Source organism: Struthio camelus, chromosome 3 (genome assembly GCF_040807025.1).
Source record: "Struthio camelus isolate bStrCam1 chromosome 3, bStrCam1.hap1, whole genome shotgun sequence".
Lineage (NCBI taxonomy): Eukaryota > Metazoa > Chordata > Aves > Struthioniformes > Struthionidae > Struthio > Struthio camelus.
Genome location: NC_090944.1, coordinates 135,424,157 through 135,496,245, shown reverse-complemented (window position 1 = coordinate 135,496,245; position 72,089 = coordinate 135,424,157). Strand labels below are relative to the sequence as shown.

General features: G+C 43.7%; 1 protein-coding gene and 1 long non-coding RNA gene across 14 annotated transcripts in view; both read left to right on the top strand.

Moving 5' to 3' along the window:
- Nucleotides 1–25,661: 25,661 nt before the first annotated feature.
- Nucleotides 25,662–39,399, top strand: LOC138066893 (uncharacterized). The gene is made up of 3 exons (XR_011140544.1): nt 25,662–25,780; nt 37,195–37,294; nt 39,305–39,399. It is a non-coding gene; the product is annotated as an uncharacterized lncRNA (long non-coding RNA).
- Nucleotides 39,400–63,059: 23,660 nt separating this feature from the next.
- Nucleotides 63,060–72,089, top strand: part of MACROD2 (mono-ADP ribosylhydrolase 2) — a 1,003,459-nt gene continuing 994,429 nt past the window's right edge. For 7 of the 13 annotated variants that reach the window (XM_068940422.1, XM_068940425.1, XM_068940418.1 and 4 more), the window contains exons 1-3: nt 63,106–63,282; nt 66,165–66,221; nt 67,691–67,807. In XM_068940422.1, the coding sequence (XP_068796523.1) occupies nt 63,237–63,282; nt 66,165–66,221; nt 67,691–67,807 (220 nt within the window). In that variant the 5' untranslated portion in view covers nt 63,106–63,236. Of the gene's footprint in view, nt 63,283–66,164; nt 66,222–67,690; nt 67,808–72,089 lie in introns of all 13 variants that reach the window. The other 6 variants (XM_068940427.1, XM_068940429.1, XM_068940420.1 and 3 more) reach the window with 2 other exon arrangements.

The following is a 72,089-nucleotide window of genomic DNA, read 5'->3' as shown; positions in this document are numbered from 1 at the left end:
CCCCTCGCCCACCCCGAAAGCCACTCCGAGGCCCCTCGCCCTCCCCGAAAGACACTCGGAGGCCCCTCGCCCTCCCCGAAAGCCACTCGGAGGCCCCTCGCCCTCCCCGAAAGCCACTCGGAGGCCCCTCGCCCTCCCCGAAAGCCACTCGGAGGCCCCTCGCCCTGCCCGAAAGCCACTCGGAGGCCCCTCGCCCTCCCCGAAAGCCACTCGGAGGCCCCTTGCCCACCCCGAAAGCCACTCGGAGGCCCGTCGTCCACCCCGAAAGCCACTCGGAGGCCCCTCGCCCTCCCCGAAAGCAACTCGGAGGCCCCTCGCCCTCCACAAAAGCCACTCGGAGGCCCCTCGCCCTCCCCGAAAGCCACTCGGAGGCCCCTCGCCCTCCCCGAAAGACACTCGGAGGCCCCTCGCCCTCCCCGAAAGACACTCGGAGGCCCCTCGCCCTCCCAGAAAGCCACTCCGAGGCCCCTCGCCCTCCCCGAAAGACACTCGGAGGCCCCTCGCCCTCCCCGAAAGACACTCGGAGGCCCCTCGCCCTGCCCAAAAGACACTCGGAGGCCCCTCACACTCCCCGAAAGACACTTGGAGGCCCCTCGCCCTGCCCGAAAGACACTCGGAGGCCCCTCGCCCTCCCCGAAAGCAACACGGAGGCCTTTCGCCCTGCCCGAAAGACACTCGGAGGCCCCTCGCCCTCCCCGAAAGACACTCGGAGGCCCGTCGTCCACCCCGAAAGCCACACGGAGGCCCCTCGCCCACCCTGAAAGCCACTCGGAGGCCCCTCGCCCTCCCAGAAAGACACTCCGAGGCCCCTCGCCCTCCCCGAAAGCCACTCGGAGGCCCCTCGCCCTCACCGAAAGACACTCGGAGGCCCCTCGCCCTCACCGAAAGCCACTCGGAGGCGCCTCGCCCTCCCTGAAAGACACTCGGAGGCCCCTCACCCTCCCCAAAAGCCACTCGGAGGTCCCTCGCCCTCCCTGAAAGCCACACGGAGGCCCCTCGCCCTCCCCAAAAGCCACTCGGAGGCCCCTCGCCCACACCGAAAGACACTCGGAGGCCCCTCGCCCTCCCCGAATGACACTCGGAGGCCCCTCGCCCTCCCCAAAAGACACTCGGAGGCCCCTCGCCCACCCCGAAAGCCACTCGGAGGCCCCTCGCCCTCCCCGAAAGACACTCGGAGGCCCCTCGCCCTCCCCGAAAGCCACTCGGAGGCCCCTCGCCCTCCACAAAAGCCACTCGGAGGCCCCTCGCCCTCCACAAAAGACACTCCGAGGCCCCTCGCCCTCCACAAAAGCCACTCGGAGGCCCCTCGCCCTCCCCGAAAGCCACTCGGAGGTCCCTCGCCCTCCCCGAAAGACACTCGGAGGCCCCTCGCCCTCCCCGAAAGACACTCGGAGGCCCCTCGCCCACCCCGAAAGGCAGTCGGAGGCCCCTCGCCCTCCCCGAAAGCCACTCGGAGGCCCCTCGCACACCCCGAAAGACACTCGGAGGCCCCTCGCCCTCCCCAAAAGCCACTCCGAGGCCCGTCGTCCACCCCGAAAGCCACACGGAGGCCCCTCGCCCTCCCCAAAAGCCACTCGGAGGCCCCTCGCCCTCCCCGAAAGACACTCGGAGGCCCCTCGCCCTCCCCGGAAGACACTCGGAGGCCCCTCGCCCTCCCCGAAAGACACTCGGAGGCCCCTCGCCCTCCCCGAAACACACTCGGAGGCCCCTCGCCCTCCCCGAAACACACTCGGAGGCGCCTCAGCCTTCCCAAAAGACACTCGGAGGCCCCTCGCCCTCCCCGAAAGCCACACGGAGGCCCCTCGCCCACCCCGAAAGCAACTCGGAGGCCCCTCGCCCTCCACAAAAGCCACTCGGAGGCCCCTCGCCATCCCCAAAAGCCACTCGGAGGCCTCTCGCCCTCCCCGAAAGACACTCGGAGGCCCCTCGCCCTCACCGAAAGACACTCGGAGGCCCCTCGCCCTCCCCGAAACACACTCGGAGGCCCCTCGCCCTCCCCGAAACACACTCGGAGGCGCCTCACCCTTCCCAAAAGACACTCGGAGGCCCCTCGCCCTGCCCGAAAGCCACACGGAGGCCCCTCGCCCACCCCGAAAGACACTCGGAGGCCCCTCGCCCACCCCGAAAGACACTCGGAGGCCCCTCGCCCACCCCGAAAGACACTCGGAGGCCCCTCGCCCTCCCCGAAAGACACTCCGAGGCACCTCGCCCACCCCGAAAGACACTCGGAGACCCCTCGCTCTCCACAAAAGCCACTCGGAGGCCCCTCGCCCTCCCAGAAAGACACTTGGAGGCGCCTCGCCCTCCCCGAAAGACACTCGGAGGCCCCTCGCCCTCCCCGAAAGCCACTCGGAGGCCCCTCGCCCTCCCCGAAAGCCACACGGAGGCCCCTCGCCCTCCCCGAAAGACACTCCGAGGCCCCTCGCCCTCCCCGAAAGACACTCGGAGGCCACTCGCCCTCCCCGAAAGCCACTCCGAGGCACCTCGCCCTCCACAAAAGCCACTCGGAGGCCCATCGCCCTCCCCGAAAGACACTCGGAGGCCCCTCGCCCTCCCCAAAAGCCACTGGGAGGCCCCTCGCCCTCCCCGAAAGCCACTCGGAGGCCCCTCGCCCACACCGAAAGACACTCGGAGGCCCCTCGCCCTCCCCGAAACACACTCGGAGGCCCCTCGCCCTCCCTGAAAGACACTCCGAGGCCCCTCGCCCTCACCGAAACACACTCGGAGGCCCCTCCCCCACCCCAAAAGCCACTCGGAGGCCCCTCGCCCTCCCCAAAAGACACTCGGAGGCCCCTCGCCCTCCCCGAAAGCCACTCGGAGGCCCCTCGCCCTCCCCGAAAGCCACTCCGAGGCCCCTCGCCCTCCACAAAAGACACTCGGAGGCCCCTCCCCAACCCCAAAAGCCACTCGGAGGCCCCTCGCCCACCCCGAAAGCCACTCGGAGGTCCCTCGCCCTCCCCGAAAGACACTCCGAGGCCCCTCGCCCACCCCAAAAGCCACTCGGAGGCCACTCGCCCTCCTCAAAAACCACTCGGAGGCCCCTCGCCCTCCCCGAAACACACTCGGAGGCGCCTCACCCTTCCCAAAAGACACTCGGAGGCCCCTCGCCCACCCCGAAAGCCACACGGAGGCCCCTCGCCCACCCCGAAAGACACTCGGAGGCCCCTCGCCCACCCCGAAAGACACTCGGAGGCCCCTCGCCCACCCCGAAAGCCACTCGGAGGCCCCTCGCCCTCCCCGAAAGCCACTCCGAGGCACCTCGCCCACCCCGAAAGACACTCGGAGACCCCTCGCTCTCCACAAAAGCCACTCGGAGGCCCCTCGCCCTCCCCGAAAGACACTTGGAGGCCCCTCGCCCTCCCCGAAAGACACTCGGAGGCCCCTCGCCCTCCCCGAAAGACACTCGGAGGCCCCTGGCCCTCCCCGAAAGACACTGGGAGGCCCCTCGCCCACCCCGAAAGACACTCGGAGGCCCCTCGCCCACACCGAAAGACACTCGGAGGCCCCTCGCCCACCCCGAAAGACACTCGGAGGCCCCTCGCCCTCCCCGAAAAACACTCGGAGGCCCCTCGCCCACCCCGAAAGCCACTCGGAGGCCCCTCGCACACCCCGAAAGCCACTCGGAGGCCCCTCGCCCTCCCCGAAAGACACTCCGAGGCCCCTCGCCCTCCCCGAAAGACACTCGGAGGCCCCTCGCCCTCCCCGAAAGCCACTCCGAGGCACCTCGCCCTCCACAAAAGCCACTCGGAGGCCCATCGCCCTCCCCGAAAGACACTCGGAGGCCCCTCGCCCTCCCCAAAAGCCACTGGGAGGCCCCTCGCCCTCCCCGAAAGCCACTCGGAGGCCCCTCGCCCACACCGAAAGACACTCGGAGGTCCCTCGCCCTCCCCGAAAGACACTCGGAGGCCCCTCGCACTCCCTGAAAGCCACTCGGAGGCCCCTCGCCCTCACCGAAACACACTCGGAGGCCCCTCGCCCTCCCCAAAAGCCACTCGGAGGCCCCTCGCCCTCCCCAAAAGACACTCAGAGGCCCCTCCCCAACCCCAAAAGCCACTCGGAGGCCCCTCGCCCACCCCGAAAGCCACTCGGAGGTCCCTCGCCCTCCCCGAAAGACACTCCGAGGCCCCTCGCCCACCCCAAAAGCCACTCGGAGGCCACTCGCCCTCCTCAAAAACCACTCGGAGGCCCCTCGCCCTCACTGAAAGCCACTCGGAGGCCCCTCGCCCTCCCCGAAAGCCACACGGAGGCCCCTCGCCCTCCCCGAAAGACACTCGGAGGCCCCTCGCCCTCCCCGAAAGACACTCGGAGGCCCCTCGCCCTCCCCAAAAGCCACTCCGAGGCCCCTCGCCCTCCCCGGAAGACACTCGGAGGCCCCTCGCCCTCCCCGAAAGCCACTCGGAGGCCCCTCGCCCACCCCGAAAGCCACTCGGAGGCCCCTCACACTCCCCGAAAGACACTTGGAGGCCCCTCGCCCTCCCCGAAACGCACTCGGAGGCCCCTCGCCCTCACCGAAAGACACTCGGAGGCCTTTCGCCCTGCCCGAAAGCCACTCGGAGGCCCCTCGCCCTCCCTGAAAGCCACTCGGAGGCCCGTCGTCCACCCCGAAAGCCACACGGAGGCCCCTCGCCCTCCCCGAAAGACACTCCGAGGCCCCTCGCCCTCCCCGAAACACACTCGGAGGCCCCTCGCCCTCACCGAAAGACACTCGGAGGCCCCTCGCCCTCACCGAAAGACACTCGGAGGCCCCTCGCCCACCCCGAAAGCCACTCGGAGGCCCCTCGCCCTCCCTGAAAGACACTCGGAGGCCCCTCACCCTCCCCAAAAGCCACTCGGAGGTCCCTCGCCCTCCCTGAAAGCCACACGGAGGCCCCTCGCCCTGCCCGAAAGACACTCGGAGGCCCCTCGCCCACACCGAAAGACACTCGGAGGCCCCTCGCCCTCCCCGAAAGACACTCGGAGGCCCCTCGCCCTCCCCAAAAGCCACTCGGAGGTCCCTCGCCCTCCCCGGAAGACACTCGGAGGCCCCTCGCCCTCCCCGAAAGCCACTCGGAGGCCCCTCGCCCACCCCGAAAGCCACTCGGAGGCCCCTCGCCCTGACTGAAAGACACTCGGAGGCCCCTCGCTCTGCCCGAAAGCCACTCGGAGGCCCCTCGCCCTCCCCGAAAGACACTCGGAGGCCTGTCGCCCTCCCCGAAAGACACTCGGAGGCCCCTCGGCCACCCTGAAAGCCACTCGGAGGCCCCTCGCTCTCCACAAAAGCCACTCGGAGGCCCATTGCCCTCACCGAAAGACACTCGGAGGCCCCTCGCACACCACGAAAGACACTCGGAGGCCCCTCGCCCTCCCCGAAAGACACTCGGAGGCCCCTCGCCCTCCCAGAAAGACACTCGGAGGCCCCTCGCCCTGCCCGAAAGCCACTCCGAGGCACCTCGCCCTCCCCAAAAGACACTCGGAGACCCCTCGCCCTCCCCGAAAGACACTCGGAGGCCCCTCGCCCTCCCCGAAAGACACTCGGAGGCCCGTCGTCCACCCCGAAAGCCACTCGGAGGCCCCTCGCCCTCCCCGAAACACACTCGCAGGCCCCTCGCCCTCCCCGAAAGACACTCCGAGGCCCCTCGCCCTCACCGAAAGCCACTCGGAGGCCCCTCGCCCTCCCCGAAAGCCACTGGCAGGCCCCTCGCCCTCCCCGAAAGACACTCCGAGGCACCTCGCCCTCACCGAAAGCCACTCGGAGGCCCCTCGCCCTCCCCGAAAGCCACTCGGAGGCCCCTCGCCCACACCGAAAGCCACTCGCAGGCCCCTCGCCCACACCGAAAGACACTCGGAGGCCCCTCGCCCACCCCGAAAGACACTCGGAGGCCCCTCGCCCTCCCCGAAACACACTCGGAGGCCCCTCGCCCACCCCAAAAGCCACTCGGAGGCCCCTCGCCCTCCCCAAAAGCCACTCCGAGGCCCCTCGCCCTCACGGAAACACACTCGGAGGCCCCTCGCCCTCCCCGAAAGACACTCGCAGGCCCCTCGCCCTCCCCGAAAGACACTCGGAGGCCCCTCGCCCACCCCAAAAGACACTCGGAGGCCCCTCGCCCACCCCGAAAGCCACTCGGAGGCCCCTCGCCCTCCCTGAAAGCCACTCCGAGGCCCCTCGCCCTCCCCAAAAGACACTCAGAGGCCCCTCCCCAACCCCAAAAGCCACTCGGAGGCCCCTCGCCCTCCCCGAAAGACACTCGGAGGCCCCTCGCCCTCCCCGAAACACACTCGGAGGCCCCTTGCCCACCCCAAAAGCCACTCGGAGGCCCCTCGCCCTCCCCGAAAGACACTCGGAGGCCCCTCGCCCTCCCCAAAAGCCACTCGGAGGCCCCTCGCCCTCCCCGAATGACACTCGGAGGCCCCTCGCCTTCCCCTAAAGTCACTCGGAGGCCCCTCGCCCTCCCCGAAAGCCACTCGGAGGCCCCTCGCCCTCCCCGAAAGCCACTCGGAGGCCCCTCGCCCTCCCCGAAAGCCACTCGGAGGCCCCTCGCCCTCCCCGAAAGCCACTCGGAGGCCCCTCGCCCACCCCGAAAGCCACTCGGAGGCCCCTCGCCCTCCCCGAAAGCCACTCGGAGGCCCCTCGCCCACCCCGAAAGCCACTCCGAGGCCCCTCGCCCTCCTCGAAAGCATGTCGGAAGCCCCTCGCCCACCCCGAAAGACACTCGGAGGCCCCTCGCCCACCCCGAAAGCCACTCGGAGGCCCCTCGCCCTCCCCGAAAGTCACTCCGAGGCCCCTCGCCCACCCCAAAAGCCACTCGGAGGCCCCTCGCCCTCCCCGAAAGCCACTCGGAGGCCCCTCGCCCTGCCCAAAAGCCACTCGGAGGCCCCTCGCCCGCGAGTGAGGAGGAGGAGGAGGAGGAGGACTGGGATGAACGGTCTGTGTTGCAGATGCAGAGAAGGAAGATTTGGAGGAGGTGTTTGGCACGGTGCCTTGGTGGAGGAGGAGGTGGAGACAAGAAATGTGCTGCCTTGGAGGAGGAGGAAGAGGAGCAGTTTGGTGCGCTGGCCCCGCGGAGGAAGAAGAAGAGGTGGTGGAGGAGCGGTTTGGCGCACGGGCCTGGAGGAGGCGGAGGGGCTGTTTGTTGGCGCAGGCCCGGAGGAGGAAGAGGAGCGGTTTGTCCGTGCCGCCACAAGAACGAGGAGGAGAAGGAGGCGAAAGAGGAGGAGGAGGCATTCGGCCCGCAGGAGGAGGAGGCGAAGCCGTTTGGGGCAGCAGCCCGGGGGAGGGGGAAGAAGCGGAGTAGGAGGAGGAGGGGTTTGGCGCACCATGCTGGAGGAGGAGGAGGAGGAGGAGGAGGGATTTGGGGCCCTGGGCCATAGGCGGAAGAGGAGAGCTCTTTGCTTCCTGCCAAGAGCCTGAGAAGAAAAAAGAAGGAGAAGGAGGAGCCGTTTTCCCCGCAGGCCCAAAGGGGAAGAAGCTGCTTAAGGGCTGTTTCCGGAGGAGGAGCTGGATCAGTTGGGCGCGTGGAGAGTTAGGAGGAGGAGGAGGAGGACTGGGATGAACGGTCTGTGTTGCAGATGCAGAGAAGGAAGATTTGGAGGAGCTGTTTGGCACGGTGCCTTGGAGGAGGAGGAGGTGGAGGCAAGAAATGTGCTGCCTTGGAGGAGGAGGAGGAGCGGTTTGGTGCGCTGGCCCCGTGGAGGAAGAAGAAGAGGTGGTGGAGGAGCGGTTTGGCGCACGGGCCTGGAGGAGGCGGAGGGGCTGTTTGTTGGCGCAGGCCCGGAGGAGGAAGAGGAGCGGTTTGTCTGTGCCGCCACAAGAACGAGGAGGAGAAGGAGGCGAAAGAGGAGGAGGAGGCATTCGGCGCGCAGGAGGTGGAGGCGTAGCCGTTTGGCGCAGCAGCCCGGGGGAGGAGGAAGAAGCGGAGTAGGAGGAGGAGGGGTTTGGCGCGCCATGCTGGAGGAGGAGGAGGAGGAGGAGGAGGAGTAGGAGGGGTTTGGGGCCCTGGGCCATAGGCGGAAGAGGAGAGCTCTTTGCTTCCTGCCAAGAGCCTGAGAAGTAAAAGAAGGAGAAGGAGGAGCTGTTTGCCCCGCATGTCCAAAGGGGAAGGAGCTGCTTAAGGGCTGTTTCCGGAGGAGGAGCTGGATCAGCTGGGAGCGTGGAGAGTGAGGAGGAGGAGGAGGAGGACTGGGATGAACGGTCTGTGTTGCAGATGCAGAGAAGGAAGATTTGGAGGAGCTGTTTGGCACGGTGCCTTGGAGGAGGAGGAGGTGGAGGCAAGAAATGTGCTGCCTTGGAGGAGGAGGAGGAGCGGTTTGGTGTGCTGGCCCCGCGGAGGAAGAAGAAGAGGTGGTGGAGGAGCGGTTTGGCGCACGGGCCTGGAGGAGGCGGAGGGGCTGTTTGTTGGCGCAGGCCCGGAGGAGGAAGAGGAGCGGTTTGTCTGTGCCGCCACAAGAACGAGGAGGAGAAGGAGGCGAAAGAGGAGGAGGAGGCATTCGGCCCGCAGGAGGAGGAGGCGAAGCCGTTTGGGGCAGCAGCCCGGGGGAGGAGGAAGAAGCAGAGTAGGAGAAGGAGGGGTTTGGTGCACCATGCTGGAGGAGGAGGAGGAAGAGGAGCGGTTTGTCCTTGCCGCCACAGGAATGAGGAGGAGAAGGAGGTGAAAGAGGAGGAGGAGCCATTTGCCCTCACAGATCCAAAGGGGAAGGAGTTGCTTTAATGCCTGGTTCTGTAGTTTCTGTGGCAGCGACTCCCATTCTGCTGTTATGGATATTTCCACTGTATATTCGAGGGTAATTTTCACTGAGATTTTTCAGAATGTCCTGCTTGTATTTGGCAGCCCCTCCCGCTCTGCTGTCAAGTAATTTCTGCTGCATCATCTGAGGTGATTTTGACAGCAAGATTGCACAAAACGTCATTCGGTGCCTCCTGAACTGCTGTTAAGAGATTTCTGCTGTGTCTTCAGAGGTAATTTTGGAGCATATTCCACAGAATGTCTCACTTGCCTTTCATGGTACCTCCTGCTCTGCTGTCTAGGAATTTCTGCTGTGTCTTTTAAGGCAACTTTCGCTCATTTGCCACAGGTTTATTGCCTGGTTGAATGGCACCTCCTGTTCTGTTTTCGAGGAATTTCTACTGCATCTTTTGATGTGATTTTCGCTCAAATTTGCAGGTTTTTCTCTTGCCTTTTATAGCGTCTACTGCTGTGTTGTCAATGAGTTAGTGCTGCCTCTTTGAAGAGGTGATTTTTCGCTCCGATTGCGCAGGTTTCTCTCTTGTTTTTGGTGGTGCCTCTCGCTTTACTGTTGAGTTGTTTCTGGTGCGTCTTGGGAGAGGTGGTTTTGGCGCCGATTCTGCAGGATTCTCTCTTGTTTTTGGTGGCACCTCCCGCTTGGCTGTCCATGAATTTTCACTGTGAGCTCGGAGGTCATTTTCGCTCTAATGCCACAGGGTTCACGCTCGTTCTTGGCGGCGCCTCTCACTCTGTTGTTGAGAAATTTCCCCTATGTCTTGGGAGTGAATTTTCACTCAGATTCCACAGGTTTCTTGCCTGGTTTTGACAGCATCTCCCGTTCTGTTGTCGAGGAATTTGCGTTATGTCATCAGAGGTGATTTTCACTCCATTGCCGCAAGTTTTTGTATTGTTTTTGGCGACACCTCCCGTTCTATTGTTGAGGAATTTCCGCTATGTCTTGACAGGTGGTTTTTGCCCAGATTCCATAGAATGTCCTACTTGCTTTTGGAAGCACCTCTTGCTCTGATGTCAAGCAATTTTCGCTGAGTCTTCCGAAGTGATGTTCACTCAGGTGAAACTCAGGTTTCTCTCTTGTCTTGGCGGCACCTTGTGATTTGTTGTTGAGGAATTTCTACTGCCTCTTTGCAGGTGATTTTCACTCAGATTCTGCAGAATGTTGTGGTTGCTTTTGGTGGTGACCTCCCTCTGCTGTTGAGAAATTTCCGTTGCATCTTTTGAGGTGATTTGCTTGCTGATTGCACGGAATGTCGTGCTTGTCGTTTGCGGTGCCTCCCACTCTGTTTTTGAGGAATTTGCGCTGTATCTTTGGAGGCAATTTTCGTGGCAATTCCCCAGAATGTCCTGCTTGCCTTTGGTACCACCTTCCACTTTGCTGTTGTGGAACTTGTGCTGTGTCTTTGGAGGCAATTGTCGCTCACATTCTCCAGGTTTCTCTTTTGTTTTTTATGGATCGTTCCACTCTGCTGTTGTGAAATTTCCACTGTGTCTTTGAGGGCAATTATCATGCCGTTTCTGCAGCATGTTCTGCTTTCCTTTGGCGGCACCTCCTGCTCTGCTGTTGAGGAATTTCCGCTCTGTCTTCAGAGGCAGTTATCACAGAATCACACAGTCACAGAACCACAGAACGGCTGAGGTTGGAACAGACCTCTGGAGATCATCTAGTCCAACCCCGTTGCTCAAGCAGGGTCATCTAGAGCTTATTTCCCAGGATCACATCCAGGCAGGTTTTGAAGGCCTCCAGGGAAGGAGATTCTACAACCTCTCTGGGCAACCTGTTCCAGTGCTCACAGTAAAGAAGCTTTTTCTCCTGTTCAGATGGAACTTCCTGTCTTTCAGTTTATGCATGTTGTCTCTTGTCCTGTCACTGAGTACCACAGAGAAGAGTCTGGCTCCATCCTCTTGACACCCTCCCTTCAGAGACTTGTACGCATTGGTGAGGTCACCTCTCAGTCTTCTCTTCTCCAGGCTAAACAGGCCCAGCTCTCTCAGCCTCTCTTCAGAGGAGAGATGCTCCAGTCCCCTAATCATCTTTGTAGCCCTCCGCTGGACTCTCTCCAGGAGTGCCATGTCTCTCTTATACTGGGGAGCCCAGCACTGGACACAGTAGAGGGGCAGGATCACCTCCCTCGACCTGCTGGCAACACTCTGCCTCATGCACCCCAGGATCCCATTGGCCTTCTTGGCCACGAGGGCACATTGCTGGCTCATGCTTAACTTGTTGTCCAGCAGCACTCCCAGGTCCTTTTCTGCAGAGCTGCTTTCCAGCAGGTCAGCCCCCAGCCTGTACTGGTGGCAGGGTATTATTCCTCCCTAGGCGCAGGACTCTAAGCTTGCCTTTGTTGAACTTCAGGAGGTTCCTCTCCACCCAGCTCTCCAGCCTGTCCAGGTCCCTCTCAAGGGCAGCACAGCCTTCTAGTGTGTCAGCCACTCCCCCCAGTTTAGTATCATCAGCAGACTTGCTGAGAGTGCCCTCTGTCCCTTCCTCCAGGTCATTGATGAATACGTTGAACGAGACTGGACCCAGGACTGACCCCTGGGGGACACCGCGAGCTACCGGCGTCCAGCTAGACTTTACGCCACTGACCACAGCCCTCTGAGCTCTGCCGTCCAGCCAGTTCTCAATCCACCTTTGTCACGGGAGGTCCAGGAGCAGTGGCTGAGCCGACTACAGGACATCTTCATGCTCTGGTCCCCGCAGCACTCCACACTACAGGAAAGGTTCGGGTGGCGGTATAGGTGTTCCCATCACTTATGAATGGGTTCACTATTAATGGCCAGAAACAAATAACAAAGTTTAATATGTATCACTGGTAACAATAACAATTAAAAACTAGTATAACAACAATAAGAATAGCAATACACCCTTAATCAATCAGTAACCATACACTGAACTCCCCACACAATGCAGAACAGGAAAAATTACAGTCATTACAAATACAGATATGAACTCAAACCAGTAAGGGTAAAAGTACCTGGTGGTTACACTGGAAGGAGCTGGGGTCGGGGGGGAAGGAGGAGGAAGGGACAAGCAGGCCACGCCTGGGGCGGGGAGGATTGGTGCCACTTCAAGCCGAAGGATTACTGAGCAGGCCACACCGGGCGCAGTGTGCCGCTGCCGTGCGCGCTCTGAAGGTGAGCAGGCCACAGCCGAGCCACTGTGCCACTTTGGTCACCGCTCGCCGAAGTGGGGAGGAGGGGAGTACTCAGGTGTCCACTGGTGTCAGTAGCAGGGGTGATCCCCAGCTGCCTGACCCAGCATCCCGGATCAGGGGGCACGGTGGTGCTGGCTGCGTGCAGCCTGCTGGGGCGGAGAGCTTCCCTCAGTGGGGGGTGAGGAGCCTTGGACAAGGCTGCCTGGCATCTTGGAGCCTTGGAAAAGGTCGCCGAGGCTTCTTCTTCCCCAGCTGCTTTAGTGAATTCTCAGCAGCTTCTTCGCCACCGCCGCTTCCTCAGTGATTTCAGCTCTCGGCAGCTTCTGCTGCTTCTTATTCGCTGCTGCTTCTTCAGTGAATCCAGCTCTCTTCTTCTCTCCACTGCTGCCGCAAAAGCAACTGCTGGGCTCACGTGTGCCCCTTTTATCCCTATCCCACTTTGGGACCGCAGGCAAGGGATTGGTTAAATTTGTCTAGACCTCCCCGCTCTTAGTGGTCTCGTTTTGATCCTTAATTATAATATGGATCTGTTTGCAGACGGCCATGTAGATTCACTTTCCTTCTAGAATATTCTGCATGACTGATCGGTATGGGCTTCCAGGTTACATATTAGCCCTCCACTAATGATCTTAGATTGTGGCAATGGGAGATTTCTGCAGGCTAACTGAGGTCACAAAAAGGACAGGGTGATTGACACCTTATACCTATAGTTCAGTAAAACCCATTTTCTTAACTTTTCCCCTAAAACAAACCTCTCCATGACAACTTCATTGTCCACTCCTCCAACCCACACTTCCTGAGTTTACCTGTGAGGATGTGATGGGAGACAGTGTCAAAAGCCATGTTGAAGTCCAGGTAGACAACATCCACTGCTGCATCCCAGCTAGTCATCCCATCATAGAACGGATGACTCCAGTCCCCTAATCATCTTTGTAGCCCCCTGCTGGACTCTCTTCAGGAGCTCCATGTCTCTCTCGTACTGGGGAGCCCAGCACTGGACACAGTACTCCAGGTGAGGCCTCACCAGGGCTGAGTAGAGGGGCAGGATCACCTCCCTCGACCTGCTGGCAACACTCTGCCTCATGCACCCCAGGATCCCATTGGCCTTCTTGGCCACGAGGGCACATTGCTGGCTCATGCTTAACTTGTTGTCCAGCAGCACTCCCAGGTCCTTTTCTGCAGAGCTGCTTTCCAGCAGGTCAGCCCCTAGCCAAAATTTTGCTGGCAGCTAGCCATAGAGCACGCATTGTGGCCCACCGGTCCAAGAAAAAAATCCCAGGATCAGCTATGGCTATTCCAGTCTGCCAAACAAGCGTTACAAGGTGTGATAGGCAAAAGGGTGAGCATGCTGTACAAGTTATCAGGTAAGAAAGTGGTGTAGGGCATAAATCCATGGGAAAACCAGTGTCACAAGTCCCAAAGCACAATAATTTACTTATTTTTTTCCACAGAAAGCTCAGGTTAAATTTTTGTATTCATTTTACTTAAGAGAATTATGTAACAAAATAACTGTTTAAATGAATGCACTATTGAAGCAATCAGAGGACTATCATGATTGAAAAGTTCATGGTAGAGGTGAGTACAAGAGACTTCTTCTTTTTAATACCACTTACATAAGAAAGTAGAAGCTAATCACAAAAATTTACTTTGAAATACTTGATTCTGTTCTTCAACCATTTTTTATTTTTTGGTCTACTCACTTTCTAGCAAACAGCAGAAGTGGAAGAAACTTCATGTTTTGTTCGGTATGTGTTCTCCTAGCCCATTAACTTTCACTGCTTTAGCCTCTGAAGGTCACTGCAACTTAACTGTGTCTTTCTGAGTTTTGTTTACTGTAGTGTATGAAAATATGGTGACAAAGAGAAATTCCCATCACACACAAGTTAGTTATAAAAGGGAGGGAGAAGTGTTTGTTCTATGAATCTTTTCAGCTGGAAGTTCTGAAGAGCCTCATGCTGGGTTATATCCAATAAAGTGCAGGGCTGCTTGCACCTCTGTGGAGCAGCAGCTGCCCAAATCATGGTATGAGAATTTTATATTGGGGTGGAACTCTAGGGCTCCGTTCCCACTTTCTCTTTTAAGTATTAACGAGCATTTTATCTCTTTCTAATCTATGTGTATGTTCTATGTTTAGAAAGAAAAAAATGATCCAACTATGCTTATGAGGCTGCCTGTACAGAATTGGCCTGATACTACTCACATCCTCATACCTATTACAAATTTGAACCTAAATTAATAAAACTCATGGAAAAAAAGGTACTGCTAACTGAGACAAAGAGGTTTTTCTGAAGGGAGGATGAGCAGCCACTTCTGCTCTACTGCCATCTCTGCTTGAGACAATTCCTTAAAAACTCCTAGTACTGAACAGACTTGGTTGATATATTACAGTAATACATTTTTCCCAGAAATTGCCCAATGGAGAAAAATTATTGTTTGGAATCTATCATGGCCTGACACATTTTTGCTAGTATTTTCACTGTCCACAGAACAAGAAATTGCCCATTAAATTTATAGACCAGTTTTATGCTAACTGTACTCACTACAGTGTGTGAGGAAGCTAGGTAATTTGCTTGTTACATTTCTACCTTTAGAAATAAATAACTAAGAATTACTGCTTTCTCAGAATAATTTAAAACATCTGACTGTTTGCCTGTTTAAGCATCCATTAATGAATGCTGGCTTCTACTTGACTTCCTGTTGCATTAAGCAGGCCGTTTCTGTACACAGGACAAAGCAGCTAATCCGTTGGAGGTTGAAAATAAATGTGTAGGAAGCAGGCATACAAACTGAAGTGTTAAAATCCATTTGTGCTATGCCAAGTTTCATTTTTAAGTTCATCTCAAGTGTTATGCTTACAAGAAGTCCTGTTGATATGTTGGCCGGAGGGTTAACTAATAGAAAGCAAACAGTATTTAAAATACAGTTAAATAGATTAAGTTATACAGCAATACTTGAAAGACAGAAACCTAGAAGATAAGTCTACAGAAGGTTTTTTTTTTTTTTGCTTCGGTACTCAGTTCTGTAATGTCTGACTCTTCTATCTTTTTAGAGCTAAGGGACACTGACTTAGATGCTCAAGATTTCTAAAATGATGCAGTCTGTGCTTGACTATTCAGAGACACAGGAAACTAGTACGCTAAGACCAGACTGTCCGATAGAATATACCAGCAAGGAATGAGGAGACAGAATGATTTTATTTGTGTCAAGATATACTGACTCTCTGCAGGTAGGTACAGGGACATACTTCCCTATTTTTAGGACTCATAATCCTAAACCCTTTCCTGAAGTGGAGCAGATTAAGTTTAGTCCAGCCACCTCTCAACCCTCAAGTAATCATACCGTTATCTTTCCCATAATCTTTCCCTTAACTCTGAGAGCGCAGCTAGCAGAGGCAGCCAACAGAGACAGCAGTTTGCACAGCAGTATCGGGGCTCTGCTTAGAACTTCTGAGAACCTTGTTGGAGATTGTGAGGGTTGTCTGGGGACCCTCTGAGGGACTACAGGGTGCTTGCTGCTGACAGGTAAGGAGAGCTAGGTAAGGAGAGCTACAGGAAAGCCTCAGCTTCTCCTGGGAGGCTCTAGCAAGGTGTATCTGGTGCTAACAAGCCCTGTTGGTTGCTCCTGATCAGAGGGAGTTGAGGCCTCTGTTCCAGCTGGCCCTTGATTAGGGTGGGTCAAGCACCCTGTGAGTCAATGCTAGGGAGGGGCCTCTATAAGAGCCAGTCCTGGAGCACAGCTATTACAGGCAGCAGTTTGCATAGCAGGGCACAAAGAAGGGGTTATCATCTCCATTCATAACAGCATACACTTCCTCAGATCCATATGTGGATCTGTGATATGCCACAGAGTGCGTTCCCCAGTAGCTGTTGTACTAACTGCATCTGCCATGTCAGACGCTTCCACTCAGAAACACCTGATGGTAGATGCAGCTCTGCAGGTCGCAGGCTACAGGGAGTGCCTGGGGCCTCTGTAAGGCTAGGGCTGACAGTCAACTTTTCTGCAGAAGGTGTGCTGTTGTTGAAGAGTTTTGTCACCAGACAAAGGAGTTACAGGAGGAATTAAGTGGGCTGAGTCACATCTGAGCAGATGAGTGAGAGAGAGAGAGGATATTCTCACAGACCCTATAGCTTCAAGTCTCAACCCTCAACAGCAGTGGGGATGCAGGCAGGCTCTGCATCTTGTGGAACAGTTAGTTGTAACTCTGAAGAAGGTGAAGGCTGGAAACTGGTCACTTCTTGTATGAGGATAAAGATTTTTGCTCCTCCTGAAGGCTTGCAGCTGATGAACAGGTTCACTGCCCTCCAAGCTGAAGGAGAGCTGGGCATGGCTTCAAGTGAAGCAACTGAGCCGACAGAACCTATGCCACACAGGAACACCCGGAAGAAGTGGCGAGTGATTGTTGTGGGTGACTCCCTGCTGCAGGGGACAGAGACACCCATCTGCTGACCTGACCTCTTCTCTAGAGAGGTTTACTGCTTGCTGGGGGCTTGGGTCTGGGATGTCAGGTAAAGACTGCTGAAGCTTGTCCATCGCTCTGACTATTACCCTCTGCTGCTCTTCCATGTGAATGGAAGGGCAACTTGGAAAGTATCAAAAGTGATTACAGAGCTCTGGGATAGTGGTCAGGGGTCTGGGGGCCCAGGTCATTTTCTCCTTGATCCTGCCAGTGAGAGGGAAGGATGAGAGGAGGAGTAGATAGATACTCCAAGTTAACAATTGGCTACGCAGCTGGTGTCAGCAACAGGCTTTTGGTTGTACAGCCATGGGACCGTGTTCGAAGATCAGCAACTGCTTGGGAGAGATGGAATCTACCCCACTAAATGGGACACTTATGCCTTTGCCAACAGGCTGGCCAACCTGGTAAAGAGAGCTTTAAACCTGAAAAGACAGGGGGAAGGAGAGCGTTCATAGAGACCATGCAATCAGCAAAACAGGGCTCAAGTGGGGATACCTCAAGCAATTGCATGCAGCCAAGGAAGTACCTACCGGACAAAACTATGGGGAAACCTCTTGCACCTGTTCTGGGAAATCAGCACGCGCAGATATCTCTCTGGAGGGCCTGTACAGAAATGCATGCAGCATGGAGAACAAACAGGAAGAATTAGAGATCTGTGTGCAGCTGCAGGGCTATGATCTCACTGCAATTACAGAGACATGGTGGGATAGCTTGCATGATTGGAATGCTGTAATGGATGGCTATAGGCTCTTTAGGAAGGAGACCAGGAAGGTGAGGAGGCGGAATCACCCTTTATGTGAGAGAACAACTGGAATGTATGGAGCTCTGCCTAGGGGTGGACAATGGGCTGACTGAGAGCTTATGGGTAAGGAGTAAAGGGCAGCCTAACATGGGTGACACAGTTGTAGGTGTTTGCTACAGGCCACCTCATCAGGAAGAGGATGTAAATGAGGCCTTCTACAGGCAGCTGGAAGTAGCCTCAAGATCACAAGCCCTGGTTCTCCTGTGGGACTTTAATCACCTTGATATCTGCTGGAGGAACAACACAGCAAGGCACAAGGAGGTTCCTGGAGAGCACTGATGGTAACTTTCTGATACAGGTGATAGAGGAACCGAAGAGAGAGGTGCACTGCTCTGCCGGTTACTCCATTGGAACCTTTTTTTTTTTTTTGTCCTCTACAGTATAAGTTGTAGCCAGCGCGACAATTGTGAGAGCGTTGGCCTTTGTTTTTAGTTCTGTAAAAAGATGTATCTTCACAGTTCTAGGATTTAACTTACTGGCAGTGTAATAGTTTTAATTTAAAAAGTTCTTATGAAACTGAAAGATCACGTTTCTTTCTAAAACATACCCCCTGCTGGATGTTTCTATCTATCTCTGATTAACAGTTGCATTCTGTATATTCTAAGAACTTAAATGCTGATGGACTTGTACTTTTAGTTTATTCAAGAGATAGTGTTTAAAAACAGGTATTAAAGTATTTGCAAAAAACATTTTGAATTCATAAACTCGATATGAACCCTTGGGCGAAACAGAGAAAAGCATGTAGCAGACCATTGCTGGCCTCCATCAAACTGAACAGTACTCGTCCAGAAAAATAAATTCTTATGCAGGAGAAATGTACTCATATCCATTGTTCAGAGCGGCTCACTGAAGAGACATGTTAAGTTTGTAAATAAATTGCTTTAGAGACTATATCCATATTTTATCCAGTAAATCAGTGCGTCTTTCTTCCGAAGTAGCTAAAGAGTAGAGATCTAGTAAAGTAGAAATGAAAATTCTTACGCTTCTTGTAAAATGTTTTGAGACTAACAGTAGAAGCAAAGCCCTGTTTTCCAAGAAGTTTCAGATGTAAAAATAAAGGTATGAGTGAGTTTGGAAGCTGTCTGCAAGGCCTAGCAAGTAAAGCAACATTATTGTTCGTAATAAGACTTGCATGATAGTCCAGTATTTATTTTTCTGTGCTGTGATTTTGTAGCACAGGTTTTTACTGTCTACTGAAGGTAGAACATCTGTGCTATGTAATGAATGCCATTCATAAGCCATTGAAATATATGTGGCATGTAATAGGTCCCTGCAATGTCGGTGCTGTCTTCCACTAGCACTCTCTTACATAACATAGAAATTATATCTAAAGGAAAAAATAAGGTTACTAAATTACAAGCACAAATCTTAACTCTCAGGAGAAACTGAGAATGATAATGAGATATTGCTTGGGAAAGACACTTCAGTGCTGCAGTGACAAGAACAGTACAATAGTATTTTTTCACATGACTTTCATAGGTCAGAGTTTTTCTGTTGAGTCATTCTCACAGTTTTCTTCTGAAAAAGTTGCATATGTCTTATGGCTCAAGTTTTGCAACATAGTCCAGGCAAACTGCTATACATGTTTGTATCATCTTCATGCAATAGTCAATATTTAGTATTGGGACCTATAGGGACCCCCGTCAGCCACTAGTTCAAAGAGAAAACTGGTTTTAGAGTATTTTCCTATTAATCATGTTTTCAGCATGTTCTTACAGAACAGCATTTCTGAGCATACTTCATAAACTTTTATCTCCAAAACAATGCTATTAGCTCACAATATTTTTACTAAGCAGTACACCTGAAGAGAAAGTCCTTGAATAGTAATGACTTAAGACATTAAGAGTCAGTGTTTTATGGGCCAATTAAGATTATGTTTTAATAAAATATGCACCTTTTCTTTTTGATAACGTATTTTGCAGAAATATAAAATTTGATTGCTCCTAAGCAAAAGTTTTTTTCAGTATCTGCAGTTGTAGTCATTGTCACTTGTACTAAGTTGTTACTTTGTGGCTTGTCCTGCTCTGTGGAATACAGCTAACTGTGCTTTGTATTTCTATTTGACTTGACTTTTCATCTCCAAATACAAAAAGGCATAATATTTTATAAAACACTCTGAAATCCCTGTTCTGGTATATTTCAGTCAACAGCTTGCGGTATGAATTGACCACAGGAGAATGAAGTTCTACCTGGAAGGGAAATGTCATTTGAAAGGGTACAGCTATAGTAGGTGAACATATGTGTGATACCCCACAACACCTGCTCTTTTTACCAAGAAATGGAATAGCAAAGACAAAAGAAGGAAAAAAAAAGTCAGGAAAGCAAGATGGCTGACGTTTTGGAGAGTGAACTTCAAGTTCAAAAGAACAGCAAAGACTTAAAGAAAATGTATTACTTTTTTTTTTAATCTTGATTGAGTAAAAAGTAATATTTTTTCTTTACGCTTAGTTAATACTTCTAATTGTTTAATGTGTATTTTTTCCATTTCACCACTTCCTGCTTCCTTTATGTAGTGTGGGCAACGCTCTACTAGTTTTTCATTTTCAAGTTGTGTTGTTTAGAGGTACTCAGTCATAAATCACAATGGTGTATTTCTTTCTATGTACTAAATGGAAGAATGCACATCATTTCTGAGCTGAACGATAAGTTAAGTTGCCACAAATGTTTTGGATTAAGACCTTGACATTCATTCCCTCTCCAAAGGCATTCATGTCAGGAAAACTGAATTGTGTGAGCACTCACAGAAAATAAATGCAAGAAGCACTTTGCTATGACTAAAGCAAATTCACTGGAAAAAAATGCAAGTCAATTGATGTTTTTCAGTGCTTTTTATAGCAGCCAGAACTAGAAATAAAACAGAAATTTCAACACAACTATCAACTGTGACTTTTAATTCAAAAATGAATGGATATTGGTAAAAAAAGAGATGACAAATTAAGAAATCTACAGAACCCAAAAACAAATATGTACTTTCGGCTGATGTGATTACATCTGTAAATAAGTCTTGTAGCTGGTTTATACTATGCACCCTTTTTGATTACTTTTGCAGAAATTAATTGTGCAATTGCATGTAAAATCTGAGAGTAGGTAACACAGTTCCTGTGGCTGAAACAGAATTGCTGCTGTAATCTGTGGCCTCCAGATTACTGAGTTCTTGCCATCTGTATTTTTCTGTGCTGAATTATCTTGTGTTCACTGCTGTTTTTAAAGCTGGTAATTATTACCATGTGCTGCTCTGAAAGGGAATAAAGGGCACAGCTACAAACAGTGAAGCTGGCATTTACAGCCTGCATATAAATAATGACATCACTCTAGTCGGTTCTAGATAGTTTCAGGGCTAGAAAGTCCGGTCTAAGGCAGCAGGCTCCTCACTAGAGTGTGCCTCTGCAAAAGGAAGAACAGGAGGTAGAAAAATTGAACGATGAATATTCCTCATAGTTGTGTCATACTGACATACATCAGGCTTCATCCCTTTTCCCTATCAGCCATATTGTCCTTCCACTCATTGGATAATGTTCCCTGAATAGGCACTTTTCTCTTTGCCCCTTATTATTGCTCAGGTAGTGAAGGACAGAGCTTGGAAAGTGGCTTAAAAGTTGTCTCTGTCTTTTTTCTGAACTGAATGACAGTAGCTGTTTAGAGCAGCATATTTGTTACAGCTGCGTGCTCAGTCTGCAAGTAGAGGGATGTGATTTCTTACCACAACTCTTTTGTTTTGGGACATGAATAAGATTGCATTTTTTCTTCCTCTTCTTGTCAGCACTAATAAAAAGTACTATTAACCTAACAGTGTTTGCAGCTATGTGCAGCTATGCCAGGGAAGCTCTGTTGCTTTCATGGGATTCTACATGTGTACCTACTTAGACCTTGGAGGGAGGGAGAGTATAAAAGCAAACAGAATCCCACTGTATATATCGTAGTTACAGTAGCTCCACAAGGCTAGCTAAAGTGAGGAGTAAGAAAATTTCTCTTCATCACTGAATGGTGAATAGAGCCAGTATATTACAAATTTATTTAGACCAGCCCTCTGAATTAAAATTTTCTTTTTTTACAGTTTTGTTCTAAAGTGACTTGGCTGCCCCTGCAGATAGAGCTTGGAAATGGACTAATGCAAAAGGTTGAGTGTAACAGATAGCTGAGTCACCAAAATCTGTCTTTTGCTCCCTGTATTTTTCTAGTCTTTGGGCAGCCCAGAGGAAGACAACTATTCTTGAGTATTCCTAGCTAACGGTACAACAGTGTATCCCAAAACCACCCCATCCCCTTTTGGCTCAGTTTAGCTAATGCTGATTCCACAGCAATTACCTCACTACCACAGAGAAATGCTAAGTGAGAATCACCAAAGGGAGGATAGTCAACGGAGCGCCAGAGAACCAGAGCTGAAAAACCACACAACTGACTTTCCTCATGACTTGTACTATTTCAGTGTGTACCTATCTGTTATGGTCTACTTTACTCTCCTTTCTAAATTTTCTCTCATATGCAAGATTGCCTCACCCAGCCTGCTTGTTCAGGGTAATAACAAATTAGCTGTAATAATTCCAATTATCAACTGCAGTTTCTGTTCATGTTAATTTTCCATATGGTCAATGTTTCCAGGGTCCCACATTACCCAGTGGAGGACCTAAACCATATTCCTCCAGACATAGTGGACTGAATGTGGATCGAGTACTGCTGTAATCAGCTGTATCACATGTTCTGCAACTGTAAGAGTGAGAAGGTCTGATTTGAATTCTAGGAAATGTATTGCTGACAAAACCAGTAAAATATAGTTTAAATTAATTTTTTCTACACAACTTTGAGGAAAAGGTTTTTTTTTTCCTTTTATGTGTTGTTAAAATGAAAGAATATGAAGAACTGCATTTTCTGTGATAGAAGTTCTGTGATTTATAATCAACAGGAGAGATATGAAAAAAGGTGTGGGAGGAGATGTTTTAAGCTAAAATCTATAGAGGATATTCTAATATCCTTCCCAATAGAAGGATAGTAGGGAAAAAGGTGTTAAAGTAGTGACAGAGAACACTACGAAAAGGACTTGGAAACAAGACATTTGGAGTGGAGAACTCAGATGGCACTTTAGGCTAAACAAAAGCCTGAGGGGTAGGTTCAGGTAAGAGTTTTAGAAAATTGAAGCTGAAAATGAAAAGCCTGACTCTAATGTGAAAGATCAAGGAATGACAAAATCAGGTGCCAAGAGGGGATTAGCAGTAGTACTCTCAATAAATGTAAGAGAACAAGGTAGCAAGCAGGAAAAGGGGTAATGTCAAAAGCATGTGCTACGGTTTCAGAATTGGAGAGAGAGGAAAACAGATTTAGAGGACAATGAGAAAGGAAAGCGGACAGGATTTAGCAGTAGCTTAGCTAAAGGAGAAATAGGTTTGAGAGTTTTGATGACAGGGAAGAGAAGAAAAAGTCTGACAGAAGGGAAAAAGATGTAACAAACTGGAAAAGCTAATTTTTCATTAGTTTAGCTAGAGGTGACAGGACACGCCTTCAGTTCTCCTGCTGAAAGCGGGAGCTAGAAGTACAGTCAGGGATGACAAGAGATTTAGATCATTTAAAGACAACAATGAGACGTAATGAGAATAGGTGAAGTCATTTAGGTGAGAGAGATGAAGGGCACCAAAAGAGCTCTCCTCTGGATTGCAGGAAAAGGAAATTTTTCTTTATCAGTTTATTCAATGAGGTGAAATTGTAGAAGGAGGAATTATAATGTCAAGGAAGAAATGAGAAGTAATATGGAATGATAGATGCAATCATCGAAAAGATTAAAAAAATACTATGGAGATATGTTTGGGACTTTGCCAGTGTCTTTTTGTTCACTTTGGTAAGTCAAGTTTCAGAGATGTGAGGAAGGGAAGGTAAATATGTGCTGCAGCTTGCATGAGATTAGAGCGAGCGGGGCAATGGAAATAATTTGAAAACTCTTTGGAAAAGTTTTGGCAAGAGGTTAGCTGGAACAGATTCAGTAGAGATGAGAGACTGAAAGTAAGAGAACCATCGGTGTGGAGAGTGATACAGACTGACTCTATGCCGTAAGAGCGATTCAGGGTAAGCTCAGTATTTCTCAGCAGAGTGGACAAGTTTGTGTTTTAATGCCCAGTAGCTGAGGGAAAAATCAATTCCCCCTCCCAGAGAAGATCAAAACTGACTCCTGTGGCTGCTTCTACGCACCTAAGGGAGTGTAAGTCTGCTGCCATTGTAGACAAAAGGTCTGCCACAGAGCCCTGACCACTTCTACGTGACCCAGAGAGTCTCGTCTTCTCCGGTTATGCTTTTTCCACTGCATCAGCCTGCAAGGCTGTTTTCTTTGCCTTCCTTCTTCTCTCTCTGTAATTGCTTGCTTTGCTAATGGTAAGTGAATGAAAGCGAAGAAAAACATCATACAAATTGTTAGACAAAGGTAACGATGCTGACAGGGATAAAAATCACTTCAGAAGGCATCAATAGCAAAAGTAACCATTTTAAATGAGCACATGGGAAGGCATGTTTCTGTTTTCAAAATAAATATCTTAAAATCTAGATAGAAGAGTTATGTCCAGCAGCAGGAGTAGGCTGTTTTAAAGATACAGGTGAGGAAGTACTTAAGGATATCTATTTGCTTCATATTGGCAGCTTCATAAGATACGTTCCATTAGTTTTTGAAGGCTTCAGTAGAGTCCTGTTTGCCTCAAAACATCTTTGAGTTTTTCACAAGCGTTCTGTGCTGCTTAATTAAGGGGCTTCTAATCCATCTTTGTGTCATCACCACGCAGGAGCACTATGCATAATACTGAATGGAGCTGAAGGCCTGAATGCCTTCAATAAAGGACCTATAAGGCATTTAATCCTGATGTAAAGACCTCAAATGCCAGAGAACCTACTGCAGACCTTATTTTCAGTGGTGAAATATTTTCACTTAGGAAAAGCGAACCTTATCTTGAGCTTTAAATCTTCAGCTTCCGGCCAGTGAATTGACTGTGGCTTGCTATATTAGACTGTTGCCCTTCACTGTCAAAAAAATGTCTCCTCCAAGAGTGAATGGTGATCAAATTACATTTTAATACTTTGTTGGATGAAGAATCAACTAAATGTTTTTTAGATCTCAGATTGTTCTTGAATTACTGTTTAATTAAACTAGGTACTGTATATTTAACAAGGAACATCTTTTTACCTGCTTCCTTCGGTTTTTGTGCTTAATTTCCTTCATTTTTTTGTGAGGGTCTAAGATTATATTTTTTCTGGAAGATATTCACTTAGCTAAAGACATAATTTTTTTACAGCTTTAGTGACTATAGATATACAGATTATAGATGGTAGATATTTTTTGATGTAAAGAGTATTCATGTATGATGATTATGTAAATAAGTAACATGGTGGTTGTACAACATGAGGATTTAAAAACCTGTATAACTATTGTTTTTAATGTTTAAGGCTTTAGGGTGCATATTGTATGTTGTGAATGGAAAATTCAAGAACAAATCCCCTGAACACAGAATAACTAGTCTGTAATGCCAAACCAAATATGAATTGATTTCACCAATTCGATAAGTAAAATACGCAGTGCAGAAGTTCTTAGACCAGTTCACAAACACTTAAGTAAAGCTGGACAGAAAACCAGCATTGGACTTAAGTGATGAGATTTTACACTTATGCAGCACATGTGAGCAAGCAGAAGACCTTAGTATTTTAATATGCATAATCTATTCTATCATTTAATAATTGGCCCTGAAGATTATTAGCACCCTAGTGAATAGGCCTTCAATCTTCAGGCATACGGTGAGAGTTTTGCTTCTTCTTTCAGTTCTTCAACTTCTCTGCTAGAATTTATTATTTCCCTAAATATAAGCAGCTGCAAAATTTCATTACATTTTATAGTACTCCTTTGTGCTATATTTAACTTTGTGTCATTAAGTGGATTAGATGCTGTCCTCTTGTAATCAAGTGCAAATTAAATACAATAAGGAAATATTATAAAAAAACATAAGAAATGCAATACTTTTTCAGCTATCATTCTGGAATTGTTAAAGTCAGGAACATTGCTCCAACACTCGTGTTTTCTTCTAGAAACACCTTGCCAGTTTAAAAAGTATATATTCTTCTAATAGATATCATAGCAAAGTAATAAATATCATAGTACAGATGAAACATTCTCTGTTCTTTCCCACTTAAATCCCATTTAAAGACAATTCTTTCTCTGTGTGTTTCATCCTGGGTAACCAGGATTGGGGGGGATGCCCCCCCATCTGGCCCCAGTTACAAGCAGTCTATCTACTGCATCTTGCACTCCAAAGGGGAGGCTGTCAAGACTTTGAGATAAGGCCCACTTGGGCACCAGGACCTTGAGAAACAAAGTCTCCTCTCACTGCTGGGGCAGTGTTAATTATTATGGTCTGTAATTATCTCTTCCTTGTCAGGACCTTGAGAGGCAACACCTGCTTTCACTGCTGGGGCAGCTTTAATCATTGCAGACTGGAATTAACTCCTTCTTCACCACTGCAGGACTAAAGCAATCATTCCCAGCTCCACCTCCACCTTCCCCTGAAGGGTATGAATAGGTTGGCTCTAGTAGCTGTTCTTTGGCTCTCTGTGGGTCTGCCAGCTTGTAGAGCTCCTTGGGATGCCTGCCTCCACTTACTTCCCTGGGATTGAGTGCATATTGGCCACTGAGGTAATGGTGGGTAAGATCAACCAGAACTGTTTTGCTTAGTTCATTTGTTTGGGGAAATTACATTTAACATAAATTAGCTGGCTTTGCCTGTTTACTGAGTAGTGACTGTTAGCATAACTTTTAGTGTACCTAAATGCAAAACGCATTTTCACTGAGCTAAGCTTCTGTTGATAAGAACTGTTGCTTTGTACTGTTGTAATTTGGGCAGTAAATTCTGATCTTAGAAATAAGTTGTGGAGTCATGCAGTAAATCTCCTTTTTCCCCTTCTCCCCTCCCTCATGTCACGTGAAACCTGCATAGTCTGGGATTGTAAGGTAGTCTTTCATCCTGCGACAATGATCTCATTCAAAGGCTTCTGTTGTATATGGATCTTCTGGACATGAGTAGTCTTAAATGCTACTAGAGCTTAGGGCACAAGGACAGAAAAAATCTTAATCTATTAAGGGGCATCTATTAATTTGATAAGTTTTGGGTTTCATTAGGTAACAAAACAACAACTTTCCTATTTCAACTAGTTACTTAGTGTTGAAATACATGAGTGTATGAGAGCTACTCATGAAAACTTTCTTCCCCTTTTTAAAAAAAAATGTGATCAAGGCAAGTGTTGTGGCCCCAAAGCTGTTGTCATATGAGCTTGTGGAGTCTCAGGTGTAAATTCAACCCATTTAATGTCTGGCATACAGCTAAAGTACTTCAGTGAGGATTCTCCTTAGAAATAACGGAGGGATTGGCTGATCTGGAAATTCCATCTTCACTTAAGATTTGCATCACCCTTGAAGGTACCTTTCTCCCTTTATTGACTATAGGGTAGTGCAAGGGAGCCACACTCCTAATCCAAGTGCCCCTATAAATACCTGCAGTTGGGGGCATGAACTCAGTGGTCTTCACTGAGCTCAATGTAACAGAAATTCTCAGTGTCACTTGATCCTATGTCTCTGGAGACAAGTATCAAGTAGCATGCAAATCTCCAGCATTTCTCCCAAGTTTGGTTCAGATATGATTTAAGCATAAATTAAATATATGCTATTAGTTATCCCAGTCTGTATTTCTTGTGATAATAGTTTCAAACTGAGTCACTAATTACATGATTTCTAAGAGCTGAATTCTATTCCAAGCTCTATGGGGTAAGCAAAAGGGAGAGGAAGGCGTTTTACTCTTGCACCTATAAGAAAACAAATAGTTCCTGCTAGGTGTATGTACTGGCTCTGTTTGGCAGAGCTCTGCCCTCTACTCCTTTCCCCTCCTACATAGCTATGATGCAGTAGTGATCAGTCCATTCTGTTGTCAGTGCCCAAGTCAAGCTACAGCATTTTCACTAAAAGAACAAAGGGCAGGCATCTTACTACTTATTTACCTGAGCAATTGCATGAGACCTAGCCGTTATCCCGGTCTTAGTTACTGTACTTTATCAAATTAGTCTTGAAGTAATGCATACCTTTTCACAAATGCCAAATCACTAGCATTTCCTGATTTGGCTTCCTTACAAAATAGTATAAAGCTTTCTTCAAAACAAACAAAAAATTTTTTACATATTGAACTTGTTTCAACTTTGTTTTACACTTTTGCTTTGTTTTATGCGGACTGAAACATGCTGAAACACATGAAATGGCTTTCCCTGATTAGGTTCTTAATTGGTAAGTTCTTGCACAAAGGAGTTAATGCATGTGCAGTCCTGCTCAATAGAATTATTAATTATGGGACTATAGGTGTAGCCTAGTGTGGGAGGTGGAAAGTGGTTGAATTTGAGGTCATATGAGAACAGCTCTGTATTTCACCTGAAAATATTTCCCCTAAAGAACAGGGTCAGGTTAACTCTGCTAGAGCAATACAAACCAGAATATGGCAGTGAATTGGTACATAAGGAAGATACTTATGAACACTAATTCATATTTTCAGAGTAATGTATTATCACTTAAATACATTTGCTAGTCTGCCCCAACTGAAGATAGTGTCTCCAAAAGTGCTCAGCCAAGTATAAAAATGTAATCAATATATACATTTTTATGTAGGTGTGACTTATATGTATGCCTCTTTAAGAGGGCAAGCCTTAGGCATAAGAAAGCACTTTCATCTTTTTTTGTTTTGGAAAGCCTTAAGGACTACACTGACCTAGAAAGTCAGATTGTTCCATCTTCTCTTTTGACAGTAGGAATAGAAAGAGAAGAGACTCACTTTCTGATTTAATTGCTTTTCCTGCATTCTAGCATGAAAAGAAACTTTCTCCTAGTTTCATTCACTCTGGCAGCTGAGGAGACCTAGAGCTTACTTTAATTCCAGATTCACTACTTATTATCTTTGTATATCACATCTATAATGGTTTATAATTATTGCAATATTATCAACTGTTAGGATCTAGATTGGGGGTTCATTATTCTGGGCAAAGTGAAAAGAGTTAGAGCTAGCTTCTGTCCTAAAAGCCTTGAAAAGTAATCTGCTATTCTGAGGGCTTTTCAGTTCTGTAGACTGTCTGTGTCAGCAAACTGTGGAGCAACAGATGTGGATCTGCAGAATTTAAAAAAGTGGTGTCGCAGACTCGGTGTGCTTATTACATGCATTTGGGCAGGGGTGGGGGATATTTTGGGCTAATTCAGATCTCAGCCTATGAACAAAATGCCCATTAATGGTTGGAGTGCACTTCCAGTTTAGTTTCATCTGAAACTCATCTAGTTAACGCACTCCAAAAGTCATCCACAATCTGCACCAGAGTAAGTGGGATAATTGTTCTTAAGCCAAATAGATACACCTGTGATTTGGGTGGTAAAATGCTAGTGAAGTAGTTAATACAAACACATGATCTATGCCCAGGGAGTCTGCATGCTAAGTACACAATCAAATCCATCTGTCTGAATAGACTGCAATTGAAATTGGTGGATTCATACCTTCCAATGAATCCCCGGTCTCTAAGAAAGCAATCACAAGAATTAATAAGATCAAAAACTTCAGATTGCTTATATTAGCTTCAAATGATTAAAATATGGTTCTATTATGAATACAATTTCTTATGAAGCTCCCTATACTTTGGAAACAAAAGAGAAAGTTAAAAGTAAGAATGTGTAACTTTGAAAAATGTAGCTATGTTGTACTTGAACTGCAATATAATATTCTGAATTAGGGAGACTCCTAGGTAAAAATTCCATGTCAGGGTTAACTTTGCTCCTGTCTCTGCCCACCTACCACTTATAGAATGGAGCCCATCACCAGTTCTCCCAGGAAGCTTAGTCAGCTCTGTTAAATAAATCACAACAGTATGGTTTTAAATTGTATGGTAACACTTAAAATCTACTCCTGTAGAGTATAGTTAGTTGTAAAGAGAAAAGTATTTGCTCAACTGTTAGAGTTACAACTTCTCCAGATTTTGCTTATAACATCAATGAAGCAGTACAGGTTTCATGAGCTATGGCTCTGCTGGCTGAGCTTAATCTCTATGAAATCTTAAATGTAGTTCTCTCCTGCTTTACAGAACCAAATAGGGTGTAAGTATAATCAAACATGAAGCTATTAAAGCTGTAAAATTCTAAAATCAGCTTCATTTCTTGGCTTAAAGCACCAGTGCACAGTTGAAACTTATTTGAGATGCAAGTCTACAATGGTGCAAAATGTATAAACATCTAGTGGAAAACTTTGCAAATTTTCATGGAAAATGTCAGCTAATCAAATCAAAAACCCTTTTCAGGAAAAGGTATACTCATTTGATTAGTAAAGATTTCAGAGACACAATTTGAGAATTCTGGTAAAAATGGGCAAAGGGTTAATTGGGTGCTGGTTAAGTTCAAGTTTCTTCTCTGTGCAAGTCAGCTGTTTTTTCATTTAAAAAAAGCTTTTACAAGTTTTGGTTCTAATGTAGAATAAAAAAGTTTTTGAGATCTCAAGCATCTGCATTATTTCTTGGCCAGGCTACTGAGGACTTTGCATAGTCCGGTAAACTGGTGGCAATGGCTGGGAAACATGCCTACTCACTGATACCAAAGAAACAGAAGGTTTGTTTCCTCTAACAAGGCTGGGAATGCAAAAATCAAGTCTGTAATGAAAACTGCTAGGAAACTGGGAGAATGCCATTCTTATGTATCCAAAGTTTTTTCAGTAGCTACCATCTGAAAATAAAAATAATAGTGAATATGAAATAACTGCAGCAGATTTTTATCCCTCACCCACACATATTATAGCAAAGTTCTTTCCATGTACCTGAAGGAAAAGTGCTATACTATGTGTATAATATTAATTCTCAATGAAAATTTGTTTTTAATTTTGGTTTTCATATTTAAAAAATCTCTTTGGGTGAAAGATGAGGACATGATAATGGACTGGTAAACCTTCTTTTCGATCTCTTTGCTTATAACTGGGGAGTCCTGTTAGGAGATATTCCTTTTTCAAAAAAATTTACTACCCTCCGCTGAATGGCCAGTGGTTCCCTCCCTGACTAGTAGAAAAGTAGATGCTGGCATGTTAAATGAGGAAGAAACAGAAATTCTTGCTCTTTCTTGCTTTGAACTTTGCTCTGAAAAGTTAGTTAAGTATTAAGGAGAAACAGGATGAAGCACTCAAGTCTTCTGTCCAAGACACTGGAACCTTAATGGCTAAGAGTGACAGTACCTAAATGTGACTGCAATGTGGCCCCCAGTGCTTTTTTTACAACTATATAACAAGCTGCTATTCTAATAATATCTTAGTTTACAACAGCGGCTTAAATTGTTAGCTAGCAAAGAATGTTAATTGGTCATGGCATTTTGATTCTCTTCAATATTGCCTACTGTAAAACTACAGGAAGCATCTCAAAGGAATTACAGATCTGTAAGGAAAAGAAACATATTCTTAAGGCTCTCTGTGGGAGACTAGAGTAGTCTGCCAGGCAGAAGTTTCAAAAGAAACACTGTTATGGGACTGTGGCACATCTGAAGAGCAGTGAATTACTATTACATGAGGCTTTTAGTTCCTGGCTGAACAGATTCATTAGGGATTTGCATTAACTCATTTTCTATGAGAAATCTATGTGACAAGGAAGTGTCATAGCAAAGTGGGGAAAGATCTACACTGAGGGACCTCTAGGTGAATGAGTCTGAGGGGGTAGCTGCTGTAAGTGTCTTTCTGTGGGGTACATCAAACAAGGTGGAGCTAGTCTACTGACAAACAAGCCTGGTGCACTGAGAATAGAGCAAGCAGGTCTGACTGGCAGGAGCGTGGAAGGGAGGCTGATGGGGCTGCCTTCTGTCAGCCTGATGCTATCCAACAAGGCAGTTTGCATTGGCTCCTCTGCAGTGCGCTGAATTACACTCAAATGGTAGGTATGTATAAAAATGTGCCAGGTGCTGTATTCCACTCCTCTGAAATACAAACACGCATGTGGAAGAGAAATGTAGCTCCTCCTGATGTGCTCAGTGGGCTCAATCCAGCCTAGAACCCTTTTTTTCTTATGAAGGAAGGAAAAAAGGTAAAATGAGTGAAGAGAAAGCCCTTGCTCTGGAGAAATTAATTTGAATTCAAAAGTAGGCGAAGTTGATACAGATAAATAGTTCTTGGCCTGATTAGGATGCTAGTCATTTACAGTTATGTGTCTTTTTCCCTAATGTCTTTGTCCAAAACTGATTATATCTTGCTCTAAAAAAAGGACATGGTTATCCGCTGTTTTTCTGTCATTGTCTCTGAGGCAACAGAGCTATGCAGGTGCTGAATTCCACTTGGAATAGTGGAGAATGATCACAATGAATTACAAGGAGGTTTCAGGTCAATACCCTGCTCAGAAAGAAAAGGAACCGATTCTCATCAGAAAAAGATAACTGCTAGAGGTCTGAAACTTAAACAGGGTCCCTTGAGGAGACCACATAGGAATCATAGGTTCAGTCAACTCCAGAAACATGGTAATCACTACATGGGTCACTTAACTAAGTAGTCTAGTGGTTGCAATAATTATTCATTACAGTACAGCTATCAAAGTGATGGTTCTTTTCTTCCTCTCCAACAGACTGCATTTTCTGAGCATATGGAGAGCTAATCAGGAAAGCTGTTACATTAAACAGCTCTTAAATAAGGTGGAACAATGACATTGATTATGATTAGTGTTTATAAATGCTACTGAAGAAAACAACATTGGAAAAACTTGCATCTATTAATGAAAATGATTTTCATACACACGAATTTGGAAAGGTCTTAGCCCAAGTTAGCATAACTTCCTAGATTTATGTGAATAATGGCACAAGAGATTGATAACCTTTTCTTCTGAGCAAATGAGTAGAGGAATAAAGCTAGAACTTCAAATCAATGTCATCTGATGAAGGGTAAGCTCAAGCCAAAGAAATCTGGAAGTGCAGTCTGCTTAAGACACAACTTAGCACACAGCAGCTGAAAAGTTTTTCAAAGCTGCATGTTGGGTATATTAGAGGCCAGATGCTTTACATCATTAAAGAAAGCAGTTCCTATGCTGAGAAGACTGATCTCTTTGCTTAGACATTCAGCTGGGATGGAGAAGACCTATATTTAGTGTCAAGTCTCTTCTATAGAAGATGACACTGCATGCCCCCTGGGCAGCTACTCATGTTCCATCTTGGCTTCTATCTGAGAAACTGGTGTAATAGTTCCTTTGCTCAAGGTCATACACTGGTAACTGACTGAGAAGATTACTACCAAGGTGTTCTAACTCGGTGTTTGGTTCACCAAAAGTTAGTTTGGAGAGATGAGAATGGATATTTCTTTCCATAAGCTTTGCTTATGGAATCTTTTTCTCAATGGAACTCATTAATCAAAACAGTCTGATGGATGGTTATTTACTTGGTCTAATGTTTACTGAAGTGAGCAGAGATTCTTTCCATGTTTAATGTTTGTATTCTGTCTTGCTGCAATGCTTTACAGTCAGGGGACCAGTTGTGGAAAAATGATCAAGAACAAAAGTTCTTGAGCATTTTTCCATGAGCACTTCCACTTTTCATGTGCTTTTTCATGAGCACTTCCACTTAAGTTATTTCCCTTATAAGCTTTAAATATATATGTTCTTACTCTTGTTATGCCTACCCCCGTAGTCTGAACTGCAGAGTACATTGCAAAGACACTGAATACTAACCCAATAAATCCTGCAAGCTTCATTAGGTAAAATACTTGTAAGCTCAAACAGACAGGTCTGCTGTGTAGATAGTGTACATTGGCCCCCTTTTGCATGTAAAGTGAGCATGACACCTGCCTATTTGTACTTGGTCAGATATTATATAGTATTCAGTTCATATTTACTGCCTATTAAGTTTGTGAGGTTATGAGATGGCTTTGTAAAAATATTCTGGTAAGATCAATAGGTACTAAGAGTAGGAAAGCTACAGCAAGTCTATCTTGAAATCACATTCCAAATGACTTTAATGCACAAATTGAAGTTTCCACAAATTTTCTGTATTCCCATTATGTCTTTCTATATTTTAAGACTTCAAGTATTGTGATTCTGCAATGAAAATTCTCCATGTTTTCATTTTAGCTACTAAGCCTGGGGAAACAGAGGCGTTAAAATTTTCAATGTTAGATGAATATATTAAGAAAGTGCTGAGCAAAGAAATACCTCATATGTTTTAGCTACGGATATATATAATATGCCTAGGATTATGTAAATATGTACATTAATAACTGAATTAGCTGTCAGTGAGACTTGCAATTAGGGGAACTAAAAATTGTTAATGCAATGAAAACATTTAAAGCCAGTACAATTAAGAGGTAATTTGCTTTTGTCCTAGGAAAAGACTTTTCACTTGCCAGTTACTGATCTTTTGCAGACTCTAGGTAGTACAGATCCAGCATTTGTCATTGTTGGCATATTTCTGGTTTAGATTTTGAAAGGGGGGGGGGAAATAGAGGGATACAAGAGTCTCATTGTTCCAGTGATAGTTAATTTATTTGTGCACATATGATAATGAGTAGAAAGTATTGGAAGATAGAGGAACGAGGGAGACGAACAAGTTATTTGTTATAATAGAAACTAATTATTGCAAATACTGTAAGTCTTGTTAAATGAAATGTTACACCTTTTTTCAGTCTGAAGCTTTTTTCCAAATATGCAATGGCTATGTACTAACTTTTCGCAAAACTATTCTGACTCCATCAGTAAATCTAACTAATAGATGCTCATCTGGCTTTTACAGATCTTCTTTTAAAAAAAAAAAAAAGTTGTCTTCAGAATAATCTTCATGTTATCTGACTTCATATGTATCAAGAAAATTGTTAAACTCAGTTTGTCTTTGAATGGGAACTCAAATGTGTAGTTCAGCATTATATTCTGTCTAAAAAGTAAACCTAGTCTTGTTTCATGTGATTATTAGCAACTGACCTTGCTTAAGTTTATCATCCTTGATTAAATCATGGGTACAGACTCTGACATAGCATGTACAACCAAGATGTGTCTGTAAGAGGCTTTGGAATGATTACTTACCCAGCTGAGCTCCACTGGGCATTTAGTTCAGCATGAACTCCATGAAGGAGTCACAAGAAGTCCTGTGGTTTTTATGCCCCATCTCAGATTCAAGAGGTTATCTTCTATAAAGCCTCTGTTCCTCAGTGAAGGTGAGGACATGTGTAATATGTGTATATTGGAGCATATCTTTAGATCCTTTACCAAATAAGACTTATGTGATTGTATGTGTATACTAAACAATTCTGTACTTTTTCAAGAAAGTTGCATCTGTTTTCATTATATAATTATATTTGAGTGTTTGATTTGGGCTTAAAATTGGACCATGCTGAATGCCTCTGAAGGTATAGAAATTGGATGCAGGCAGCCTTACAGCTGATCAATCGGCTCAGCAGCAGCAGATGAATCTCTCTGACTGTGCTCTGCAACGGTGGTACTAGTGGAGGTACTTAGCTGTGTCTGTAGAGACAAAGATTCTCTTGGGATTGGTTTGCTGGGGTGGAATTAGACAGCAATAAATTAATTCCTCTGTGCAGTTTCTTTTGTGTCACATGGGGAATTCTTTCATTGCATTCCATGACAGTCTGATGTTGCTGCTAGAAGCTCTGCTGCTCATCTTCAGAGAACAGACTGTTTACTCTGGCCTCAAACTAGAAAACTGTTTTGGATTTGTTCTCTTAGTGATATTTAAGTTTCCTGTTCTGACTCTTCTTTTCCTCTCCTCTTAAGAAGCGTTGCCGTACAGAATCCAAAGAGGCAGGATAGGTTCTGCTCCCAGGTTTTATTCCTATATTTGCCTGCAGAAAATGACAGATGATGAGACTTCCCACCATCAGTTTCAGAATTTCATGTAATCCAAATCAATTTCCTTCTCTGACACAGGTTGAATGGCTCCGGATACCACATGCACTCCCTATGTAGTCAGACAGCGTAAGAAATCCTGCTGGTACCCTGCTTCTCTGGTACTGTGGAAATGCTATGGAAATGCAGGGGACCCCATAAGGATGTTGGCTAATCTATTTGATCTTGTCAAAAGATGGTCAACTTCCCTCAGACTGGAAAGCCAAGCTCTGAGAAAGCACTGATGAAGTACTACTTGAGTAACCTCCACTTCGGATTTAAAAGTTACAGTGAGGGCTACACCTATGACTGAGCTTTTTTAAAGCTTTAGAGGGTAGCAAAAGGCACTGAACTGGCTGTGAGGATGTGGCCGCTGGGTGTTTTCCAAGAGCTGGTGGGGGTAAGGCCCAAGGCTGATCTATTCCACCAGTATCAGCTCCATCAGTATTTAATGTGCATGGATGTAGACAATGCTGAGAGAAGGCAGGGAGATCCTGAAATTACAGGGTTTTATTTTGATGGGAATAAGGAGGATTTCGATTTTTGTCTCTCCTGGAAAAAATTAAAATTGTATATAATCCCCTTTCTCTCACATTCCTTTTTTGTGATTCATATATCCTGAAGTTGTTATAAATGGGAGCTACATGACATGCATATCTAGTCATTATTTTGGTGGTTTTAGCTTTTAGTCTTTTCACGTTCTGATGCTTATTCAATAGATGCCTGGAATATAATTTTGATGACTGGAACTTTCTGTAAAATTCAGTATGTCCACAAAGTGTTTTAAGAGGATTTACTGTAATCTATTTGTTTTGTCTTTCTGGTAATGGTTTCTGGAGTAGTTTTTATACCTCTAAGACAAGTTATCTGAGAAATGGGATTTAGTCCTACAGCCTGAAATTTCTAGATAGCCTTCAAATTCCCCAGCTGAGGGATTTTTATGAATGAAGTAAGGAGTGCGCACAAGAGGTCATCAGGTAAGACATTTTCCATGGTATGTTTATTCTGTGAAAATGGGCTTTTAAAAATTCTGCCCTCACTAGATATCTAAAATTATTCTACTATGCATTATGCATTGTCTTTAGAACTATACTTTCAATACCGTATTACTGTATAGTGATAAGTGGTTCAACAATTTAAAAATTAATGTAATGAAAAATAGGCAATGAGAATATATACTTTTAATATGACTTTCCAGTTTGTACAGATAAGGGAGTATATGAAATATGTGGTTATCGCTTTAATCTATGCTACTTTAGACATTTCCATGCTTATAGTTTACTGACAGTAACACTTCTGCTGTGTAGGTTTTGTAACAGTTATGTTGCTTAGCAACCTTAACTTCAAGATAACGATGTCTTACAGCCTGTGCTTAAATGTTTTTTTCCCCCTGTATTCTGTTCATAATATATCTAGCTTTGTTATTTTGTTGTTTGCAAACTCTGCTTTTTTTATTCCAAATATAGCAAGGTCTATATACATTACTTGAATGGTTTTATATTGCAAAATTTACCATATAGTCAGCTACTCCAGTGAATGCAGATAGTGCAATAGTATTATGGAAGAAAAAACACTGTGCAATAATACAAAGAACAGGTAATGGAGAAGCAGTCTATAGAACTGATACTGATGAATAAATCTTTACAATCTTTTCAGCAGTAGTGCATTGCTAATAACTGTACATAATGCTCTAGTTCTATGATTTAATTCTCCTCTTAAATAAATGGAAAGCTATGGGTCTTCAATCATATGCAATGCAAGACTGTGGAACTGACCCAAGAAAGTGTAACACTAATTTAAATGGCAGCAAATGTCTTCAGACACTGTTCATAGGTAGATCAATTATTTTAAAAGTATTTATGGAAGTCCATTGGACCTCAACATTAACAGTATTCTGAGCTAATATCTGGGGGATGGCACACATTAAGATGGATATTGGGTGACTTTAAATATGTTTCAAAAGATTCCGCTAATTCCTGCGGAGCTTATCACCATGGTAACAGTGTCAGAAATTAAACAAAGAGCAACATTTAAAATCGATCCACCCTGAATAAGGTTCTGATGGGCTCTAGAGTGTCGTTTGAATAATAGGAGCCAAATTTAAGACTGGCAGCCCTTTAGCTAATGGTACAGCCCATGCCTACTAGAAGGAGGGATTCTGTCCCCAGATCTGGTCTCTTAAGCATCAAAACTACTTTCCAGGTTCCACTATGTAGGAAGCGCTGGTTTTGGAATGGAGCTACTGATGTAAACTGCCTACTTCCAACAGACTGGTGATAAATCGATACTTCATGATGTGGAGGTTTGTAACCAAAATATTAAGACTGGTAAGAATGCAATTTGAACAGAAATGTGTGTATGTGACAGCATCAGAAAGAGCAAAACAAGGGTTACAAGGATGGCTTGTATTGAACTCTCAAAACACTGCTCCCAGAACGCCCTACCCAGCAGTTGAGGAACATGGTCTTTATATCCAAAGGAGAAAGCCCAACAAGAAAACATTTCAGACAAAGAAAAACAATGAAAACCAACTTGAGCTAAGATTTATATAGACTGAACTGAGCAAGGCTGAAACAGAGGACCACCCTATAACAACTATTGACTCCCAAAGACTATAAAAATGTGTCCCAAGACCAGTTCATTGTCACCAGTCAAGTCTAGAAGAACCCCAGAGACATAATGAGGATTCAATAGCTGTCATTGCTTGTCTGCTGTGTCATACATCAGTAAGCCTGACCAGGCTGCCTGGATGTACATGTCTTGGTGCCTGTGAGGATGTGGCTGCAAGCGCATGAGTGAATGCAATCTCTGGGGGAATGAGTGTGAGGATTTAAAATCAACTTAGAGATGTTTGTAAAATAAAAAACATCTTCCATTAAATCTTGTGCTATGTTTTGTTGTTTCCTACAATGGGTGACAGTAGCAAAAGCGACTCATAACTAATGAAATTTGTATGCCCTTAAAAGTAAAAATACTGCTTGCTTTTACAAGATCCTTTTTCACAAAGATGTATTGCACCACAGCTGGAGTGGCATTATATGCAGGAGGCCATGATAACAGAAGAATAAAGCAGGAGTAAGTGTTTTTCTATTGCCTTCAAATTTCGCGTATCTGTTGCTTTGTTGGCATTGGTAGATTCTAATTCAGAACTGTGGGATTCAAATTCAGTTATTTAAAGTTGCCCAAGACCTCTAAGGGTAGTAGTTATAGAGGGTGTACAGCAGCTGTCTGAACACCGATAGCTATTATTCCAGTGTCTGCAAACTAACTACAATATAATTCTTTGGCAACAGGGATCTTTCATGTTCTGTTCCTGCTCCCACAGGAGGAGTAGTTTCAATTCACTGACTATTACTTGGTAACATACTGTGGTGACATATTAATGTCAGGTTAGGGTTAATATCGTTAAAGAAATAAAGATGAACTGGAAGGTAACTTCTAGAGATAGTGTTTCGTTCAGGCTTACACAAAGCCACTGGTGAGAGATGGGACTCCTAAAGCCCTTGTGCCCTTCAAGCCAGACTTGGATGTACAGTTTCCTTCTTCACTGTCCTTTCCCACCTTCTCCTACTGTTCACATCTGATCTAGACAAATGCTTGTCTTCCTCAGGGTTAGTCAGATGGAAGAAGCAGTTGAAATTAGCCTACTTCTTTTTTTTGGTCAAATTACTTATAATCCAGATCACTTCGCTGTCACCAATGCTTGTGCCAGTGCCAGGGGAGGATGGCATAGGGCAAGAACAAGGGACCAAGGTAGAGATGCAAGTGTGATTCTTTCTTTTGGCACCAATGCTCTTTGTAATACTGGCAGTGCCAGCTGCAATGTTAAGTGAAACTATAAGCTAGTTGCCTTTAGTGTAGAGGAAATTCTGCTTAAGGATTATCAGAGTGTTTAAATTCAACCTGCTGGAAAAGCAGAAGAGAGCATTTTCCCACATTCCACCTAAAGTGATCAGAAGAAATTCTTCCAGGTTGGAAATGTATTGTTCTGAAGCCTGATTTCTGGTTTGAAAGTACATATTTTGGAGGCATTGCTTCCACCTATTTTTCTACCTTTAGTTCCTCCCCTTGAAGAAGAGGAAAAGCCTATGTAAGTGCATGTGTATATGTCTTATATTAATGCTCTGCACCTCGGTTGTCAGTTGTGCTGCTCTGGGGAATAAATGGAAAAACATTTACTTAAATGAAAAAGACATACCATGCAAATTCTGTCACTAAAGTAAGTGTTCAGTGTTGTTATTACTTAAAGTAAATAAGTCACAAGAATCACCTCTAGTGCAAAAGTTGAAACAGAGTATTTCCTCTCTTGTAGGGCACCACAGCGGCAAGTGAAGCTGTGAAGAGACAACTGCGTGTTAGGCAGCAGCTCTTTGTAGAAGGGTGCCTTAGCTACTAAAATCTTCTAATGTAAGTGTCTTACTATTTTCTTGTTAAGCATGCTGGATACCTATTTATTTCTACCATAACAAAGATGACCGAGGGCATGCCATTTCAAGTTACTTTTTGAAGGTTTTTCATAGGTTTGTGCTATGAATAACTGGTAGAGAAGTACAAATTGCTTTCTCATTGAGAAGCATGTTCTTTGTAATCTGTATTCCTTTGTCTTCAAATGCTAAATGAGATTTTCAGCTATTTTTGTGTGTTATTAAAGATAAAAATTAGCATTATCTTGCACAGTTCTTTTGCTTTCATGGTATGTTAACGCCTACATCTACTTTAAGCAGATGCTCATAATTACTTTAAGCAGATGTTCATAATGAAGATTAGTACTTATTGCATCAAGTTTTAATAGATTTTATATTTTATTCAGGTAATATTGTGCTTATCTTGTTTTTTAGGTAAGCTGCAATCTTCACATTTAAAAAAAAATTATGTTAAGTCTAATTGAGTTTCACTGCTCTGAAAAGCTTTATTTCAATATATTATTTCTTTATGACATAATTTTATAAAATTTATGAAGTGTTATATAAAGTGTTAATTTATAATAGTAATGCATTAATAAAACACCAATTGATAGCATATTCATCCTTGTGTGGGTAATCACAATATAATTTCATAATATAATAAAATATTATGCAATTATGCATGCTATTATCACATTTACTGTAATACAGCTTGTGTTTATGACATTTGACAGTAGTCATACAGTTCAGACCTCAGATCATGTAGTCTTTGAGTGGGTGCATAGACCACCCCTCTGCAGTGTTCACCAGCTCTTGTATACTTTGAGAGAGCAGTGAGTGCTGACAGAGCTGGTCTAGATCCCTTCCAGTTCCCTGTTCTTACTTTTTTTTTTTCCCCTCCTTGTTGCTTTTTGACCTTCTCCTCCATCTATTTTATTTTTTAATGTAATTATGTTTTCTCCCTAGTCTCTTGTTCCTCCTGCCCTCCTTTGGAAGGATATTTCAGGCTTAGCAGGAACAGGTCTCTACCTGTCCCAAAGAGGAGACTCGAAGAAACAGTGGCCCTATGAGGATGTGCTTGCTCTGTTTTTAATCTTTCAGAAACATATGGATATCTTCCAGCCTCCATCTGTTGGGCAGTTCAGACTTCTTGACCTAGGTGTGGTACTGAAGTAGTTAATAACCCTCAGGGGTTTTATTTTCTGCGAAGCTGTCCAGTCTCCCCTTGAAATCCTGTAAACTTTTGGCACTCACAACACCTTTTGGCGAGGAGTTCCATAAATCTACTCTCTGCTGCGTGAAGAAGTTTCTTTTGTTTGTTTTCAACTTAGCTCCTAATAGCTTAATTTGATCCCCCCACAGCTTTTGCTTTTGAAGAGGCAATGAACACTTGGCCTCTATCCAACTCTTGTACCATTCACGATTTTGTAGATTTTTGTCAAATCCCTCCTTAGTCATTGTTCTTACAGACTGGAGAAAAGCATGTACTTGACAAGCTTAAAAAATAAATATATATTTTCTATAAAATGATGGTCAATGTTCTATTATGCTCTGTCAGTAACGGATGGTCATACTATCTGCTTTTATGCTTGGCACGCCTTTATCATTACTAACAGGGATTATGTCTTTACTTGCAGAGTAGTATTGCTTACCGTAGTGAGGTTGACTGTGGCCGGCCACGCTGCTTTACAGGCAAACAAAACCACAAAAATGAGGCACCGATAGGCAAGTGATGTTTTCTTCTACCTTATCTAATATCTTACTAGAACAGCTTTAGTAATGAATGGTTAATCAACAGAGACCTTCCAATGTATTTTAAAAATACTGACAGACACAGTAAAAGTAATGTCATTCTATTTGCAATCTGTAGTTAACAAACAGAAAACATGGTCACTGAGTTTTCTTGTAGAACTAAAAGAGGAGTCTTTGTAATACTCGGAATTAATCTCCAATCTCAACACATAGCAGTAAAATAAAAACAAGCAAACAGGCAACATCAACTAGTAAGTAAATAGAAGTGCATTGACAGTGCATTATCTAGGAAGATCCAGCAGCTAATTTAAATAAGAAATGGCTATTGTTTTTGGTTCCTTCAGTACAGATTAAAAAAAAAGTGATTCCTGCTTTTGTCTCTTGTAATAAAGGTATTTGCCTTTCTTTGGTTAATTTTATGATGGGATCATCGAATTGTTAAGGGTTGGAAGAGACCTCTGGAGATTATCTGGCCCAACGGCCCTGCTCAGAACAAGATCACAGAATCCTGCTCAGAGTAGGTTGCCAAGGACAATATTCAGTTGCATTTTAAATATATCTAATAATGGAGGCTCCAACCTCTCTGGGCAATCTATTCCAGTGTTTGATCGTCCCTACAGTAAAAAAATGTTCTTTATGTCTAAACAACTTATTGTATTTCAGTTTTTGCCCATTACTTCTAATTCTGTCACTGGATGCCACTCTTTTGAGTCTGGCTCTCTTTATACCATCCCATCAGGTGTTTATACACATGGATAAGATTCCCCCCCTGCCTCAGTTGTCTTTTCAGGCTGAATCATCCCAGCTTGCTCAGCCTCTTCCTGTGTGAGAGATGTTCCAGTCCCTTCATCTTCATGGCCCTTCACTGGACTTGCTCTAGTAAGTCCACATGTCTTGCACTGGGGAGCCCAGAACTGGACATAGGACTCCAGATGTGGCCTCACCAGCACTGAGGAGTGGTGAAGGATCCCTTTCCTCGAGGAGGGAATCAATTTGCCTGGCTAGCAACGCTCTTCCTAATGCAGCCAAGGATACCATTGGCCTTCTGTCATGACGGTGCATGGCTGGCTCATGGTTGCCTGGTGACCCCTTGGTCCTTCTCTGCAAAGCTGCTTTCCAGCAGTTTGGCCCCCAGCATGTACTGGTGCATGGGGTAATCCCTCCCCAGGTGCAGGACTTTGCATTTTCCTTTTGCTCAATTCATGAGATTTCTGTTGGCTTATTTCTTCAGCCTGAGGTCCCTCTGAACGGCAGCACACCCACCTGATGTATCAGCCACTCCTCCCAGTTTTGTATCCTCTGAACTTGCTGATGATGCACTTTCCCATCTTCTGGGTCCTTAATGAAGATGTTAAACAGTATTTGCCCCAGTATTGACCCTGGGGTACACCACTGGTGACTGTCCTCCGGCTGGACTTAATGCTACCAATCACAACCCTCTGAACCCAGCAGCTCAGTCCATTTTCAATACACCTCACTGCCCACTTGTCTGGTCTGTACTACTTCAACTTGTCAATGAGAATGATATGGGAGATAGTATCAAAAGCCTTACTGAAGCCAAGGTGGACAACATCCACTGCTCTCCCGTCATCCATTAGTTATCTCATGGTCAAAGGCTATCAGAGTGGTCAGGCAAGATTTTCCCCTTCAAAAATCCATGCTGATTGCTCCCAATCACCTTCTTGTGCTTCATATGCTTTGAAATGGTTTTTGTGATTACTTGCCCCATCAACTTCCTGGAGTTGTGGTAAGGCTAACTGTCCTGCAGTTTCATGGATCCTCCTCCCTGAAGACAAGAGTGACATTTTCTCTCTTCCAGTCCTCAGGAACCTCCCCAGATCACCATGACCTTTCATAGGTAATTGAGAGTGGCCTTGCAATGAGATGAGCCAGCTCCCTCAGCATTCATGGGTACACCCCATCAATTCCTATGTGCATGTCCAGTCTATTTAAATGTTCCCTAATCTGTTTCCCTCTGATCTGTTCCCTTACACGCCAAGGGTAAGTCTGCCTTTCCCCAGACTTTACCGTCGGTCACAGGGGCTGGAGTTGCTGAAGGCTGGTCTTACCAGTGAAGACTGAGGTTAAGAAGGCACTGAGTACCTGAGCCTCTTCCATGTCCTTTGTTACCAGTCACCATTCTTATTCAGCTGCAGGCATGTGTTTTCCTTAGTCTTCCTTCTGCTGCTGACATACCTGTACAAGCCCTTTTTGTTGCCCTTCACATCCCTCAACAGATTTAGCTCCAGATGGGCCTCTATTTAAATCTAACAGATGATTTGTAGACAGATTTACCTAATTCTAAGACCTATTGCAAATTAACCTGGCTCTGGTAAAGTTTTTAAGACTGAGCTTTTACAGATGCTACTCATTACTTGAAGAATCAGTAGTTTAAGAAGAATTAAAATGAGATATCCCAAAGCAATGCAGCCATTGCTTTGAGCCCGAGTTTCCTGAATATAAGAAATCTACTTTCAGATTAATATTTTCAGTGTAGGCAAACCAAATTCTCCTGGACTTGGTATAGCTGACAAAACACTTGGAAATGGAATGACCTGTACAAAAACTAAAGTAATTCATTATATTGTTCAAACGGACCTTTTCTGTTCAATGCTTTTCCCACAAAAGAATGCATAGTACTTTCTGAAGAGACAAAATTTCATTGTCACCCAGCTCAGCTGGAGCTTATGTGAAGTAGATAGCTTCTTATTAGAATTAGTTGGCAATTAATATACATTTTGATAGTAATTTTAAATATTTAATTGACTTCTGAGTAGGTATTAAATGAAGATTTAGCATAGATTATTCAATACTCTAGCTCACTCTACTATACTAGCACTATAATACTCCAGCACTAGCTCAGAAAATTATTTTGCCTTACAGTTCTTCTGACACATACCACAGCATTGTAAATTAGTATTGATGGCACTATGGATAAAATCTGTATATTTCATAGATTAATATACAGTGAATGTTGTCCTGAGTTTAAGAACACTTCATGTTTTTCCTCCAGCTGTGACCATTTCTTCACTTTGATCTGTGCTGACTGCACACTTCTCCCCCACTGAGTCATTTACTTTTATTATGAATCAATATAATTTTGAAGAAAACTTTTTGAAAACCTTTTTCTAAAATACATATTCTATTCTCAAATTAAATAAACTATGATGAACTGGGCCCTCATTCAAAAAAACACTCAATTAAAAATTTAAGCAAATGCTCAAACATTTTACCATATGGAAGTCCCTTTAAGCACAAATTCAAAATTAACCCAGCGTGGAATTAACATGCTGAATGGGGAAAGCAGATGATGTTTGTAGGGCAAAAAGAAGTCAAAGTTTACTCTTCTGTTCACTGACTGATTTATTGCTCTCTTTTATAGCAATGGTAAGGAAAATGAGACTGAGGAATGTGCTCTCGCCACACTGATCTGCAGGCAATAGAGGCGTTCCCTTCTACGTGTATGCGTTATTCCCAACTGTAGTTGTTTGGTGCGTGCATGAATAAATTTTTATACCATATGTATGAAATTAGAGGTAGAAGTGACCTTTTATAATGATTACCATGATGGCAATCCTCATTTTGTTTTCAGTGAATTCTTTATTAATATTGAATTAACTACAAGGGACACCTGGAGTGGACATGCTAAAACATGTAACAGTAGAATAAAGTGAAACTAAAAAATTTAAAGTAGTCTTCACCAGCAACATCTCATTTTAGAAAAGCTTTTGCATTGACTTATACAGTCAGCGTGCTTTGCACAAGACAAACAGCATATGGGGAAAACAAGTATTTACAGCCAAGGCTGTTAACTTGCAGAAAAGCTGTGTCTTACGTTCTTAATCTTCAACTTTCGTTCAGTGTGCCCTGGATGCGAGGAAGAGAAGAAATTATGCCCCATTTTCATTCAAAACCATTTTTTAATTTCTGATATGTACATAGGTGTATGCATATTTCTGTATATCATATTTCATTCATTGGCAATAACAACTGAAATAAGATGTTACTTGCTTCTCTACTTTAATTCTTAATATATAGAAAGTATAAATTAAGCAGTCTTGTTACGCTGCTGTATAATTTACTGAGCCATATTTGCAACAATTGTCAAAATCTAAATCCCACAAATAAAACATTTGAGAATTCAGCTTACATGGCACAAATGTGCTCACATATTGTGTGAATGGAAGGAATCTAGGCCTTTTCTTAGGTTGAAGGAAAATAGCTTAAAACTGATAGCAGCAAATCATGTGATCATCAAGACAATGTACATTATATTTATTTATTTTTAATAAACATGAGTAATGGTCCATTCTCAGTGCTTTGCATAAGACATTTCATTACGTATTTAAGGATTCTTCTTTCTTATTACTAGGAATTATAAGCTATATATAATTATAAGCTATATATAATATATATAATATCAGCTATGAGATACCTCCACTGTCATCTATGAAATCCAGTATTTAATGATATTTATTATTTGTTTGATTCCTCAGAAAAGAAAGAGCAAAGAAGGAACAGTTGTATGACACTCACATCTTCCTTTTATTGCTTTCAATAATTTTGCATCTGTGCTTGATCTTTTTTCTAGAATTGTTCTCATTCTAAGATTATGCTGTTTTCCAGACTTCTGTATTTGCTTACATTTATGCATCACAATTATTTCATCCAAGTCAATATTTTTCTATAATTTGCAGACTTGGAACCAAAACATGCATCTCAATAAATAAGCAAATCTGATAGGCTCTTTCCAAATGTAGTATTTTTCAAATGAACTTCAAATGCAATTATTTTGGGATCCGCCCCCTCTCTTTAAAAAAAAAAAAAAAAGAGTTGAGGCTTACTATTTAGTAATGTGTCATGAAATGTAGCCATCTGGATCTAAATTGAAAGCATCAGGTGAAGCTGTTTCCTGGGGTAGTGTGTCTCTCTTTAGTGGTAGCTGGGCCAGCACGTACATTCGTAAGGCTGTTGGCTTGCAGCAAACCAGACTTTTAGCCTAGGCTCTAGAGGTTGATGCTTGCAGATCCAGAGGGCTTCACTGCTGATCACTCAGCAGCACATATGATGTAAAACACGCTCACTTCAGAGCAAGAATTTGTTTTGGAGTAAGGTCCAGCATTTCTCTGGTAATTATTAATTTTCCCAAACACAGTACTAAAATAGTCTATTAAAAGTAAAGATCAGTTTTGTTCCAGGCTGTTTCTTCTACTTAGAAATAGCAGCAGTGTCAAGAGTGTCTGAGAGAAACTGAAGACATCTTATTTTGAGCCACCATGTGGCTGTGATTTAAAATTTTTTAGGTACACAATTTTTTAAGTCGGAGTAAGTGAGGTCTAGGCTATTGTGGATGCCTTGTATTAGTCTGTAGAAGCATGATTGGCACTGTGTGATAACTGCTTTTCTTAGGGGTTCCATCCTTAACGTTTATCACATTTTGGTGACAACCCTTCATTATATAATGTTAAGGGTCTTATTTCCTGATTAAAGCACTCAAGAGTCATCAGAAATTCTGTCTAACTTGGGATTTATTTAGTGCCCGTGCCATGGTTAGCACAATCACTTAAATGTTTTTTGTAAATATCTGTCTGATTGCGTTTCACATCGGCCTCACCTAACTTATCCAAATCTGAAAGGTCATGTTCGGTTTCGTTCACTGTAAGTCAGCTTAGCCTCTGCTGACTGCCTGCGGACGTATACAGATCTAGTGAAAGTAGCTATATGCCTTGTTTTATTGTTGCTTTAATTTGACCTATAAGAAGAAACCATGCTTCAGTTTTCATCTTAGAGAAGCTGTTTCTGAGGCCAAAGAACCTGAGTTCTGTTCTTCCCTGAAGTTCTTTTCTGTCTCAAATTTGAATAGACCACTGAAATGTTTCTGTGGTTTCTGAAAAGCTTACTGTTGTTTTCTCATACTATTAAAAAAAAAAAAACAAAACATGCACAAAATATATTGTTCATGGCTTCTGATATAAATCTTATTACTGTGCCTCTCACAGTTATTTCACATTTGGGCGTATTCTTGATCTACTTGCCCTTCAGGAAGGGGAATCTTACAGAAATCTTTTCTATAAAGGGATAAGCTTGTCATTCTTCTCAGAAATCAAATTCCAGTATCCTCATTATGATCCATTAGAATTTGGAGGCCAACCTCTTGAGTTAAGGTAGGTCCTTATCCCATTTCAGTTTTCTCTTTCAAGGCTTTACTTTTTCAATTTGGACAACATTTCTGAAATGGCATTTACGACCATCATTACTGTATTTAACCATCATTAAGGGCAGCTTGCGCTGTTATCTACAGCACCTACCCTTTGGGACTAAAAAAAACTTTTCAGATTCTGTTCAGTCCCGTTCAGAGGCAGGAATATACAGTAAGAATCCAGTAAGACTATCATCAGACCATTTTTGACAGTTTTGTACAGTTAACTTATATTAGGTTAACATAACAGAAAAAGAATCTTTACTGTCAGACTAATCCAAGGTTGATAATCATAAAGATATTATTACTGAATCATTATAGTATTTCATTTGAACAGCATAATGTGAAACTGCATATGGAAGGTGATGACCAATTAAACATAGAAAGAAAGGTAGAGATAGAGCTTTTAGAAGGCTGGATAATATAAATGAAAAAGTTTGCTGCTAGAGTTATATCAGTAAACAAACATTTTGGCAAGAATTGCTTTTACTGGTTCATCAAGCAGAGTCAGTTGTATCAGCAAAAGTACTTTTATATCAGCCTTATTGTGTCTACATTGGAAGCATAGTGGAGGGTTAGTACAAAAATATCATTAAAATATTATTCACTAGTGTTTCTAAAACAGAACTTTTTTGAGGGAATATGAAATCATTTTTCTCTAAATAACTACCGCTAGGATTTCTAGTTCCAGGGTTTGCATTTTCCCTTCCTCTTCATGATTTGCATTCTACTGGCCTCTTTAATTTAGTCCTTTTAAATTATTTTTATCAAAGTAAGATCAAACTATCTTATCTTGGTATTATAATATTAATATAATTAGTTGTTTTCAGCTTAGAAGTTTTGTTCAAGAATATACATAATTTAAATTCCAGTAAGTCTTAATTTGCATGAAGGAGTTCAACTGCAGCAGCTTTTCTGTTTTCCCTCGAACGTTTTTCACATTTTAAACATGTAACTATTCTAGATCACCTTTGCCATAGCTTGTGTAGGTCTATTAAAATCAAATTTGCTTCAGGTAGTAAACCAGCCTAAAGCTGATACACTGACTGTGACCCTTTGGGAAGATATAAAGAATTTATTTGAAGAAGCATTTTGTCCCTTTGGCAATGCCACAGTTAATCATCCCTGTTCTATTGTATGTCAAACATGTATATCACCATCAAATGGCCAGAGCAAACTGAAATGCGTTCTGTTATTCCATATTTCATACAGAAATTATTTTAAAATTAAGCTGACACTGTTATTTCAGAATGGGGAAAATTGCAAAAATTTACTGCAAAACTCTTAAGACAGGTAGAATCATGTCGTTCTTAGTACACCATTAATCTGGCATTTTTACATCTCTGAAATGCTACAAAGCTGGTACAAAGCTTATGGCGCTACCTTACTACAAATTTTGTAGCTACAAAATGGTACAAAGCTTATGGTGCTAACTTAAGCTGTACGTTTAACCAGAATAACAGAAATAGAAAACAACTAATCTACAATTAAATCATAGCTGAACCTGTGACTGCGTAATGTGAATTTTACCTGCTGCATCTAGATACATAGCTTAGTGTTGGTGGACTGACATAAAGTTGTTCTGTCAGCTCTACTCCAACTAACCTCATTACTCTTGGAATTTTCCCTGAGGCTATTTCTACCCATTTTGTACAACTAGAGCAGCATGAAAAGACTGAAGTTTTGCAGAGACTTGAGCCTAGACGTGAACGACTAATTTATCTAACTTGTTTTTGTCCCAATAGCTGGCTTTCTTTGCACAAGAAACTCACTAAGAACAAAATGTCCAATTAGATTATCAGAAGAAACATTTCATTATTAAGGTCTGAGGAGGAATGATCAAGGCTTTTCTTTTGCATTTTTAAATGTTATCATTAAACAATATTTTTGCCATGCCATTTCAGGTTATTCAATTTTTATGCAGAGGTTAAATATAGGAAATGTTTAGCAAATAAGATGAGTGTCAAAAGCAGAAGTCATCATGAAAACTGCTTTGCTACCTTTACTGAGGAAGCCTATAGTGATAATCTTTTTTAAAAAATGGCATACATATTTCGAGCACAACAATTACTGTTACTATTTAATAAACTATAAAAGTCCTCCATGCTGAACATAATATTTTCTCTTTCTGTTTGCCATGATGTTTACCTACTTAGTTAACGTTATTTTTCAAAAGTAGTTTAAGCAATGTCCAAAGAACCAATTGAATTATTTAATAAATGCACACTGGTTTCAGACTGATGTTATACTAAGAAATCTGTTTATTACTCCATACGCAAAGCAGCAGCAAGTAAGTTCAGTCTAAAATACATATGAATCTGTATCAGAAAAAGATTAGCAATAAAAAGCTTATGGAAAGCATCCTGTGATAATACTATTCACGGATAAGAACCTTCTTTGAAATAGCTTCTTATTTCAAATAAAGACATTGCAATGCAACTAGATTTATACATAAAATGAGATAATAATTCAAAAATGCACTAATAATTAAGTAATTACTCTGATAGATCTGGAAATAGGTATTTGCTAAGCACTTCTCACATATACCACAGCTATAGCTTAACACTGCAGATAGAACACAGGAAGTAAATGGCATCTTCCCAAATCATGTCTCTGGGATACTCATTTAGATATTAAAAATGAATACATCTGAAATCAATGGTCACTTTCCAAAATGTAGTTGCATTCCCATATTCTAGGGCAACTCTAGTTGAATTTGGGGAATTTCCATTCTCATCTGATTACTAGTTTAAGAACAACTGGACAGATTTATTGGTCTTAGAAGTATTAAGAAGTACTTAGAGTTCACTTTTACTTAATTTTTTCCTATAATAATATTTTATTTCACCATAGTAGTGATAATAATGCAATTGTTATTTCATTATTCTAATATTAAGATTTTAAAAAAATTGCAATTTAACCATCACATGAGAGAACACTTACTATAAGTAACTGATTTTATGACACTAGACTTAAAAAATTAGCTCTCAGTTGCTCTGCCGATTTCAGACGCTTAGCTTTCAAACATATATCACTGACTAGCTACATTCTGGTGACTTATTACCAGGAAGATGGACAGAAGATGAGAGAAGTTTGTGGCTCAGCTGAAAACTAAGTCTGTCTGTAGTAATACATTCATTTACAACATAGAGCATTACTTCTGTGAGGCAGTGGCTATTTTCTGATTTCACTGCTGGCATTCTGGGGACAAATACAGGCCAGCATGTCCCACAGATTATCCTGCTCCACCCTGAGCATATGGCACAGTGGCTGGACTTGGCTGTGGTCACGCAGAATCATAGAATGGTTGAGGATGGAAGGGATTTCTTGAGATCATCTAGTCCAACCCCCCTGCTCAAGCAGGGTCACCTACAGCAGGTTGCCCTGCTCCCTGTCCAGATGGCTTTTGAATATCTCCAAGGAAGGAGATGCCACAACCTCTCTGGGCAACCTGTTCCAGTGCCCTCTCACCCTCACAGTAAAGAGTTTTTTCTCGTATTCAGACAGAACTTCCTGTGTTTCAGTTTGTGCCCGTTGCCCCTTGTCCAATTGCTGGGCACCACGGAAAAGAGTCTGGCCCCATCCTCTTGACACCCTCCCTTCAGAGACTTGTACGCACTGATCAGATCCTCCCTCAGTCTTCTCTTCTCCAGGCTAAACAGGCCCAGCTCTCTCAGCCTTTCCTCACACGAGAGATACTTCACCATCTTTGTAGCCCCCTGCTGGACTCTCTTCAGGAGCTCCATGTCTCTCTCGTACTGGGGAGCCCAGCACTGGACACAGTACTCCAGGTGAGGCCTCACCAGGGCTGAGTAGAGGGGCAGGATCACCTCCCTCGACCTGCTGGCAACACTCTGCCTCATGCACCCCAGGAGACCATTGGCCTTCTTGGCCACGAGGGCACAGTGCTGGCTCATGCTTAACTTGTTGTCCAGCAGCACTCCCAGGTCCTTTTCTGCAGAGCTGCTTTCCAGCAGGTCAGCCCCCAGCCTGTACTGGTGGCAGGGCATTATTCCTCCCTAGGCGCAGGACTCTACGCTTGCCTTTGTTGAACTTCAGGAGGTTCCTCTCCACCCAGCTCTCCAGCCTGTCCAGGTCCCTCTCAAGGGCAGCACAGCCTTCTAGTGTGTCAGCCACTCCCCCCAGTTTAGTATCATCAGCAGACTTGCTGAGAGTGCCCTCTGTCCCTTCCTCCAGGTCATTGATGAATACGTTGAACAGGACTGGACCCAGTATTGTATGCCTGGAGTACACTGCTACCATACCTCAAATAGTATTTTCCTGATTAGCTAGCCATTTGTCCTCTAGACTGCTATCTATGAGCAGGCAGAAAGTCGGCATTTTCCCCAGAACAGATAATTTGGAGACTTTGCTATGTATCAGCCTTAATTGTACTTCTTGTAAATAAGTACCACAGGATTTATGATACAGAGGATGCTAGAACCTTTGACAAGCTTGTGTGTATGACCCATGGAATAGGATAAACAATGCAAAGACCTGTTGCATTACCATATGTCAAAAAAAAAAAAAGACCTGAGAGGAATACAGCATTGCAGAGCCATGGTGATGATACTGGATCATGGGGCTTCCTCAGAGGAGATGTAAACATGCAGTGACCATTATTCTATCCAACTCATAGTTGAAGTGGAACACTTTATACTCCCTGCTTTCTCCAACACTGTTACTATCTAGGCCTTGGCTTTACTGTAGTAAATTAAATTCTGTATCCACAATAAATAATTTACTCTTTTTCAGTCATCGTAAAGAAGAGGTTTTACTGTTGAGTTCAATAGGAGCAGGCTAGCTCATAATACAGTTCTTGACTGACTTGAAGAAAAAGAAACAAACCTGTTTTCCACAGTGAGCTCAGGAAATATACTTGTGGATTATGGATTATTGTTAAGATGTATTTTGGAATTGTTTTTAGCTCGTTAAGGAAAGAAAAGTCATTAATATACTAGCGACAAAAAATATTGTACTGAGGTAAAACACATGTACTAAAGGCAATGAATACTATAGAAAATCAAAGTCAGAATTCTAGGTTAAATCACTCAGAAGTATTACTTTAAATATCTTACAGTTCTAAGTATTGCAGTGTTTACAAAGTCTCTGTTCTCTGAAGATGTACAAAATATTTTACACAGAACTATATCTGCAAATGTAAATTACAATATCCGTTGTGAGAGATTAATTAGGAAAATGAGCAAAAATATTTAGACGTTTCCTAATTTTTAAAATATTTTATAAGAATTATGATGTTAATAGCCTACTCACTATATCATATACTGTGGTGTCAATGATACAGTAACATGCTTTTAAATAACACAAAGTAATCAAATATAAATGATGGGGAGGACATTTTAATTACCCGCATTTACCTGTTACCTCAGTAACAGACATTATGACTCTCCTGCAAAATCTTTACTCCCAAATTATAAACAATTTTTTGCAAAACAATACAGCATAATTAGCCCAAAAATAGTGTGCACAAATTGAACTGTTATGATACCCAGGTGATCAAAGGTAAAGCAGGTGTTTATGTTACCCTTCTCCCCTCAGACCAAACAAATAATGTAGAACAATTTAGTTACGAGGAAAGAAGCACAGTGGATATGGGGTATATTGCATTAAGATAAAAGAAAAATATAAACACAAGTTAGATATGCATTTGCACTGCTGAAAGCTTTGTAAGAAATGGAACAGGAATGTGTATTGTAGTCACAGGGGATAAAAATACAGAACACTACTAACGAGAAGGTGAGCAAGAAATAACATTAAAGGTTAGGTGAAACAACAAAATGCAAGAGAAGACAAAAGAGTAAAGCAAGAGTTAAAAAAACCCTTGGGCAATAACCAGATTATTGTTTCAGCAAAGCTGAAGATCCTTCCCCCCTGCCCCCCCCACCCTTTTTTTACTGGACTCCATGCAAATAAAAATATACAGTGCTTGTCCTGAAGGACTTGCAATCCAATGTGAAGTCCAAGATGACAGGCAAAATGAATGTATGGCAAGAAGGGTAAAGGCGATACGCTCATATACTTACATGTGGTATACATCAGTTGGTTGAACTGAAATTCTTTAAAATATTTTATAAAATTTGAGTGAGGAAAGTTATAAGAGTGCTGCTGATAAACTTCAGCAAATCCAGCAGAGGCTGGGACAGGTTACCCAGAGAGGCTGTGAATTCTCTGCCCTCACTCAGAGGTTTTCAAGACCTGACTGGGCAAAACCATGAGCATCCCAGTGTGAACTCAGTGTGACCTTGCTTTGGGCAAGGAGCTGGACTAGAGACCTCCCATAGACCCTTCTGGATGGAGGGAGTCTGCAATGCCATCATTTCGCACAAGCTATAACTCCGTAGGTATCACAAGCATTATCTCACTAATATTAATTAGCTGAGGTACTCTTGTAACTGAAGTGTGCCTTGAGAAGTGACTTGTCTCTACTCTACAAAAGGTACACAGGAATTACTGAATTTAAAACAACAGGATCAAACAGAAATAGATAACCATGAAGAGAGGGCATTGTTGGTAAAAAAAATAAAGAGGAATGGACAAGTAAATGCTTGAAAAAATAATTCAGTTATTTTTTGTTGCATATGAACTAAACATTTATTTTAACAGTGCAACTCCACTGATTTTGATGATGCAGTAGCTAAAAACATGCATATCTACTAAAATAAAAAGAGTAAGCTGTATACAACTTACATTCAAGGAGGCTAACTTCTGTATTAGCATTGCAGTACATGTAATTTTAAATTTTTGACTTGTCTTTCTAATTCTTGCATCTTTCATCTGCTCTCTCAGTGTTCATTCTTTCAGCTCTGAACATCTCTTAGCTCTTTTTTAATGTCTGGTTACAAAGTTGTTGTAAAGGACACAACAGATAAAATAGCTAAATAATGAAAGTGGATGTACCCTCTGGTGAGTTCTAGATTTTTCTCAGTGGAGAGCATATGACCTTTTTCATTTTTGACACTTGAAAGCTTTCTTTAATCATATCGTTTCAGTCTAATTTTATACAGTAAGCATGTTAAATGTCTTTTAGAAGTGCTCCCATTTATTGTTTTAGCAACAAATTAGTTCCCAGCCCAACTAGTCCCAGCTGCTCAGCTGGATACCGGGGGTTTGGCGCAGCATTTGCAAAAAATTACTCACCTTCTGCCCCTTGCAGTCTTAAAACACAAATTGAAGCATAGATGTGGACATGTGCAGTGACAATGGAGGAACTGACACAGCACAATGCATCTTCTCTTCTTATAAGCACCCCAGATAACTATTTATAATGCCAGAATGTTGAGGTTTTTTTCTGGGAAGAAAAGAAGCGACATTCATTTAAGGAATTTTACATTTAGGAAATATATCAACTACTATTGCAGAATAATACCATGTTTTCCTCTTGTAGGCTTGAATGGAGTTAATTATTTTCTGTACTTGTGAAACCACTTGATGACAACTCTTTTGACTACAAGAGGGTAGTACATAGCCAGTGGGGGGTCAAGTTCCCAACGGTCATATGGCACGTAAGTAGTGCCTGCTGAAGTCAGTAGGATTATTTTTATGTACTTAAGCTTTAGCACATGGTTAAGCCCTGGTTTTTGTTTGTTTGTTTGTTTTTTCCTATCGAGGTCAGTTTGATTTTTTTCAATCTCTGTGCTTTCAGCCTCCATTTTTACTGAGGACATTGCAGACTGAGCAGAAGTTCCACATTTTTAAGAGGCATACTGAAAAGTGATTCTCTGCTTAAAAGTTTTTCCCTTTAATAGGTGCTTTCTAGAATATATCTTAGTTCATTCTGATACAGACTGATCAAGACTAAATGGTAGCTAGCAGCCACTGGCAGAGGCCTGAAAAAACTTCTGCATCAAAACTACAAACGTCTAAACTATGGCAAACTTTTTGGTAGCTGGGACAAGGGTGACAATTTGGCATTCCACTGCCTACTCCTATGATTCTGCTCTAGGGTAAGACACTTTTTTTTTTTTCTTCCTGAGGCAGGAATAGTTCCTGGAGCAGGAGACAGTTTCAGTCTAGATCAGCTTTTGTTTTTTCTTGTATTTTTTACCTCTTGCATATGACACTGATCCTGGGGGGGAGCCCAAGGTGAACATTCCTGTCTTTTTTCTGTCTCTTCTTCTGTACATAAGAGTTCATATCACTGAGTTTCCTTTGGAACCTCTGAAAAGCTCTTTCTCCATTGGCTTTGCAAATGTGAATTTTGATCATGGGATATGATTTGTGTGAACAGTAACATTTATACTGTAGTAATGCAGTACTGCAAACAGTAACTGCAGAACAGAGTTACATCATGGTAGCAACTGGATTAACTAATACATGCTTCAATCTCACATTGTGTACATGATCAAAACTGATATTTCTGAACCATAATTAAGTTTTATGATTTCTGCAAAACTTGGGAACATGTCCCACTCTCATTTAGACTGCAAGACTGAACTACATTAGGGAGCTATTAGTGTTGGAACAAAGTTTCTCAAAATAGTTAACTTAAAAGAAATCTGACTTCAAAGGATCTATATATTTGTCTTCCAAAAATGTTTGTGATGTTCTAAAAAAATCACATAAAGACAAGTGTTTATCTAAATATTAGAAAATAAAATTAATAATCTTAGTGCTTAAAAAATAAAACCTAAGAACTGCTCTAAAATAATTATTATTTGAATAACTATCCCAAATTAATTGAATCAGGGTTTTATTTCTCTAGTATTAATAACAACCATTTCTAAATACAAGTAAGACTTCAGTGGATAAAAGCTATTAAGAGAAAATACTATGTGTATGACTACACATGAAAGAATATCTATAGCAAATTATATAAACAAACATATCATCAGTAGAGAAACATTTCTTTTCTCTCTGTTTGAATAGTTTAGTTACCACATTATTTGATGGACCAAAATGTATTTGCCTGACAAAATGCATTAAAATCAAAGCAACTGTAAGGAACACATGAGTATATTTCCTTTCATCTTTCTCTCCGGTCACCCAGTTGGACAAACTGAGCTTGTAGTTAACTTGACTCCTCTTCAGCTCATTTGCCCAAGGCAAAAAGCCAGAGAAATTACAGGTACTTGTTAACTTTATAACAATTCATCAAATGCTTCTAGTCAGTTAACTCCCTCTCTGCCTGTCACTGTGCATAATTTTAGGATCAGAAACTTGACCTAGTAGTTTCAAAAATCAGAAGGTAGGATACAATGTAAAAAAAAAAAAAAAGAATGTTGTGTACTTTATGTTTAAAATGAATATTAGCACGTCTGAAAGTGGACACGCTAATATATGGTGACATTTTATCAGCAATATTGTGAAAGCCCAATGAAGAAACTCAGAGTTTCACCAAGAGATATGAATGGGTAGAAGGTAACCCTTAAGGGTTAGTGTATAAGGGCCGTTGCATTAGAATTTCTGTGGAACTGTGCATTGGCACAGGATTTAACTGAAATCCACAAGACTGCATAACACAAAGTGTGCTACACTGCTACACAAGGAAGTTCTGATTTAGCATTTAAGAGCAATGGCTCTTAGAATATAGTTATATTAAATATAAATCATTCACAGCCAACTATATGTGTTTATATTGCTCTATTATTGGTATATCACTTGCATTTATCAGCTACTGAAATTATGCATTTCAAAATGTGCATACGTGTACATCAAGTAGGACTGTTTTCCTATACTTGAAACTGTACACACAGATTTATGTGGCAACAACTCCTGATGGTATTTTTCATTAGGAAGAAAATACGATACATTTTCTTCTTTTTAAACATTGAATCGTTTCTTGCAAAACTGCTCAGTTCAAAATTTGCAAATGTAAGCTGTGGCACTGCGTCACGCTGTATTCATGAACATTCATTCCAGTCCGCTTGCACCTGACTCAATGAAAGACTCTAAGTCATCCGTTTGCCATGTCTAAGTACCTTCCTCTCTCTTTTGCACAGAATTTTGCAAATGCTCTCAGGAAGATCAACAACGTGTGGAATGACCTACTTCCATTCCTGTCCTCTCCATTTCTCCAGTAAACTGATATTTTCAGCCTTCATTTAAGATCTACTTCTCAAATCAACCATGAGCCTTCTCCTTTCTCTCCCTTTACTCAGCTCTTTCACTCCTCTGCCTCTTCAGAAGAGATGTCCCTTGATCCTACTTCTTTTTCAACTGGATTGGTTGCCTGTCCTGGCCTCAGCCGGTCCCTGTCCCCACAGAGGGGCCTGATGCTGGGGTTGGAGGCTGTCCCCTGGCCTGCCCTGCTCCCTCACTGGGGCAGTGAGGTGGGCCCAGGCTGGCAAGGCCCTGCCCTGCTGGGCCAGGGAGTACCTGCGGCTCCTGGTGCCAAGCCCTCAAGGAGCTGTCAGCCTGCACGGTGCCCTGACAAAATAAAGGACCTGGAGTAGCATGGTACATTAGGGATGCAATTGAGAATAAGTCGTCATATTGGAGAAAACAGAATTTGAATGACTCAAGCATCACTCTAGAAAAAGAGTTTCTGCCTGGATTTAAGCAGAGTTCCCGTGAGGTACCGGAGTCCAGCATAGGTCCCATACCACTGGCTCTGTATACAGATCTTGCTCCCTGTTTCCACGGTTTGCCTATTGCCCTTGGCCCTGGCTCTTCAGGTGTACCAGGGATGCCCCACCATGACTGACCCCCAGCTGGGTTCCCTCAACATGGAATCTGTCATGACAGTTTATTGTGGTCAGGATGGTTGAGAGCCAGCGTAACACTGTGCGTAGGCGCCCTAATGCTTGTCTGGCCCAACAGTCCAGCAGGTTGACTTCAAAGAATCTAAGCTCTGGCTCTCCTTGAGTACATTTATTCAGTTACTTAGTGCCTTACTCCTTCTGTTATTAATTTACATTTCATATTATGCTTCTAATAGAAACTCTCTAACTGGTCATTACTTTATCCATATGTTAAACGTTCATCTTACAACCATTAGTAGAAATATATATTCTGTTTGGGCCATATATCTTTTAAATGCTATTTTTGGACATTTCTCACTTCTGCCTTCCTCCATAGAATGTCACAAGTGTGTTGAGTGGGTCTTTAATGCACTAAATACATACAGATCATTAGTATTATATCACTTTCCTATCAGTCACATTTTCATGCCCATTGTTTCAATACAACATTTTAAGCCTTCAGAACCCTGCTTTAGCCTACAGTGAATATAACTCACTAATCTTTTTAGAAAAATAATCTCCTATTCTTTAGCTGATTGGTTTCCAACAAAATACTGAAATACTGCTTTTTAGACAATTTTTCTGACTACATTTGATACTGGCGATCACTTCTCTTGATTGCTTCTCTCAAAGATCACTATCTTTGGTTTCCATGCTTCTGTCCCAGTGATTCTGCTCTTACTTTTCTGGCTAATCGTTGCACTGGTGGTTTTTGTGTGGACTTTTCCTCCTTTCTTCTTCATTAGAATGCCCTGTGATTTCTGTTCATGCTCAGTCTACCTCTTTGCTATAAATCTGGCATTGTCCTTGAGCAATCTCATACGCTTACATGGACAGTTAATAATTACTGTATTGTGTGTTATATAAATTAGCAGTGTCTAAGCATCACTCCACTTTTAAGACAGTGTCTGTTGGAAGACGTTCCTTGCTTGGTAACAGTGGGCAAACTTACCACTTCAGGCTAAATCGCTCATCAACAGTGTTAGGAAAAAAGAAAAGAAAAAGTATTTTTATATATATTTAGTGTTATGCCCCTGGGCCTGCTAGTCTGTTACAGAAAGAAAAAGACATTTTTTCCCTGCTTTCCTTAGCTTTCATTGCCGTGCGTTAGTCTGCTGCTAGCATCCAGGGACCAGGATTATTATTCTTGTCGTGTGGTCATTTTCTTCCCTTTGCTGACAGAGCCACAAACTTGTCAAACAGAAAGTCTGATGTATTTGTGCCTTTGTTAGTTCAAAATCCATCCATGGCAGATGTTACATATACTCAACCAGGGAAAAACTTCTTTCTTTGTAAAGAAATTAGGTGTGTTCCCCAAACAGCCTTTCTAACAGCCCATTTCCCATATATCATTCTAGCTTTGGCTGTGGGAATTGTATGTCTGAAGACAGCTGTGGAATGATTATTCATGTTTCATATCTACAAAGCTGAATGTTTTATTCCTATTTGGGAACAGCAGGGACAGCCTAACCCAAGGTAGCCGGTAGATGACTTACAATTTTACTTGACCTAGAGGATCAGTGATCTTTGCAAGGTTTAAGGATTCCAGAATTAACCAGTATAAAAAGTGAAGGCCAAGCCATGCTCATAATGAAGTCGGTGACATAATTTCTTGTTGCTCCAGTGGAATCATTTGCACCAATAGAAACTATGAAGAAAAGTAAAAAAGCGGAAATTATTTTCTTGTTGGATTTGGAAAATTTGAGCATTCTTATTTTTAGCTTCAAAAAAAGTTTTAGCCCTTCTTTTATCTCTTCTTCCATTTTGGTCCTGGCGTAAATATCAGGCTTCATAATCTTTTCCTTTTATAAAAGTACATATTTCCTTTATATTTTTTTTCCAAAATTATGGCTGCTTTAGCTGATTTTACATATGAAATTGAAGAATGCATGCAGATGCCCTTTATGGGAAGAGGATTAAGTTTTCTCTCTCTCCCCTTCTGGTCCAATAAACATCAATTTATAAAATCAGGAAGAGATCCCACAGGGCTCCAGAATACTTAACAAGTCGGTAAATATGTCAGTGATCTAGCATATGGGTTCAAATACCTGCTCCACGTCAAACAAACAAGCATGATTTGGACTGAGGTCTCTTTTATGCCTGTCCACAGGCGTCTCACGTTTTCATTATCAGAATCACAAAACTTTGCTTGGGCTACCAAAGCAGATCCCCTGGCCAAAACGAAGAAGTCAAGTAAACAGTGAAGATAAGAGGATAATGTACAAGCAAGCCTTCCTTTTGTGCAATACCTTAAAATAAATCATAACTACTACAGGATCTAACACAAAGTGCCCAGGGGTGAAGGCATTTTCCTGTTTTCTGTTTGCTTTCCAGGTTGTCAGAGGATCACTCTCTGTGTAAAGTGGGTACCCACTCTGTGAAAGTGGGTTTATTTCACCAAAGACGAATTTGCTCCTTCCTGACATAACCTGACAGAAAACATGTAGGTGCTACAAAGCCTCAAACTGCTGAGAAAAGAGAATGCAGAAGAAGTATCAGGGAGCTGAACTGGGATTATTTCCAAGTGCTAGTAAGAAATGTGGAAAATCGTAACAGAGAGAGTTCTGTCTAGGCAAAGAGGGAGCTAAACAGGATGGTCAAGAACCTGTTAAGGATGAGAACTGTTGAAGAGAACTGGCAGAGCTAAATAAACCTGCTGCACAGCAGGGCTATATACTTGCACCTCGGAAAAAGAGAGGGAAAAATTTCCATCAGGGCAGACTGAACCCATGAACAAGAGAATTATTCCTAGTAACGAGAGGACTAATTTTTCTTCTGTGGAGGTGAAAAGGCAACCAAGTGTTAGACTTGACTTGTGTGCAAAATGTGGATAACATGATCAGTCCTGGAGACTGCATTTATATGTTGGCCAGAAAGAGGATACCTCGGCTGAGTGGGCTCTGTCATGCATACCCATAATGACTTTTTGCAAATCTGATGACAAAGACTAAATAGTAACATGCCTGGAATTTAGAATGCCGAGCAGGAGTTTTGGAAAAGAAATCGGGTTTTCCCCCAAGCCTGTTAAACAAATCTATTGATAGAGGAAAGTCATTAATACAAAAAAAAAGCATCTTCTTTTTTTCAAGCATAAACAATTCCAGTACTCTTTGATTACACTTAGACTGTATTTTTACTGAAGTCTTTTACAATCTTTTCTGTTACTTTGGCTTAAGCGTGAAAGTTGAGACATGCTGCTTACATATTTACAAATCTATAATCTCTTAATTCCCTCAGTGCAATATCTTTAGATAGTTTCTCAGTAATGTGTTTTACCTTAGATTGCCTCTTTCATGTATATTTAGGAGGAAGATTAGATGAATGTATCACTAAAGGAAAGCCTATTCCTAGTCTGAAGATATAGGTGAGATTCATTCTATTTGTATGGTTTAGCCCAAATGACACATTATTTTTGTGAACAGATGCAACTTGGTATGTTTGACTGAAACCAGAAGGCATGCCTAAGTCACGCTGTGAAATACCCTTTATATCTAAAGATGTGCTTCTTGGTTTGTAAACTTTATGTGGTAGATTAATGGTCAGGGCATGTAATACGACATACCGTTCTTCTGGTAACACTCTGAAGGTTGGAAGAAGCATCTGCCAGCACTCAAGTTTATTCTAGGACCAGATTCATTTGCCTACATGAAGAAGGGCCCTTGTGTCCATGTGTAGTGCAAATTAAGCTAATACAGAATTCCATGAAGGTTTTATATATATATGGAAAAAAAAAATTAAACACTTTCTTGCAGTGCCTGCAATCCAGGCAGGCAACAGCGATGTAAGAAAAAGATAGTGAAAGGGAATACAAATGGCTGGGATAAACGTTCATGGACTTTGAACCTCCAGGAGTAACTGACCTTGTACATGGGGTATGTCTGTAGCAGTGAGTTAGATTTTTCAAAACAATAGTACAGAGAGATGAAAGTATATATACTCAGTAAAACCCCCTGCCTATAATATTAACATAGAATCTATGACTAAAATATAGATTTTTAAAACTGCTTTTAATATTTGTACACACCTATTTTTCCACTTAACATGCGTAAAGAAAATCAATGAGGCAGTTGCACTTTTCTTCAGCCGATTTCCGTTCGAGCACTTTAATACTACCCTAGGCCTACTGCAGTGGTCGGGGGTTACTGATTTTATTTTTTCGGGTTTTCAGTCCAGGATGAGCTTTAAACTGAAAACGCTTAGACCTGGCTCATTACCAAGCCCGGATCATTACAGAGCCGCCAAGGTGGATCGAAGTGCTGGGACGCGGCTCCGTCAATACCGCAGCGCCTTGCAAGTTAGGGATTTCTGCCTCCTCCACCCTCCCTAGCAAACCAAGAGGGACGCCCGCTCGGCTCGACCCCGCTCCGCCGGGACGGGGGCGGCTGCTGCCCTCAGGCCGCCGCCGCGGGGGGGGGGAGGGGGGGAGGGCCGCTGCGGGATGTCTTTAGGGCGCGCCGCCCGCCCGCCCGTCCTCCCCCGTCAACGGCAGCGCGGCCCGCGCGCGCCCCGCCAGGCCTAGCCCCCCACGCCGTCGCCTAGCAACCGCTCCCTGCCCCCCCGCCCTCGGCCAACCGGCGGCGCGCTCCGGCGCCGCCCGCAACCCGGAAGCAGAGGGAGCGTTGCCCCGCCCCTGGCGCGGCGGGACGAGGCCCAGCCCCGGGCTCGGGCGGACGGCGCTGCCCCGACGGCCCCTCCTGCGGGCCGCGAGCTACTGTCGCACCAAGCACGTCCCGCAGCCCGGCCCGGGCGTAGAGCCCCCGTGTCCCCGACTTGTCCTGGGGGCAAGGCCGCCTCCCCCGGGCGGCCGCCGTGCCCCGGCAGGAGGCCGGCTTCCCTTCTCCGCTTTCCTCCGCCCCAGCCTGCCGCTTTAAGGCCCCTCCCGGCGGCCGCGTTAGCCGGCCCGGGCCCGGCGGCGGCGGCGGCCGGCGGAGGAGGGGGCTCCTGAGCGGCGGTTGCCGGAGCCAACGGGCGGCGGGGAGGGGGGCGGGCGCTGCGGGGGTGTCGGGTTAGAGCGAGGCGTGACCCAGCTGACAGGCGCCGTGCGGAGCCGGCCGGCCGGGCGGGCGCGGAGCCGGGGCAGCGGCGAGCAGCGCACGGCAGCGGCGGTCGCGGGCGGCGCGGCGTCTCCCCGCCCCATCTCCTGTGAGCCTGGGGAACCTGCAGCTCAAAGCCGCCGCCAGCCACAGCACCATGTACCCCGGCAACAAGCGGAAAAAGCTCTGGCGGGAGGAGAAAGGTACTGCTGCCTCCCCCCCGCGCCGCGCCGCAGGGGTTTGCCCTCCCTCCCTGCCGCCGCCGCCCGCAGGTTGCTCTCCCCGGCGGGACAGGCCGCCGGCGCTCAACACCCCCCTCCCCCCCAGCTCCCAGTTTCCCGGGCCGGCAGCGGGTCCCTCTCCGCCGGCGGCGGCGGGGGGCTGCCACGGGCCCCTCGCTGCTCACCCGCGCCCCGGCGGGGCGGCGGTGCCCGGGGCCTCCCCCCGTTCCCATACCCGCTGTGTGTTTTTACACCCCCCCCCCCGCGGGGCTGGGCTCTTCTTTGCCCCCTCGCAGCGGGGACAACTTGGCGTGGCCGGCGGTGCCCCCCGCGCCGGGGCGGCGCGCGGCCCATGCCGCTGGCTCGCGCTGTCGGGTCGGTCGGGGCGGCGCCGTGCGGCGCGAGCGCGCGGTAGCGGGCGTAACGGCTGCTCGGGCGGCCGTTGGGAGCGCCGGCGGCCGGGGCAGGTGCGCCCTGAGGGGGCTGGGGCGGCCGAGGAGCGCCGTGGGTCTGGCTGGGTCGGGGTGGGGGGACGTTCCCTGAGCTCCCTTCTCAAACTCCAGCGCGGTCAGGCTCCCCCCCCCCCCCTCCAACCCCCCCCCCCCCCGGTAGGCTGTAAGTGTTAAAATGTAGGGGGGGGGGAGAAAAAAAAAAACATTCCAGCATGGGTAAATCTCCACGAATCGAATTTGGTTAATTTCTGCTGTAAAGCTACCACGTGGAAAACCTGTATCCTAGCTAGGGAAGGAGAAGAAGTTGTATTCGCTGGAAGGTACGCACTTAACCAAAACATGCCTTTGCTTTTCCAGCGTGTATGGCTTCTGCTGCTTATGGGGGGAAAAACGGCTTACTTGCGTTACCAGTGCAGCGCCCTGTGAGTTCGTTACTGAGTCGTGATAGCACTGGTGGGAAATATTTAGGTTGTAGTATGCTAACTTCCCCCCTCCCCATGTTTTAGCCTTTATTGAAGAACTTTCTCCTCACTCCAGTGCTGTCTTGTTTTCAAAACCCGAGGCCAAACACGAAAGTTGACATCTCCACATACAGCGCGGCACAAGCATTTTATGCTGAGCTTGCCATTTTGTTCTTTTGTCAATGCAGTTATTAAGACAGTAATTCACCCAGCACAAATATATTATTGACGTCAACTAGTGGAAATCATTTCAGGAAAACTAGCGTTGACTTAGCCTAGGACTTTTACAAATAATTCAGAGATACGAGAGTGAAGAAGGAAACTATGATCTACTGGTGTATTCTTTTTTTCTTCCGTCACTTCTATGATACATATATTTGAAGTCAAGAAGACAAACCTACTCAAGAGATGGGGCTCTTCCTCTTTGTCTGTGGCAGAAACCACATATGCAACTCTAAAGAAAAATGTAAAGCACAAATGATAAGTAACCAGGGTTAGCTTCTGTCAGACGCAGCTCTGGAAGCAGGTTATGTTGCCTGTTGTTTTCTTTCAGAACTGTCTTGCAAAGAATGTTTCTACAGCTCAGGTGAGACCACCATCTTCTAGCACATACTGAAGTTTGTCTTTTCAATGACAGAAAAGATGTAGTTAACTCTCCTTAACGCATTTATATATGTATAAATATTTTTGTATGTTTACATGTGATCAGCTGTTAACAACATACAGCATTCGAGGTTTCAAGTTAGTATTTTCTAAAATATTAGCTTTTTTTACTGGGGACAGGTGTGGAAAGGGTTACAGTAGACTCTGGCGAGTGTTTCCATTACTCGCCCTTGTCTCTTCCAGTTTTGCTGCTGGTTGTGACTGCGTCACAGTTCCCATGGGGGAGCTTCTGCCCAGGCTGGGACAAGTGCGAATTCATAGACTGGCAAGTTAGCTTGAGCCCTTAGTAAGGAGAAGGTCAACTTAAGGGGCTGGACCGTAAGCCACAAAAACGGAGATGCGGGCGTAAGTTATCATCTTCTTAGCCTGCTGTGAGGTTAATGATTTCCATTGATACGGTGAAAGCCGTCACCTCTGAGGTAAGGTAATAGTAGTGAACACAAATGGCAGCTTATGACCACCGCTGAGATTTTTTTCTGTCCAGTGAAGCATGTTTGTGAGTGCTAGCTAGCCAGAACTTGGTATCAGTTTGCTTGGTGAGTGTGAACAGCATGTGCCAGTCTTCTGCTCCAGTAACCGCTTTCCAGCATTACGTTGGTGAAGTTGGCTGTGGACCTTTCAAGTGAGGGAAACTTCTGCGTTATCATTTGCATTGTTCTTCAGCTTGTAGTCTTCTGTGACTGTTCTTACCAGGTGTTTTCTTTCCTACCTGTCAAAACTTCAGAAGCCCAGCTTCCTTCCCTCTTCCCAGATTGTTTTTGAAAACAAATTTTATGCTAGGTCTGTCTCTGCCATTCCCAAGTGTTTTCAACACTATGTAAAACTAACAGCGCCCGCAAGTTCTGTGCTTCCCATGAAACTCCAAGTACAGCATTCGTTTTCAACCTTTTATATTGTGAAGATCTTTCTTTAATAAAAAAAAAGTGTACCTTGCTAAATATTGAGTTCAAACCCACTGAAAATAACCTTGCCTTCCTTAATTACTCTTGTGGTAATTAAGAGATGGTCCACATTCTCCCAGGGTGGGGGGTCTTGTTGGAGAACTATTGAAACAGAATAAGGACAGAACTAGTGCTGGTTTCAGAGTCTTATGGTGCAAGACTGGTCTGTCTGCAAGCTTTGAAAGCACTTCATTAAACTACAGGCAGAAAAGTACAGTTATCTTCTAGGAGGCTTGCATGCAACTAAAACTCAATTTAAAATCTCACTGCCAACTTGCCAGAGTGAAGTTTTATAAACCCTTCCGATAGAGAATAACTTGATTATTATTTTTTTTTTTTTTTTGAAGGTAGGGTGTTGACTTTGTACCCTCTTCAGGAGATGGTGGTAAAGACTTTCTGTGCTGGTTAGTCCTTCAGAGCTGATGCATACATGCATGCACATGCACAAATGCAATTTGTGTCTAACATCTTCAGGTTTGCCCTTCTGTAATACCTCTAATGTGCATGCAAAGTGTCTTGTATTTTGCATTCTTGAAGATTATGCAGTGGAGCTAAGCATGTCTTTGTTATGCATAATGGCAGTGGTAGTAACATTGGTTTTGTTTTTGTAAATATCCAATGAAGATTTCGAGTCTGAATAATGAGAGAGAAGTATTTTTGTCAACTGAAGTAGAAATCATACTGTCAAAAATATAGAAACGTTTATGTTTTGGTATGGGAGTCTGCTCAGGATCTGCCTTTGGTTATTGGACTATGTCAATTACAGTGTGCAGCATTAGAAAACTTGTTTTGGGGGGACTTCTGGGGGGGAGCAGGGGGAGGGGAGTTTGAGCTGAGAAGCAGTTTCCATATTCCACTGATTCAGTATTCCTTCAACTTGGTGTGAAAATGCTATTACTTTTCACATCCATGTAGTCTTGGATCTCAAAAAGTCGACTATAACGTTGGTCTAGCCCTCCCTGCACACACCCCTGAAAATACTTGAATTATCAAGTATTGATGATTACTGGGTAAAAAGAAGCTGTTGCTATGGTTCAGCTGTGATGCCACTGCCAAAATGTGTACAGAAGCTTGACTGGTGTATGAAATGTGCTCTACTATTTTTCCCTCCTTCCTCCTTATGGAAGGACACATCTTCTGCAAAACTAACACTCGGCATGAAAAAAATACAGACCATGTTCCTCTGAGCGTGTCTGTCCTGCTTGGTGAGATGGGGAATGAAATGGGGACGTATAGTGTCTTAACCAGTGAACAGGATTTAGCTGGAGCTGGTAGAAATAGCAGTTGTGGCTGTTGCTGGGTGCATTTGTAGTGTTGGGTCACTGTAATGTGTTTTTCCTTATCTTAGAACTTAGTTGGTTTATAGCAAAGTCTGTACAACTATGACAGCTACTGCCGACTTCACTCTTCTTCAAACTATGAGGCTGTACTTTTCATGAAACATTTTTACGGAAAGTTCTGGTTTATGAACACAGAACTGAAGGAATATATTTTAATATCTGAAAACTATATATGAAATTAATTTCCTATTTAGACAACTAACAGCAGGTTCACTGATCCCTGAATTAAAGTGACAGGAAGAAGTAGTGTGGTAGTGGTGGAGGGAGGAAGTTTGGACAGCTGAGAAAGCAGTGAAGAGGCATTTATTTTTGCTGAACTGGGATATCCAGAAATAGGTGCATGCTGTTCTTCAGATAGGCTGTGTGTTCAGCTCCTATTATTTGTAGCTTGTTGAATCACTCACGCTTGTTTCTCTTAAACAGAAACTGTTTGCATCAAGGACGCAGAATGGGTCACTATTTGGCCAATGTGCAAGAACATAACAAAATATTTTGCAAGCTTTCTTGTTTTTTTTTTTTCCTCCCTTAAACAGAGCGTTTGCTGAAGATGACCTTGGAGGAGAGACGGAAAGAGTATTTAAGGGATTATGTTCCATTGAAAGATATTCCAACATGGATAGAAGACCTAAAAAGCAAGAATGAAAGTGATGGTAAGTAAAGTGGGGGAGCTTTTAAAATGGAAGCCATGCTGCTTTCTTAGCTTGAAGCTACTTTTAAGAGAATTGAGACTTAGAATCCCTATTGTTAATAATGATGGCAGTCTTATGTGGGGGCAGAAGTGCTTTGACGGGGGGGGGGGGGGGGGGAGGGGAAGAAAACAATTTCTTAAAGCTTTACTACTATCTACTAACTCTGCAAGTATCACCAAAGAGACTCATAACACTTATGCCTTTAAGTTTGTAAAATAGGTATTCTTTGCATCAATTTTATTTGCACATACTCTGACTGGCAGCCGTGCCTGATGAATGTTGTCTTCAAAACTAAACTAGTACAGTGTTATGGGGAATCTGAGTGAAATAGTGTTGTTGTTGTAGGTGGCTGAAAAACAAAGTGTGCAGGCTGTGGTGCTTTATGAAAGTCCAGGAACAACAGAAGATTGGATTTGAAGTCTCTGTTGAAAATAGCATTTCTTACTCATGGTCCTACTTGCTTTCTTGGGCTGAGGAACATCAGCATGTCCTGGATAACTCCTCTTCTCATTGTGTGCAGCATTATCGTCTGGGTTCGGATCACCAGTAAACTTGTCCACATACACGTTTTTGCCCATCTTTCATTAAGTATCTGTCTTACCTTAAAAAAAGGACTATGTGGTTTAGGCAGTTGTGAATGTAACTTTAAGACTGCCTCGTTCTTGTTCTCCTTCATCTCCATATGTATGGAAGAGGAGGGACTCCTTGATCTGATCTCCTCCTGCTTTTTCTTTCTATGTCTTGTTATCCTACAAAGCTTATTCTTGGAATGTTACTACCAGGACTGAAGTGTCCTCTGCTGCCAGTCTTCCTACTCCTGCAGATACAGGACTAGTTTTTCAACCCTTTTGTTATCATTAAGAGCGAATACTGGCTCAGATGAACAAGTGCGTGGAGCAGTCTTGTAACTGAAGGAGAACATGGTCTTTCTGGTAATACTCCACAACGAGATGTAGCCTGGAACTAATCACCCGTTTTTGACGAAATGGGAAGGCTGTAACAAACTTTCTTCAGTGCAGTCTGGACAAGCTAATAGACTTGCAGGTGCCAGTTTCATAGACATGTAATGCTATCATCTATTCCTAAAAGCATCTTGAATGATTTTTGAAGCGAAAATCGATATCGAAAGATGCTGAGCTCTTCAGCTCTGTTTGAGAGAAATAGTTGTATTACAACAGTAGCTGTAGACCATTGCAGTAGCTCTTTTGTATCTTACACGTCAAGAAGCTTGTCCACCTAGAAAACAAAGGCTGCATAAAAATGCATCAAAAGATTACCTGACTTTTCATTTAGGATGTCTTTGATGCATGGGACTATTCGGTCTGTCTGTCCTTCCTATCCTAAACTATGTTTTTCTTTCTGACTACTGTAGAGTTCTGGGTAACTTGCTAAATTTCACAGATCTGATTCTGCTTGAGCTGTTTAATGTGACAAGGTGTAGATTTACATTGTGGTTGTTGTTATACCTTTCATAAGCAAAAAGTCAGGGTCTAATATGTAGGTACAGAATCATGCCAGTGGTGAATTTAATTTATTGTGCATTCTCTTGCATTCTTGCTGTTAGTACCTAGTACCCTGCAGAAATGCTGGAAGGCAGAAGCTGAGCTGAAACACTTTTCTTTCTTCTTTTTTTTTCTTCTCTGCTACTTAAAGCTTTTGTTGTACTGTTTATTCAGGAGAAAATATCCATAGTCGCTTGTTTTCTTTTATACATTTCTTCAAAATAAGCCGTGTGGAACAGTGAACATGTAGAAGATCAGACTGAAGTACTTCCACATTTCAACTGATCAGCGCAATTAAAAGAAGTTTGTATATTAATGTGACTGCATCTGCTTCAAACTTCATTTCCCTTAAACGTTGACTTCATTCTGAAGGTATCAAGAGTATGTAAGAGCTGTCCTTCTGAACTGAAATACTGAAAAATTAGAGTTGAGGTCTACTTGCTGAGGAGAACTTCTGCTTTATCTACTGGGACATATAAAGGACAACCAGTACAGTCTAAAGAAGACTGTGGAGGGGGCAAATGAAGCCTTTGTGATGAAGTCTTTGGTGGCTTGAAAATGTCATGGCCAAGTTCTGCTATTTTCTTCTAGTGAAAGGCTACTTCTTGCACTGACAAACTAGGCAGCCTGAAGAGGAAGTGTGTGTGTGGGGGGGAAGATTAGTACACTTGACAAGCCAAGAAAGCAACTGATGAGGAATGGGGAGAAGTTCTCTACCATTTACTCCTAACACTGTGTATACTGTGAATAAATGACAGATTGATTAGCAAAGTGTTCAGAAAGAGTGATGAGGAGAATTCAAGGAAGGAACTAAGAACAAATACACTGAAATAGGTGTGATCAACCACCTGCTGGAGTAAGAGGTTCTAGGAGAAGGGGAGAGCATCTGGTGCCAAAAGACAGAGTAAACTAACTGGGAATGTTGTTCAGTACAGATTTTTGGACTGACTTTTTTTCTGACTAAAAGTCAAAAATCATTGGATGAACAGTACAAAAGTTCTATGCTACCAGTTTTTCCATGTGAATGACTTAGTGGAGTGTGCTAGGAGATTCCAGTTAGGCATACCTTTTTATTATCTGGAAGTTCAACAGATGAATATTGAGAAGTTTTTGTGTGGAACTGCTGAAACAGAAATAGTTTCTAATTGTAATGATAGAAAGGAACTAACCTGACTGCTAGAGTGGCTTTTATGTGTTTTTTATTGAGAAGTTTGTAGAACAACCTTAGTTTGCGGAGGAGAGCATTTAGCTACCACACCCTTTGGCATGAAATGGCATTCAGAATTAAATTGTGAAGACTACTAGTGAAGCCTGGTGTAAAGCTGATCTTAAAGTAAATTTTGGCAAGGCTGGAAACCTTTATAATTGAGGGATGCATAGTGTTCCCCTGTGCTGTCCTTCCCTCCCCCCCCCTCCCCCCCCCACAATGAAACTATCTGAAAATGGTTTGAAGTTGAAAACAGCTGTGCATAGTTTTGTCCTGGTTTTACTTTTCTATGATGAAAACCAAAATCGACAGTCTTTGCAACTCTCCTTATTTGGAGGGGAGCCATGATTAGTGACAAGAAATTAAGTTGCTATATATTTTGATGTGGAAATTGGGCAGTATTTCTGATGCTTTTTGATTGGAGGGAGGAGAGGGGCAAATTGAGGAAGTAAGCCTGATGCATGCTGGCCTGAACTGAGGGAAGCAAGGCTGCACTGGCATGTGTTTTTCCATAATGACCGAGTTGTCAACACTTCTGGCTTTTAGTATACTGTTTTGCAAAAGTGGACAAGCGGCCCTCGGAGATCAAGTATCATAATGTCATCTGTTTTCCTTCTACTGCTGTTATTGACAAGTTGTGCTTCACCTCATGGAGGACATAATAGGAAGGGAAATAACTCCTTGTTCTTGAGGTAGTTTTGTAAGCACAAAAGCTTTTTTTCTTTTAATCACCCTTTTTAGGGAAATGAGAAATTATATGCTTTGGAAACTAAGAATGACCCTGTTGTACAGGGCTAGAGAGTTTGTGTGTACTGCAATCCATCATTCTTCCTATTGCTCGTTCTTCATATATAGCAAAGTCAGATCAGCTGTTGTGTTATGCATGTTGAAGTAGAACTCCTTCCTCATAACTAATGGATTTGTTTTCTGGATAACTGGAACTTGTATACCTTTATTTCAGTGCTATTTATTAGAATAACACTTTATGCTAGATGCTCATCCTGAACAGCACTGTTGATTTGTTTTTGTGATGCTCAGTGAGTAAAAAGCCACAGCGTAGAGGAATAACTTGTGTGTGCCTGTGTGTGTAGTTTTGTTTGTTTTTTTTAAGTTAAATATAGTTGCTTTTTCATGAATAAACAGTTACTTTGCAAGATCTCTTTACTCTTAAGTCTTCTCCCAAAGTTTCCCACTGAACAAAATTCTTCCTTGAAAGCTTGCTTTTTTTTTTTTTTTAAAAAAACAGGATCTTGGGAATTGTTGCTGAGTTTGCACATCATGGGTAGAAAAATGCTTCAAAAAATGAGATCAATTATATAGTTCAACGCAAGGTACCTGACAATCCTGCTTTATCCCGGCCTGTGAGATTCATTGGCGTGTTCATTTGTGTAGAAGCGATGCCAAGAAAACAGTGAATTTGAGTGATAAAGAGGTTTGCTAATTGCAAGAACTGCTTTTGATTAGATGAATAAAAGGAAGACTATAATAATCCCTAAGGAGGGTTTGGGGGGGTAGGGTTTTTCTTTTTTTTTTT